This window comes from Paramacrobiotus metropolitanus, unplaced genomic scaffold (assembly GCF_019649055.1).
Source record: "Paramacrobiotus metropolitanus isolate TYO unplaced genomic scaffold, Prichtersi_v1.0 Parri_scaffold0000131, whole genome shotgun sequence".
Classification (NCBI taxonomy): domain Eukaryota; kingdom Metazoa; phylum Tardigrada; class Eutardigrada; order Parachela; family Macrobiotidae; genus Paramacrobiotus; species Paramacrobiotus metropolitanus.
In genome coordinates this window covers 14,218-75,165 of record NW_026570351.1, presented here as the reverse complement: position 1 = coordinate 75,165, position 60,948 = coordinate 14,218, and the positions used below count along the sequence as shown (strand labels likewise).

At 43.2% G+C, this 60,948-nt stretch overlaps 6 protein-coding genes and 1 long non-coding RNA gene across 9 annotated transcripts; 4 read left to right on the top strand and 3 right to left on the bottom strand.

The window, feature by feature from the left end:
• Positions 1-959: 959 nt before the first annotated feature.
• On the top strand, positions 960-2,621 carry LOC129598869 (uncharacterized). The gene is made up of 2 exons (XM_055496955.1): positions 960-1,182; positions 1,259-2,621. The coding sequence occupies exons 1-2, from the start codon at positions 1,128-1,130 to the stop codon at positions 2,245-2,247; spliced, it is 1,044 nt and encodes a 347-aa protein (XP_055352930.1). The 5' UTR covers positions 960-1,127; the 3' UTR covers positions 2,248-2,621.
• Positions 2,622-3,528: 907 nt separating this feature from the next.
• On the bottom strand, positions 3,529-22,214 carry LOC129598864 (uncharacterized). 3 transcript variants are annotated; one of them, XM_055496951.1, is made up of 10 exons: positions 22,127-22,214; positions 21,705-21,845; positions 21,429-21,569; positions 18,318-18,380; positions 18,029-18,156; positions 15,871-16,557; positions 7,407-9,048; positions 6,057-6,263; positions 5,061-5,184; positions 3,529-4,973 (listed from the first exon to the last, which is right to left on the bottom strand). In XM_055496951.1, exons 7-10 carry the CDS (start codon positions 7,765-7,767, stop codon positions 3,734-3,736), a joined length of 1,932 nt encoding a protein of 643 aa, XP_055352926.1. In that variant the 5' UTR covers positions 7,768-9,048; positions 15,871-16,557; positions 18,029-18,156; positions 18,318-18,380; positions 21,429-21,569; positions 21,705-21,845; positions 22,127-22,214; the 3' UTR covers positions 3,529-3,733. The 3 variants fall into 3 exon arrangements, with proteins under 3 accessions (XP_055352926.1, XP_055352925.1, XP_055352927.1); XM_055496950.1 differs by lacking the exon at positions 22,127-22,214 and having other exon boundaries at positions 21,705-21,939; XM_055496952.1 differs by lacking the exon at positions 22,127-22,214 and having other exon boundaries at positions 7,407-9,040; positions 21,705-21,939.
• Positions 15,843-16,517, bottom strand: LOC129598882 (astacin-like metalloendopeptidase). Its single transcript, XM_055496968.1, has one exon. It carries the CDS (start codon positions 16,515-16,517, stop codon positions 15,843-15,845), a length of 675 nt encoding a protein of 224 aa, XP_055352943.1.
• Positions 22,215-27,587: 5,373 nt separating the features above from the next.
• LOC129598865 (uncharacterized) lies at positions 27,588-29,047 on the top strand. Its single transcript, XM_055496953.1, has 2 exons — positions 27,588-27,728; positions 27,834-29,047. Exons 1-2 carry the CDS (start codon positions 27,665-27,667, stop codon positions 28,886-28,888), a joined length of 1,119 nt encoding a protein of 372 aa, XP_055352928.1. The 5' UTR covers positions 27,588-27,664; the 3' UTR covers positions 28,889-29,047.
• Positions 29,048-29,658, top strand: LOC129598867 (uncharacterized). Its single transcript, XR_008691823.1, has 3 exons — positions 29,048-29,198; positions 29,391-29,455; positions 29,519-29,658. It is a non-coding gene; the product is annotated as an uncharacterized LOC129598867 (long non-coding RNA).
• Positions 29,659-29,902: 244 nt separating this feature from the next.
• On the top strand, positions 29,903-31,323 carry LOC129598875 (uncharacterized). Its single transcript, XM_055496960.1, has 2 exons — positions 29,903-30,196; positions 30,261-31,323. The coding sequence occupies exons 1-2, from the start codon at positions 30,142-30,144 to the stop codon at positions 31,130-31,132; spliced, it is 927 nt and encodes a 308-aa protein (XP_055352935.1). The 5' UTR covers positions 29,903-30,141; the 3' UTR covers positions 31,133-31,323.
• Positions 31,324-33,157: 1,834 nt separating this feature from the next.
• LOC129598881 (uncharacterized) lies at positions 33,158-41,524 on the bottom strand. Its single transcript, XM_055496966.1, has 4 exons — positions 41,309-41,524; positions 33,914-34,420; positions 33,312-33,848; positions 33,158-33,213 (listed from the first exon to the last, which is right to left on the bottom strand). Exons 2-4 carry the CDS (start codon positions 34,392-34,394, stop codon positions 33,158-33,160), a joined length of 1,074 nt encoding a protein of 357 aa, XP_055352941.1. The 5' UTR covers positions 34,395-34,420; positions 41,309-41,524.
• Between the last annotated feature and the right edge of the window lie 19,424 nt (positions 41,525-60,948).

Here is a 60,948-nt window from a genome sequence, read left to right as displayed (position 1 = left end):
ACAACTTTCTGAAACGCAAACAATATCTGACGGCCAGAAAAAAAGGAGGCCAGTGTGGGGAGCTATCAAACGCCAGTTCTTAATACGATGGAATTGTTTCCATCTGTGCTGCATATGGACTGTGCCCGTAACTCAACGTACGAGAGTGCGCACGTGGGTCCCCTCTTTTCGCATAACACATTGTGCTGTGCACAAGGCTAGGGTAGTTCCGTGTTATGGCGTCAGTAGTTGTTCTCTGATTGAAGTTAAACGTTTGAATTTGAAAGCTATCGGAAGAGTTGTACTTTCGTTTCTGGAGTCTATTCGATCTGGAATGAGTTCTTTTGCTGCTGATAATAATTTACGCAGTTCCACGACAGTTTTTCGATTCATCAACGGGCCACAATTTAGTCTTTTGCAGAGATGCGAAACTGTGGGCAGAAGCTTAAAGTTTTTTTACAGTTCTGGTTTTTTATGTTTTTTTTAACAACTGTTTCGTTGTGATTAACCCAATAAAAACATGTTTTATTCACGCTGCCTTGTTTTGCTTAACATTTTCCATACAATTTTATTAGTATATTTCTAACGGAAACAGTTTATATCTAACAAGTTTTACAAATTGTCCTCCGTTGAGAGTAAAGTTTGAAGAAGAAATATTATTACCGTAGAACTATGGGGCAGCAAGAGGAAAACATTCGTGCGCATTAGTCTGTACGAAGTAGAAGTCCAAACCGACTTTATACCGTAGTATATGCATCTCCCAGGCGAGCAAAAATTGAGCGAGTCTGAGTACTGTGTTGTACGAAGCTGTAGACATTCTTGAACAGCACGAAAGCAGCTAGAAAAGAAACGTTAAGCTATGCGGTGCTACGAGTAATATTATAAGAACTGGTTGCATCGCCCACGGCACACATTAACCGTCAGTGTCCAAAGATCTGTAAACTGGAAATACTATCGCCAGTTCACACGCTAAAGAATAATTATGCTGCCTGTTTTAAGCGGACCTCTGATACATTACACTCGTACTGCAACTAAAGATTTTGCCGATAGCTCATCGAGGCTTGAATGCAAAAAGCACTTGAATGAAGGAGAGACCCGAAAGTAGTAAGCGGTGTTAAAGCAACCTCACCGGCAAATCATTTTCCAACATGAAGGCATTTCAGTTCTTTACGGTCATCGCTTCGCTAGCGGCTTCGTCGCCAGGTAAAGAAATCCGACAAGCAAATATAATGAATGATATATCTATAGCACAATGACAACATTTGTTTCTAAAAAATAGGTCAAGCTGAAGATTTGGAAGTAGACTGCCACCAGCAATCAAAACCCGATGACTCCTCCAACGCTTTAGCTCACCCGGTACAGTTCGCCTTCCGCACAGACAAACTGACCAAAACAGAATGCCTGACGTACGTCGCTTTACGCCGTAACGCGACTCTGTGCAGTCCAGTCCTACTGGCGAGGCAATGCAATGAGGAAGCGAAAGACGCCTTATTACTCCATTCAATGTCCAGAACCTATCTGGAAGGCGGTTGCTCCTGGGAGAATCGAGCATTCTTTACTCAATTGACCAAAAACATTAGCCTAATCAGTCCAAACCGCGCTGTGACGTTAGCACTTAAGGAAAGAGAAAATGCGGACGATCCTCTACATTACGATGTTTTTGACCCAGTGCGTCATCACCTAATTGAGTTGACGATACTGAAGTGCGTCACCCCGACCACCACCAACAAAATCTACGAGGCCGGGCTGTTGCCAAATGTGGTAACGTTGCGCTTGGATGAATGCTCCAATATGGTTATTAGGAAGCGCGATTTTTCGCTTGTTTCGCAAGTGCGGATGATCACTTTCCAGTTATGCACCATCGCAGCGATGGAACCGTACACTTTTAGCGATTTACTGCATTTGGCTAGTCTGGTGTTGGAGAGCGGAATTGGGTATGAACTCTACAAAATTCATGAAGATCCTGATGAAATTCGTCGTGAGCTGTTGGGTAAACTGACCGACGCGGACATTGCGAAAGTGCACCGTTTTCACTGTGACTGCTCCTTCTCCTGGTTCCGCAACTTCCTCAAACACAAACCGGATTTGACGGCCAGCAAGCGAAAAGGCGAGGTAGCCATTATTGGGAACTATATGACGGCATTTGTTAATACGGATCCCTTTTGGCCCGATGTTCTCAGTGTGGATTGTGCCCGGAATTTGTCGTACGAGAGCGCGCGTATGGGGAAACTGTTTTCCTACAACACATCGTGCAATACACCGTGTTAATTTTTATATCTGGAATTACATACGTTAAGCTGCATTCTGTGCAAGGGGTGGCATTTCAAAAGGTTTTAAAGGGGGGAATTTCGACCCTGTTGCTACAGTAGTTATCAAAACTCCTCGTCCGAAAACGAAGTTCAGTTTTCATGATAATATTATATGTGCTATGACAGTTTTCCAATTCACTGGCAGATCATTTACAACGAACGAATATCTAATTTTTCAGTTGCTTAAGGAATAGTCGTGTCAGTTAAACTTGGTCGACTTGACATTCTTTTCTCACTCTTTTGGACTCCATGTTAGTTAAATGAGGCGGAAGGTAATCACGTGTTTATTGGCGAATATACACATTACTAAATATTTACCTCGATAAATTACTAGTTACCGCTGTCGCCAAATGCCGTCCACGTCTTCAGTTTATCTTTGTAATATTTACGTCATTATTTTGATTTTTAAGCACAACATTTTGTTTTTCACAGTTACCGGTGTACCTGCATCATATTGTACGCCGACCTTTCTTACTCTTTCCAGTATTTTGTTCGACTTCGACTTTACCGTAATTTATCATCGTAAACATATTATAACAACTTTAACATAAACGACTGCAAGCCTGTTGAGGGATCCGGTCAACACTGTAAACAAGAGGTACAGTACATATTCTTTGTATAGTAACAAATTATGCCAGTCATAGTCTTATGTATAGCTGCACTGCCGTTCTGGAGTGGATTTCCGGAATAAAAATTTTAAATATCGGACAACAGTAACAAATTTTGTAATCACATTTTATGAAAAATCAGCAAATACGTTAAACCAAATAGAACGAAAGATGCATAAAACTGATAACAACACAATTAATTTGGCACATATTTCGTCACAAGTTTACAATGCCGTTTTGCAATTTCCCAGCGGCGGCAGTAGCAACTGCATTCGCCATCTCTTCTACTTCCAAGGTCACAGCGCGGCTAGGACTGACTATATAATTATACTGTGCCGTTCGATGTGGTTGCTAGGGCCTATCATATCGCTCGTCACTGTATATATTTAGGGGGGAGGGATAATTTATTTTGTTTTATTTATATACTAGGGGGGAACGTTCATTCGCTAGAATGACGCCTTTATCATCAAACATCACACGTATTAGATGTGTTATCGATTCAGTTGTTGAACTGGCATTCTGAGGTCCTCAGAATGCCAGTTCAACAGCTGGACTCGATGCAACACCGGCATCCCAATTTTTTAAAACCAGCATTTCAAAATCTATAGCTGTTGTTATTGAACAACCGGAACATCGAACTTGATATGCACGACAAAAAATAGGTAGATGATACTTGATACACGACCGCACACCGACCGGCCGATTTTAACTTATTTTTATCATCCACTGTACGGCTCACACAATCGTGGTGGACAGTAACACTCAGTCAGCCGTTCTCCTGGCGGAAATAAATTAGAACTGACGGGTGGCAAGCCATCTCCTTCCTTGCACGCTTTTTCATTCACCGAACACTGTTTGCGAGAAATTAACTCGATCCGGTATCTGGAGGAAGTGCAGCATGCTGCAGTTGACGGGGATATACATTTGGTACGTCTCCGGAGTAATATCCCGATTTACAATTATTCCCTGCACATGATAGATTTCTCCAGGGCGGCCTGTTGATTGCAGGTTCTTGTTGCTCTTCCTCCATGCTCGAAAATGGGCAAACTCGCAAGCGCAGTGTATTCTGTAGACAAACTCGCGGAAGTGTTGCCTGACGAGATACGGATATTGCTGACGTTGTAGCACCCCCAGGGGCTCCTTCTCTACATTAAGGATTTTCAAAGCAGGTAGGTTAGTAAAGGTCCCCGGCTCCATGGACCAAATGGTACCGCCGACAAACTCCACCATGACCAGCTTCTTCCATCCGGCGAAATCGCTACGCTGCAGCACAAGGCAGAAGCAGTGTTTTACGCCAAGGTGTAGCAGATTGGCGAAGCGCAGTGCAGGGAAGATTCTAGTCGCATTAGCATGCCAGGTACACTCTTCCATTACGAATTGTATAACTTGTTTGCTAACCGGCCAAAACAGGTAGGGCTTAGGATATACTAGATTGTAGCCCAGTGCCAAGGTCACCGCACGCAGGGGCTTTTCTGTTGTTAATGTCACTAGATCTTTTATTTGTCGTGTGGATGTGTTGTGTGAGCAGAGGACTGCAAAACGCCGATCGTTCATGCATGTTTCAGTGACAGGATTTTCTGAGCACCCCAACCTGCTTAATCTCGAGCATTGATCAGCCGTTTTGTTGGCCATCGTAAATTCCGGCATGATTCCCATAAATCTCTCTTTTTCGTCCACCGTACAATTATACGCTGTGTGCAGTTTTACGATGTCTTTGTCGCTGAGAAGTTGTCTTTGGCCCATTTTCACCTTTTTCCTTGTTTTTGGGACGAAAACAGGATAATCTGCGTCCGTTTGATTGGATAAATCGTACGCTCCGTAATGCAGAATGGAATCCAGATCGTATTCCGTTCCGTGCAGCGGCATTGCGCTCAGAACCCGAAACGTGTCCTCCGGAACATCCATCGCAGTGTGGTTTTTGTAGATGTTCAGAAATTGATCACGATCGGTTCTGTGATGTTCGTGAAAGAAGCCGAGTGAGTGCATAATTAAATGCATCAAGACGCCACGCACCATGCATGCTGGTGTGAGCGTAACCTTTTGTCGGCCGCCTTGTCTGCCAACATGCGATTCGCATCTAAACGGGGAAACAGCCTTAGTGAGCGGCCATTTGTAATGTAAAGTAAGTAGAACCGACTGTTTTCACAATGCAGGGCCGACGTACCTGCGTCCGAGTTCAAACGATATGAAATCATGTTCCAGTGTCCGTTGAGTAAAGGTAATGCAATGGAAAGTCTGGGTTTGGATAGCTTGCACAGCGTCGTGAATAATTTCCTTATCTGGCTGACCTAGGGAACAGTAATCATAAGAGAAAATACTAGCCCGTCCGGCAAAGGGGCCTAGACTCCAACTCTGACTCTGACTCTGATTCTGACTACTCAAACTCTGACTCTGACTACTCAAAGTCTGACTCTGACCGCTCAAAGTCTGACTCTGACTCTGAAGGTTTCTTAGGTTTCTTAATAGGTTTCTTAGGTTTCTAAGGTTTCTTAGGCTTCTTAGGTTTCTCTGGTTATTCTTAGGCTATTCTTAGGTTATTCTTAGGTTTCTTAGGTTTCTTAGGTTTCTTAGGTTTCTTAGGTTTCTTAGGTTTCTCAGGTTTCTTAGGTTTCTTAGGTTTCTTAGGTTTCTTAGGTATCTTAGGTTTCTTAGGTTTCTTAGGTTTCTTTGGTTTCTTAGTTTTCTTAGGTTTCTTAGGTTATTCTTAGGTTAGGTTATTCAGTCAGAGTCAGAGTCAGAGTTTGGACAGTCAGAGTCAGACTTTGAGTAGTCAGAGTCAGAGTTTGAGCGGTCAGAGTCTGAGTCAGAGTCAGAGCTTGAGCGCGGGCCCGGCAAAGGGCCACCTAACTCCTATAAGCGCGCAAAGTTTTTCGCGCAGGCTTTAGCTCCTTCGGTTGATGTGACATACCTAACGAACCAGTGCCTCTACTGGAAACTACCTACACGTTGCTGCGATACTCGCGTACCCTAACTTATACAGTGCTCACGAAGGAAGTGGTCTTTCGACAGAATCACGCCACCGGCTAGTCGTTAAGAGGCTGTTATCTGGCAACAAATTTTCTCTTAAAAAGATTTTGTTAGTTAATAATAATACAGTACTGGAACAGTTTCTGTCACCGTGGTGTTAAATTCAATCGCGGAGTACTTATTCAATACTTGCCGATTTCGTCGCTGACAGTCCACGGAATGCGTTTTCCGTTATTAGGCCAGTAATTCGATTCATCCAAATGCCCGGTAGTGGAATGGTTAAATTGAGAAACTTTCTGGTCATCGTAATGATACAGCATTCCGCTTCGATCCTGAGCCGACGCCGTGAACTCGGACTTTTTCTCTTTAATGATACGTTCATGGACACGGGAACTTAATTCTGCCAAGCGGAAGGAAATGAAATTATAAAAGAGCATTCACCTCTACCTATAGCTTTGGCTTTGAACAAAATTTAGTAAATGTGCCTGAATCATCTTTCACCGCGTACGCTTTAGTGAACGTGCCTACCGTACATTAGGCTGCAAAATTTGCATAGCCTTCTAACAGTCCACGTTACTGTGGCGTAGTGCGATGGCACTGATGTCACGAGAATGCATTGTCCTTTAGTGACCTTTGCAAGTCGTCTGTCTAGCATGGCAACTGCGACAGCAGTATGCCCTTCTTGTCCTGTTGACAACAATCGGGTGATCGTTTGCGCCCTCAGTGGCGGTTTATAATAAATGTATTATGCCGCCACCTTCAAGTCGTGAGAGTTACTGAATCCGACCTAATTTTCTGATGTTTCATCGTACGTTCAAAATTTCGAAGCTGCATTTTAAAAAAAACGGTGTTTGTGTACTGTACCCGCGCGAGTTTAAAAGACAGTAAATTCCCCTGGACCGCCCGCACTAGACGTCGGTTTCTTTGATGTCTAAGAAGCCGACGCCTAGTGCGGGCGGTCTGGGGCAACTTTCTGTCCCTTAAACAGTTAAACTCGCGCGGGTACAATACAAGACTGCAGTTCGATTCATATTTCATTGGATTATGTGATATGTGGAGTATTATACCAAACGGAATGGGCAAAACAGCTCAGTTCTACTGTATCTGTAGTTATCACCATAAAAACATTAACGGCCCATCTGCACTCATAAAAGTAAATACATGTACGGTAAGTTAGAACAAACGTTCAGGTTTGAGATGCACGTCTATCCCGTGTGATTCCGAGTACGAGTACCGATGCGATAAATGGAAATTATTCGTCTTTTTTCTGATAGATACTCAATCATTCGAATCAGTCTATTTTAGAGGACTGCTTAGATTTTTTAATATTCTGTCAAGCAGTTACTACTTTAGAGTATAAATACTGTGATGGATTATAAATCGGAAATTATGTGGTCGGCCTTATCGCCGCTTGCCAGGCTAGAGGACGAATACTGCGGCTAATCATCTTTTTCGCACTGTATGCAAGCCGCGGCCGATCCACAAGCACGCACTTCCACCTTGCCATACATGTACATGTACTCCCACATTTACCCACGCTTACCTTGTTTGTAAATGGTTGCCGAAGACAGACCATTCTTCTCTTCCTCTTCAGGCAGGAAAACGCTTGAACTGTTTGTATTATCCATGATACTGTCGCCTAGTGGGGTTGAACCTGCGGTTGCACTGCAGTTACCGGTTTCATTCAAAGAGAATTCCTTTTGATGGAAATTTATCTGCATTCCACTCTTGCGATTCGGCTCCACGCTGCAGTCAACTGACAGATAAAGCTGCTTCTTTTCATAACACATTGCACTGCTTTGATTGAACATATTGGTAATGGGAATGACCACGAAGCCGGAGTCTGGTACTCCGCGATGAGCACACGCTAGGTTAGGATAATAAATTATCGGGACCTGCCACATCAACTTGCGTTTTCCACCACGAGCGAAATTCAGAGAACTCGCATTCGCAGTGTAGGCGGTACAAGTACGACTGCATTCCGTCCGTCAATGAATGAATATCGCTGTGCATGTCGAATTCTAGCGATAAAACAGCCAAACTCGGGAGACTGCTGAATGTGAATTTGGTTAATTCGGAAATGGTAGAAAATCGAAACATGAGACGTTGAAGACCCGATACGGTGGCAAATCGTGCGGCCGCACCACGAGGTCCATACAGTGAAGTCTAATTCTACCATACAGTGAAGTCTAATTCTACCAGGTTGATAAAATCCAGGAAAACTAATTTACTTGTCGCGCGTGACGTAGTGCAGTTGCTGAGCTGAAAATGAATTACCTGATGCTGAATGGGAGAAAACGCTCGATAGACAATAGAACTTCCATCGTATAGTGTCACGCGGATAGCACGCACGCGCGGCCTCGATAACTGTGAAGATAGTTCTTGCAGCTCCCGCATGGTAATATTGCTAGTGCATGTCATAGAATAATACTGCCTGGCAAAAAGAGACCGGGCGCCGTATTTGAAACAGTCCAGTGGCGTTCTTAGACGAGGATGGGGCGAACACTTTTCCGTAATCTGTTGTGCACATTCTTGGGCTTTTAGAGGTGACGTGGCAGGCTGCAGAAAAATGAGCCCTTTCTTCGCGCTTTCCAGAGTAACTTTGCTTTTCTTTCCAGTACACTTCGGCTCATTCCGGGAAAATTCGGCTCATTCAGTCTGATTGAAGTCAATCATGTGCAATCCTTTCGGGAACGGCTTTGCAGCACAGTCAATGGGTATAAAAATATTTTTCTGCTTGAACTCCCAGTTTCCCCATGACATTGGAAGTTTGTACAACTGGTTTCTGCCTACATCGTTCTGTAGCAACTTCTTCGTTTTCCGCCATTGTCGAAGCCAGGCGTATTCAGATGAGCAGTGAATATCCTGTATGAGCTGATTCATGTCGGGAGAAAATAAGTCATCGGCCAGCGCAGTGTTTCCCTGTTCATACCAAGCGTGCCATGCTATGACCTTTAGATTCAGTAAGTTGCCGAAAGTGCCTTCTTCCAGATGCGAGAAAGTGCAGTCCAGAAAATTTATCGTCCGCAGTTTCTCGGAACTGTGAAAATCCGCTTTCCGGATCAACAGTTGCTTACATCCAGAAAAATCCAGTGACAAGAGATTAGTAAAACTCAGGCTGGGTAGTTTGCTAGCTACGCTTCGTGATTTACAGGATTTTATGGACAGATGCACGACCTGGTTAGCTATGAATTGAAGGTCATCGTATGTAGCCGGCAGAAAGGTTGACAGGCTCACGGCTCACGCATCAAACCTTTTGCCGGCAAAAAGGTTTGTTAACTTATTTGACGGGCGAAATGGCTCACAGTTGGTAAAACTGCTTGTTACGGTAGCTGGTACCTACTGCAAACTGCAAAGTGCATAGGTATTTTGCAAATGACCATTGATTACCATTAACCAATGCTTTCAACTGATCTTCAAAATATTGTGGGTATAAGATCTAAGACACGTTCCATTGTGCAGTACTGTAGCCGCTAGATGAAGTGAGACCACTGTTAGATCCGGGCGCTGCCTTCCACTCGTCAGGCATTGAGCACGAGCCTTCCTCCCACCGGGCGGCGCACACTTTGCATTGCATTTAGTATTGTGCTGCCCCTGCCAGGGGCACCCCAGAAACCACAACAAATCAGATTTACAAATAGAAAACTATCAGAGCTGTGTCATTGTGCTTTTAAAACAAATATCTTTCGTTGCAAAAAATTATAAAATAGCAAAGAACAGTAAAACCTTTCAAATGTTGGTAGCAGCAGAGGGAAATCAAAAACATTTTGGCATGGAGCAAAGTACATATATTGGGCTTGCATTTTTCCGTACACCAGACTCTGTGGTCTCACTTCATCTAGCGGGTACAGTACTTCTAGTGGTACGAACATAGCTTTCGTAAAAATTATTGTTAGCGCAGATTTTATGGAAGCGAACATTAGCAGTGAATTTAAAATCGGGTTAGAAGTCACATCAACGATACCGTTGAAGGGATGCTACACACCACAGTAAGTATCGAAAACAGTACTAAACTGTAATACAAAATGCCAGTTTATGGATCACTGCATAAAACAACAGTCACCCAGGTAAGACAATTCTAAGCACGATTACGCGATTAGCACAAAATCTTTATTTTATGATTTGTATGAGCGGGTGGTCAAGTGAGGTTTTATACTTTATTTAATTATATGCTGACACCGAAAATATTATTGGTCGAAATAATTGTACTTCTTTGAAATCCTAAATTAAAACCAAACGCCATCAAATACTGTAGATCTAAACCAGCATTAAGCAGGTATTGGATGGCTCACATTCCTGAGCCTGTGTGCCGGGCAGGATGACTCACGTTCCTGAGCCTGTGTGCCGGGCAGGATGGCTCACGTTCGTGAGCCTGTGTGCCGGGCAGGATGGCTCACGTTTGTGAGCCAACTTGGTCGGCAAAATGGCTCACGATCACATACGAGGTTTGTGTTATCTCTACGTAAACACTGAGCTGACAGCACAAAACTGGATTTCAAGATAATGGTTACTTATTATTTTTATCTCGCAGTTACCGTTAGTGCGAGATAAAAATTATTACTTTTAATTTGTATATGAAACAGAAGAAAAAAAAACGGTGCATTCAAGTGCCATTGGCTTCGATTATGAACTATGGCACGGTTACTACACGTTAATTTTTCCGGTCATGTGTTGCCTTGAATGTTTTGTCACTGCCATATCCCAACGTATCTCTGCAGTATCCTTTTATCTTCCCGAAAGTATTTCACTAGGAAACCAAAGGGATACTTGAAAGATACTCATCTCTTACAGTAAAGATACGCTAAGATACACCGGGATACCGCAAGTATTTACAAGCCTCAAAGCTGTATGCGGCAGGATACTGTGGGAGATACTGGGGATACAAGTAAAACAAAATGCTAGAAAATTAAAGTGTTAGTTAATTCATTAACTAGAGTTAAAATCCGGGTGACCTGTTTTTGCTCTCTGGCTGTCTTTGTGTTGCTGACCTATTATATTACTTTCCCGGATACGATGTTCTTATCATGCTAAGCTGACTGAATGCAGAACTCATTCTCGATTATTGCCACTAGCTAAACTTGAATATTTTGCTAAACTGACGACTGTTAACGTGTGCAGTTTTTCTGTTTACGTGCTTGAACAGCGGTGCGTGCGTGTGCTAAACTGACAACTGATACGAGTGACCTTTCCATAATCTCCTCTTCAAAAATTATCTCCCCGCATCCAACTACCCCACAATGCCACCGAAGAAGGATCCCAAGAACAATCCCGCACCACCAGCCAGCCGGCCACCGAGAAAACGCGGGAGGCCTGCGACACCACCGCCACCTGCCGTCAACTCAGTAGTTCACGTTGTGCAACCGGCATCTCAGCAGCCAGACTTGAGAATTCTGATTGAGCAGCAGGCCAAGCAGCAGCAACAATTGGACAGTATCTTGCACATCCTCAACCCAACCCCCGCCGCAGGCGCTGCCACGACAAAGCTTAATACCCGGAACACCGCCACCGCCTGCCGTCAACTCGGAGGTTCAGGTTGTACTGCCGGCATCACAGCAGTCAGACATCAGAACCCTGATTGAGCAGCAGGCAAAGCAGCAGCAGCAGATCGACAGCATATTGCAAATGCTGAATCCCCACCCGGACGCTCGTATGTCCCCGTCATCGGACACGGGTCCACATCTCCGGGTCCGCATCGGGGACAATGACCAGCGTCATATTACGAGCGAGAGCAACCCGCGACCACACCGGAAACGCTCCAGAAGCCATGGAAGACACCGCAACGATCGAGGTAAGAGCACTCGCAATCCAGCTCACGTTCCGAAGACTCTCCCCCTCGCCGCACTTTTAAAGACAGACTTGGCCGCCGTGACGTATTCAGCAGACTGGGTGACTTGGCAGATACCCACTATCGTCAATCACGCCATCTGCCGGCTGTACCCGAGAAAGTCCGCTCCAAACTGCTGGATCCGACCCGATATGTCGACTTTGACAGCCTCCTGCCAAAGAATCGGGTGGAGAAGCCTAGGGACGGAGCATCGAAAATGGTGATCAGCAAAGGTCATGTCATTTTGAAACCGCATGATGGACACGTCACAGTAGACTCATTTCCGGCATGGATCCGCGCTTTTACCGTATTCGCTGCATATCGGACGTCTGTCATTCCTGAACTGACCATTCCTCTTCTGAAGTATCAAGACTTGATGGCTGGATACGCCGACCGTGGTATCCCAGTAGATCAATGGCTTGATTACGACAAGCAGTTCCGAACGTACATGACGGCTCCCCCATACAACTTTGATCTATGGGGACACCAGCACGACGACACCTACGCCGACACCAGCCAAAACGGTCACCGGGAAGCGACGTCGGAACTCCACGTGCGCGACCGGAACCAGAGGGCCCCCAACGAGCGCGACACCTGCAGAAACTGCGGATCCAGTGGTCATTTCATCGCGCAGTGCCCGGTACCACGCAAAGGATTCCCGGGTCACCAACAGCAGCCCTTTCGGACAAGCACCGCCGCAGACGGCAACAATATCTGCAAGAACTACAACTTCACCAACTGCACCGAGCCATGTAAGCGGCAGTTCAAGCACGTCTGCCTCATCTGTGGAGGGGCCGGCCACAAGGCTCCGCAGTGTCGCAACGCCAACTGACATCGCCACAGTGCCAGCAAAGGTCACGACACCCCTGCGACCAGAGGCCTTTGCGAGACTGCTGGCTGACCATCCTAACCCACGTTTTGTTTCTTTTATTGTTTCTTCCTTAATAACCGACGTCGATCTTGGCTACCGCGGACCACAGTTTTCCCGCCACACTCCCAACTCACACACAGCCCGGAAACACCACCGCGCTCTGGGAACCAGCATCCAGAAAGAGGTCGCCCGGGGACACACTGCCGGCCCATTCACGCAACCGCCTCTGGAAAACTTTGTCGTAAACGCCTTGGGCGTCCGCGAAAAGAAAGACGGGGACATCCGAACCATCATGGATCTATCACAACCAGTGGGTCAAAGCGTCAATGATTCCATCTCAACGGACAACATGCCACTGCAGTACTGCTCCGTCGACGATGCCATTCGGATCATCCTTGACCTCGGACCGTCTACAGAAATGGCAAAGATGGACATCAAATCCGCCTTCCGCCTCATTCCCGTCCGCCGAGAAGATTGGAACCTCCTTGGATACTGCCATGACGGTAATTACTATTTCGACATAGTTTTGCCATTTGGGTGTCGCTCAGCTCCCTACCTTTTCGAACAGTTCGCGGAGGCCGTCTACTGGGCGGTCTCCAGAAGCTGCGGCTTGTCATCATTCTTGCATTACGTTGACGACTTCTTGTTCCTCGGCCGCCCGAGAACGGGACAGTGTGCAACGCTAATGCATTCAATGCGCGAGACGTGCAACGAGCTTGGGGTTCCTCTCGCCGAAGACAAAACCGAAGGACCCGCAACTCGGTTGACATTCCTCGGCATTGTCCTAGACACTGTTGCCCACACAGTAAGTTTACCTCCCGGTAAGCACCAAGAGATCCTAGACGCCCTTCAGTCTTGGTCAAACCGCACACAATGCAGTGCATCAGAGCACCAAAGCTTGATCGGCACACTGCAATTTGCATCAAAATGTGTCCCCACCAGCCGGCTTTTCACCCGCCGGCTCATCCGACTTTTGTCAGAACAACATGGCCAACGCACGATATACATCAATACGGACTTTCACCGCGACATTGACTGGTGGCGCACCTTCCTCCCGAAGTGGAACGGGACCGCCTCCTTCATAAAGCCATCGTGGAGCACCTCCGACATCTTCCACCTGTACACGGATGCTTCCGGCACAATCGGTCTGGGAGCGTACTTCAATGGTGAATGGTTCCATCAGCGTTGGCCGTCTTGGATTCACGAGCTATCGGTTCCCATTGAATACCTCGAAATGGTTCCGATTCTATTAGCAATGCTTGTTTGGGGGAAGCGGTTGTGGTGCTGGAAGATCATCTTCCACACCGACAACGAAGGCGCAACACGAGCGTGGGAGAGTCTTCGGTCAAAGAATCCAGGCGTGTTAGATCTCATGCGTCGCATGACGGCTGCAGCCGCGGATAACAACATGACCTTTACGCTCAAACATGTTAAAGGCGTGGACAACGGCATAGCTGATGCACTATCTCGTTTCCAGGTATTGCGTTTTCGACGTTTTGCACCGCTAGCGGATACACTTCCAACGCCGTGCCCGAATATCTTCAACGATCTCCGCCTAACCTACGAGCATCCCCATCGCTGAGCCGTCTCCTGGAAGCCCACATCGCAACATCCACACGGTCCACATACCGGGTAGGAGCAACGCGCTTCATCAACTTCTGCACTGCTCGCCGTCTTACACCACTGCCAGCGGAGCCAACTACCGTGGCCCGGTTTATCGCCAGCCTACACGATGGAGGCGCTAGCGTAAGCACCGCCAAAGTCTACGTGGCCGCCATCCACAACCTGCATCGCGAAGCCGATGCTGATAGCCCAGCCAACGCCGACATCGTCAAGCGCACGATCAGTGGCTTCGTCCGACTGTCAGCGTCCAAATCAGACAAACGACTTCCGATCACCATGCCACTGATGCGCAAACTGAAGGACCGCCTGCGTCTCAGTGCACTGGACGTCTCCAATATCAGTATGCTGTGGTGTGCCTTCACCATGGCATTCTTCGGTTTCATGCGCATAAGCGAGCTCGTCTCACCATCACCGACGTCTCATGACCGCCACCGCACTCTGCTGTCGCGCGACGTGGAGACGGAAGACGAGGCCATTACAGTGCACATCAAACGTTCAAAAACCGACCAACTTGGAAGTGGCGTTGTACTTCGCTTGACTGCAACTAACCGCTCGGTTTGTCCGGTGCGAGCATACGAACGCTACATCCATAGCCGCACCACCAAAGCCCGCGCGGACAGTCCATTCTTCTCCTTTCGCTCGGGTCAACACCTCACACGAGCATCCGTGCTGCACCACATCCGGAAGCTGCTCTGGGGCCACCCCGAACGCGACCGCCTAAACACGCACAGCTTTCGCATTGGAGCAGCCACTACCGCAGCCAAAGGAAACATTCCTGAGCCGGATATCATGCGAGCCGGACGGTGGAAGAGCACCTGTGTGCGTCGCTACATCCGAAAGACCAATCCCAGTCAAGTAAACCTGTACGGAACGTCTTGTTTGGGGGCAAGTGGCCAGAAGGAAGGCTAGGGGGAGCAATGGGCGCGCGTCTTCGACCTCCTAATCGAAACGGCGACATCTGTCCGCTCTGGCCTTCTTCTCGGTTTCCCATCCCATTACCGGCACTCGCTCACCACGGATTTTAACATGCAAGTAGTCATCCATATCTGTCAGTCATCACATTAATTAACGCAGTTGTTGACTAGTTTCTTTATTCGGTTTGGATAGTTAAATCCTAATTATACGTGAGCAATCCTGCCCGGCGTAATTGCTCACGAACGTGAGCCATCCTGCCTGGCACGCAGGCTTACATAGTTATTGTCAACCAACCTGCCTGACACCCTTGTGACCGTACTGGACTACGAAAACACGAACAAAAAGTAGCAGCATTTTTATCTATTTGATTTCTTAGATTTTCCTCACCGGGCGACTTTTCTACATTGCATTCAGCCATTGCTTTCACAACCAAACCGGTTTTGCGGCTCGTTTCCAACTAGAGATCGTTTCCAAAAACATTGCGTAATGAATAATGTTTGCGAAAACTGTTTTGCACTAGGAGTATTGGACAACGGACTGCACTTATATTCTGCAGACTACAGTATCTTGAAGATTAGTCGAAAACATCGTTTAATGGTTAACAATGGTTATTTACAATAGACCTAGGTACCGGCTCTCGTAACACGTATTTTTACGGTTTACCAACCGTGAGCCAATTCGCCCGTCAAAAAAGTTAACAAACTTTTTTGCCGGCAAAAGGGTTTGATGCGTGAGCCGTGAGCCTGTCAACCTTTCTGCCGGCTACAATCGTACTCTATCAATCTCTCCCGCAATAGCACCCAGATGGCGTACATTCCGTATTGTCCCATGGCTTGAGCCATGCTGCGCACGGGGGCGTAGTCTCCTTTACAGTTGATGACTAATCCGGCATGTGTTATATTTCTGCACTCTTCGGGTGAATCATCGAACCGGCTACACTGCTGATTAAACTGCAGCATGCACGCGTCGTATGGTAGTGGATCCGCGGAAAAATTCGGTAGATCAATCAAATTAGGATCGTATAGTCCGTCTCGCCGCGGCTGGCAGTTGTAGGCGTTCCGCAGCTTCGCGATATCGCGCACACTGAGTCCCTTCCGCTGCCCTAATCGGTGCCCGCTTCCATGCTTCGGTACGATAACGGCCAGGCGATCAGCTATGGATCGGGAAAAATCATACAATCCATAATGCATGAGTGAATCAAGATCGTATTCCGTTCCGAATGTTCGCATTTCGGGAATTACGCGAAAATTTGTTTTCCGGTTTTCTTGAATATTCTCCCACTGAACTGTTATACTGGCATTCCGATCCGGTCGACTGTGTTCGTGGTGAAGGCCGAGAGCATGAAGGATTTCGTGTTGTATGATTCCTGTCGTCATGCATTCTTCTGGATCCAAGTAAACTTGCTGCTCTCCGCCCCACATTCCCACATAGGACGAACAACCGCTAACGCCCAAATTTGTCCTGCAATTTTACATCCTTAACAATTTCAAACAATGGAGCCGTAAAACCGGTGCAGCAGCGCTTTACGTTAGAGACTAAAGGGTGCTCAGAGCGAGCAGTTTTCTTTCATTTTCAATACTTAAATAATGTCTCTTGAATCGTTTATTCTCTTTCACGCTATAATATTGGGCTGCACTATTGTCTTTAATGCTGTAGTATGAGCGGACTGAATTTTGAATTCAGGTTTTATAAATAAAAAACTTCGCTTTATTTCATACTCCGGTCACTTTGAGTGCCACACTTTTAATATGCATCACATACAAGTCTAACTACGGAAACAAAATTCATAACAAAAACACTTCTTCATTGCTATCCTGTTCGGGGATCGTCCCCATGACACATATCGCATTTCCCCGTTGCATTTGGATAGATAACCGCTGTCTAAAAAACTCCTTCGCCCGTTTCTGGCCTGTGGCGGAATCTATGCCGTTGCCAACCTTCTCCACGAGCTTTTCCGTTTCGCCTCTCCAGGGTCCGTAAATTTGCAACCTGAATAGCTGTTGATCGCACAGTTGCCTGTAGCCACCCGTCAGTATGCAGTTCGCTCAGCAAGTTCACCCAACCCTCACGTTTCGGGCCCAATAATTTCATTTGTTGAGATTTTATAGACGTGAAAGACCGGGTTATCGCGTTTCTCCCGGTTCAGAGTTTTTGTTATTTGTTAGGTTTTTCATAAAAAAATTATGTATTTTTACGTTCAAATTTAATGAGAGAAATCGTTTTTATGAAAACTATGTGTAATCATTTCTCTGAATTTCGTTTTGAAAGGAAATTTAACTACACGGTGACCGAAATACGAAACTGTATAAATAAAGTGACCGAGATATGAAATAAATCGAAGTACTCCCTTTGAAAATTTTCCCGTCAATTTTCCTCTTGCAGAGTATTTTCTGCTTTTAACAGGATCAAGGAATAGAATTCGGAAAGCTGGGTGCTCTGACTGGCACTGCTGTCGTGTGCGATGTTTGGTGTTCGTTAGATCAGAGTTGCAGTTATGGCCAGTAATTAAATTCACTTATGTATTCGCGTCAAAACTTCCGCACCGAAAATTTATCTTGCCTAATGCTTTCGATGAAACAATTACTCCAGAATACGACAATCTATTCCCTGTGCAAAAGCAGAGTACGCAAAGACCCAAAACAATGGCGCAATAACACCGTAGTGACCGTACACATCAAGCAGTATGCTGTACCTAGTGTACTGGCTGCAGCACTACTCAGGATTTTGTCATAATGTGACAAGTGGAAACACACTGTGCCCATTAAAATCGACTGCAATTTTTATTTATTCCCTCGGATCAGTTACCTCGTCACCACGCGCCGAAATGCTGTTAGCGGTTCATATTTGCTCACAGTACGAGAGCATACTACACGCTTTAGAGCTTACCATTAGAGTAGGTACTAGGTATCCATTAGGAATTTAGGGCACTTACTTTGGCGGAGGCTGGAAGTGTAGATAGTTAGCTTCGTTTGTTCGTTCCGTAAACGTAATGCAGTTAACGGGAACCTGGTGTTCAATTTCAATCCATGGCTTCTTTGATCATTAATTTGCTATTCACATCTGAAAAAGTACGTACTGATAAAAAGCGGCGTTGTTCCCAACTTGACAACAGAATATTTTTCCGTCGAAGATTGAGCCAGCACACGTATTCATGCTGTTTGTCGTTGCGGCGTATACTGTATTACCATTTGTTAACTTGAATCTTAATTTTGCGGTTTTACCATATTCGTCGCTTATTATATAAGGAAGTCGTCCGTATGGCCACAAAGTGTTCGATCCGTTCTCTATGATAAAGAGATTAAAAAAGTCAGTTTTTAAATCACACAGTCTTCAAATCTCCTTGACAGTTTACATTTCCAGTCAAACGATCCATCCCAAATGATGAACGAGAATTTTGAGTATTGAACATGAAGGAACATTTATTGGAGTGGCAGCCGGAAAATTCTTACTTGCAGTGATTGGAATAAATTAAAGAAGACTTACCCGGTCACATTGGCCGGTTCTAAATTTACAGTAGATAATTCTTAATTTTTTTGTTTAAACGTACATATAATACCACAGTATAGAGATGGGCATCGGGTTGGATTTCCGTTTCTTTGTCCTGATCTTACCCGACAGTTTTTGAGATTACCCTAATCCAAATCTTTATCCGAATTTGTTTATTTTCTCATGAATATCTTGTTTTTATCCGGCAATCGGATATCATAATCTACTCTATAATCGGATAAATGTCCCAAAAAACCGTTTCTATAACCGAAAAACCCTAACTCTACATTCAGTGCACCGTTTCCGAATAAAACACTAACAGCTTTTGATGGCAAAATTATTAGTATTAACAATAAAATTGCACTAATGTGCCGCAATTAACAATACCGCGTTAAGAAATGTTTTCCATGCTAAAAATAAGAAAGTTCGGGCTTGTTGAATAAACATCATAATTAACGTTTACCAGCACAACATAGCGGTTATTACAAACTTTTAAGAAAACGGGCAGGAAATCTGCAATGACGCCGCACAGGTGCGGCACTCCAGAGGAAATGTACTGTATATACTACTCGTATGGTCGTTTAAGTGAAACACTATGTTAAGTGAATGGGCGATGGTCGTTTAAGTGAAACACCCGAAATATTTCATTCCACAAACCGATTTCCTTCTGGTTTTCTTTTTTTACCCGATAGAGCTAGGTGTGCTCTTCACATAGTACTTGAAATTATTTAAAAAACTTGAATCGTTTTCTTGCAATTGCGTCGGTAAAAAAACAGTGACGACACGCTTAAGCCACGCCACCCGAGCCACTGCACTACACCATGATAATTACAGTCACTGCCTCACATGTGCGGCTGCGCCATCCCTTGTAGACGGCACATGTACACAATACTTAAATACGAAGACAGTGTTGCGCCAGAGCAGCTAATTCAATAAAATATTCATTGTACTTATAAAATCCTGAATCAACGGTAACAACAAAACTTTTGCGAGTAATCAAATCACCGGTTAGTGGAATCACAGATTAATATTAAAAATCATAGCATAAATCATAATATTAAAAATCACAGCGTGCACGCTAGCAGCTTCCCTCAGCGAAAGCCCTTTCTCTTTGACGTCAGTACAAGCTGATATTATACGTTTCTCCATATTACTGTTTATTCATTAAGTATCACACTCCAGAAAGCATAATTTTGAGAAACAAAGAAATAATTCACATTTAAAACAAACAAATCTGAACTGAATGGCGCAGCCGCATATGTGAGGTAGTGACTGTGATTATCATGGTGTAGTGCAGTGGCTCGGGTGGCGTGGCTTAAGCGTGTCGTCACTGTTTTTTTACCGACGCAATTGCAAGAAAACGATTCAAGTTTTTTAAATAATTTCAAGTACTATGTGAAGAGCACACCTAGCTCTATCGGTAAAAAAGAAAACCAGAAGGAAATCGGTTTGTGGAATGAAATATTTCGGGTGTTTCACTTAAACGACCATCGCCCATTCACTTAACATAGTGTTTCACTTAAACGACCATACGAGTATGACTTAAACCAGTGCCGCTCTACAGTAGTATAGTCTACTGGCGTAGCTATACAGGCCTGCTACTGATCGTAAACTTTCTGAGCTAATCCGGAGACGGAGAAAGGGAACAGAGAGAACGCCTATGTTAAGCTTCCGTAGGGAAATTTTCTCGCTCGCATAAACGCTCTTGGTTCTAAACTTTCCACACTTTTCAAACTTTAAACACCACCATCACCTGTAGAATTTCGTCTTCTTTCTAAATGCCAAACGCGGCCGAATTTGGTAATTAGAACGTTCACTGTTGTAGTTTAATTGGCATGCTATCGAAAGCCCATGGCATGTGCGCGCTTTCTCTCTTGCCCATACGACTGGCTTCATTGTGTGCGCTATCGTATTCTTGGCGCTAAAATGTCTGGTTGCCCACATCGAACACCCATTTCCGCTGGGCTTGTTTAATACCTGTTTTTTTTCCGCGACGAGTTAGATTTAACAAACCAAATCCATATGGTTCTGACCGCACAGACTTTCTCTATCTGTCAGAACCAACCAAATGTGCAAATGACCAAATTAAAGCCAAAAGGTTCGGCTTTAACTGAATTTTTCCGTAGACATCTATGCTATTTTCCGGAGCAGCTAGGCTCCGCCCATCAGGGTTTTATGATCAGTAGCAGGCCTGTATAGCTATACTAATGTAGAGCGGCACTGCTTAAACCTTCAAGAGAAGTTCTTTGTATAGGTACGTGGTAGCAAATAAATGCTCGTGCACTGGAACGTTCTTTTTGCGAACTCGCGAAAACCTTTTTGCATTTGGGCTGCGTATGAAACGATTTCCATACATTTGCCCAAAAACCGTCAAAATTTTGCAGATAATATTCATTTTGAAATTTCATAAAAAATATAAGTATTCATTTTCAAATTTTATAAATATACAAGAACTTCAATTAGGTGTACAGCGATTTTCATATCCACGTGTGTTTGCGTGCAAAATTTTAAGGAGATCGATCATCGATCCATAAAGTGATTTTAGGGACAACTGTGTGCGTTTAAACCGTTTGAACTTCGCACTTTGAACTCACATGTTCAAACCCCAAATCGGATGCTGCAGCGCACGAACGGTTTCTGGGACAATGTATTCGTTTAATTATGCGGATTAAAATTCATTAAGCGGTTGCCGAAAGCGGAAGCTACCAGGGATGTACGTACACAACTTTGGCATTTTATGGTGGGTCACATCCCCTAACGCACTGCCGATTAGTCATTACCTAAGCTTTTGTCGAAGAATAAATGAATACTAGCTAAGTGGACAGTTGTCTATCGTTTGAACATACTTCGGCTGGGATTTGCTGCTGCTGTTGACGAGATACTGCTGGCTCCATCTCCATATAGGATATCATCATTTATTGGCTTTCGCACATTGAGATGCAGCAAATGATCCCGTAGTGTCGCTTGATCCACCCGGCTTTCCCAGTCTGCAAAACGTCATAACTAAGGTCAACCAGGTAGTGTTCAACATAAAATATGTCTATAGTCACAATTTCCACTGTTTATTCTTTCTTTACAGGATTCGCCATATCCAGCACATTAACGATTAAAGACAGAAGTACCATCGTGGACATCGTCGTTTTCTGGGCCATCAAAGTAGTCGTCGGCAATAGCGTATGCAAGAACTTGCAGTAGAACAGCTGCATACAGGAATGAGTTTGCCGACATACTTGGAAAATCAAAAATGTCATCAACATCGACTGCTATAACAATGAATTTATTTCAGTACCATAAGCACAGCTGAACCTACATGAACGAACCCCTGCGTGTAAAAATTTAACAACAGTATATGTTGTACAAAAGGGTACGTACTACGCCTGCTAATGCGGATGCTTTCATAGTATGGCGCAGGCGCAGACGCGCAGTATACAGCAATGTAAGCATCTGTTTACAGGCTTGGTTTTATCAGTGATTTAATCATTTTTTGATGAAACTGTTTTGATTTTATCTACACAATTACGTCTCTACAAAGTGTTAACCGTACCGGAAATGACACACAAAGGCAACCGGTGGACGCGGCGATCTATCTGTCAAAGAAAAAGCACAGCCTTAGACATTCAAGCACATTTTTTTAATGAATTTTGGGCTCGCCCGGAATGCAGCAAGAGGATGGCTGCTATCCACCGCCCTACATTCCTCAAATTGTTCCAACGGGACCGGGACGCCTTAACCAAAACGAATGTCTGGCTAATACCGTACTCTAGAGGCTTTCACCGGGCAGGATGTTAAATATTTTATACCATGTTACATGGAGATGCCATTAGAAAGTATTCACAAATATTTCTGTTGATAATTACTATACGAAATAACTAACTTGCCCAAAAGAGAGGGGAGTGCAGACGATTTAAAAAAGAAGAATCACGTCGCCTCGAATAGAAGTAAGTATGTTTTCCTATCTGTTTTTGACTTTTATTGACAGTATCGCCATAACTGTTTCGCTGTTAATTCTGATTCCGTGATTACCTCGCTGAAGCGAGATCGGCACAGATTTGCAGACGACTTTATTAGCAAGTTCTAGCAAATGTTTTTGTTTCTATAACTATCTTGCACGGACTGATTAAATTGCCCAAAGGATTCCATGGACTAACGAATATCAGATGTAAAAGATCAGAAGGATAACAATTATTAACCGAAGCGTGGCGAAGGTCCTCTATGTTCAGCGCTAATGAAAAAAGTGATGTCTGTCCATCGGTCACCGCCACTAAATGCACAGGTGCACTAGGGCGTTTGGTATCAAATGCACACACGCGCGGTGGCGGTATATACTCAGACCACTTGTAACTCAAGATGCCTGTCCGTCGGTCACCGCCATATATCGCCACCAAATGCCATATATCGTATTTTTCGAATAGAAGCCTAAGAATTTTAAATTTTCAAAGGTGCCCGGGAGAGGCTTATACCGCAGAGAAGGCTTGTATGATGAAGGAGGCTTTTAAATTTTAGAAGCCTTTAAAGTGGCGTTATTGCTTTATTCCTTATATTGAGGGAGGCCTCTAATGCGGATGAGGCTACCAAATTTTCGAACTAAAGTGGGGGAGGCTTATACGATGGAGGATGTTTCGGTTTTAGAGGAGGCCTTAAATTCGAAAATACGATACACAGGGGTGTTTGATACTGAGTGCACACATTTTCGGTTGCCGTGTAACTCATAACACTATACCTCGTGATGTCTGTCCACGGGTCACTACTACCAAATGCATTTGTACACTGGTGTTTTGGTACCGAATGAAATACATCGACATGACTCCTTGCATGAGCGTAGTGACCAACGGCTCCAGTAAATCCTGAAGTGCCGCCCCTTATATGGCGTACCAAATACCTCACCCCCGTAAACCTTAAAACTTAAAACTCAGAACACTAACACGTAAAACACTAAAACGTAAAACGTATGTAAAACACTAAAACACTAAAACGTAAAACACTAAAACGTAAAACGTAAAACGTAAAACCGTAAAACGTAAAACACAATACCGTAAAACTCAGAATCGTAAACCTCAGAACTCAGAATGGTAGAACTTGAAACTGTAAACCATGTAACATGAAATCGTGGTTTTCGTGGACTTAAGACATTTTTTCACTTTTAAGAGTTCCAATTCCACAATGCCAATTCCAATAATATTAATGGAATTCTACTTAATTATTGGAGTTGGGCGGTGATTTTGGATTGGATTGGCGTTGGTGGAACTACCGTTTATTTTTGCTTTTCTTGTGGAATGGGAAATCTGAAAAGTGAAAAATTTTTCCAGTCCACGAAAACCACGATTTCATGTTTCATGGTTTACAGTTTCAAGTTCTATGATTCTGAGTTCTGAGGTTTACGATTCTGAGTTCTGAGTTTTACGGTATTGTGTTTTACGTTTTACGGTTTTACGTTTTAGTGTTTTACGTTTTACGTTATAGTGTTTTACGTTTTAGTATTAGTGTTTTACGTTTACGGGGGTGAGGTATTTGGTACGCCATACCCTTAAACCTTCTGCTTTACTGGCTATATATAAGTACGAGTAATGAAATTTCCCAGTACGTATTCGGAAGATGCGGTGTTTGTCAACGCTGGTCCATGTCGTATTGCAGACTCGAAGCGAATCGAAACCATTCATCGGGCGCATCACAAAACTTTCAGCGGGCTCCAATGCCCTCCACGAAAACACTGGAGGAGCTGCTTTTCGTTTAATGAATTTCCGCACGAAGAATAAACGAAAATTGCACATTTTAAATGTAGCGCGTCGCAACGTCGCCCGATAGAGCTGCACGTGTGTGTGCAGTGTACACTGTGTGTACACACTGAACTGACTGTGAGCTTGAATTTTCGAGCCAAGTGTGCATGTTTAATGCTGTGCTTGAGTTTTTCCGTACGCCACAATGTGGTGCAAGTCAATCGGGCGGATACAATAATTTGCTGCTAAATGACCCTGTTTAAACCGCCAAAACCGTTCGCCGGTCCAGGAAAACATTCCCCGAAACTTTTGCCGCCTACAATATTTTACATTATTTTGCACCAATAAAATTCCTAGCATAGCAATGTTACACAAAACGTTTGAGAGCGTGAACGGACAGTTTTCAAAATACACGGGTGTGTCTGAGAAAAATATGCATTGTCAACCCTGTCACTATTACGAAAACGGGAACTTTTTCGTCAGATGAAAGTATTCCCTGGGAATGTGGATTTTAGGCTGTTTCGTGACCGCACCGAGATGGCCACAAGGGCTACCATTCGGACATTACGATTAAAAATAAAAAAAAACACTCAACAATTCATAAAGGGATCATTGTTCGTGGGATCATAAGTTCCGTTTTAAAGGTTACGTAGAGATCGCTGCACTGCCGTACCAAGTTTCTGGTACAAAGGAACTTACGCTGCACCTCGACAAAACCGTACGCTAGCGAGTACATTAACAACAGTAAAAAATAGTCAGCCAAGATTTACGGAGGTGGTATTTTAATAGGTAACTATAGTTTCATCCATCTGTACAGTTCTGCCGGTCACATGCGTATACTCTACATCCATTTCATAATTTTTATGCTCCTTTACAGAAAGCAAACTACCATGCAACTGAAATTGCGCTTTCTATATTAGTACTACTTATATACGTCAATCGTATAATCCTGCCACGCTTCGGTCATGCAGTGCCCGCAAAAAGCGAGTGCACTTTCCTAGTTTACTTGTGTACTGTCGTCACTCGTCAGTACCGGTGCTGAATTTGACTAATCACTTACACTTATTCACTAAACACATTACAGAATTCATCTCGCGATCTGACGCCAAGACAGGCACGCGAGCGTGGGCAGGCGGGCCGCTGGCCGTATAGTACACCTATTGTGCATCTTGTTCGCAATTGACAACGCCGAATATACGTTCTGTAAATTATTACCTGAAAGCTGAAAATTAACTGAAAAAAATTAAGCTGAAAAAAAGCTGAAAATCAGAATATGGGATTATCATTCAAGAAAAAAATTTGCCCAGTTTAAAAAACAAAATCGTCTCTGCGTTCAGTCAAAGTGGTGAAAACATGTATCTGGCCATCGTTTTCAAACCATTCCCGTTTTCCCAAACCCGCTTTTTACTGCCTGGGATCCCCTTAAAATTATATAGGTACGGGGTACCTAAGAACATCCGGAGCTCCGCGACAATCCATTTTTATCTGAACTCGGAAAAGTGCAACTGTACTCTGAAGGCGTAGAGCAAATACACCGCATCCACTGTGATTGTACCTATGCCTGGCTCCGCAATTACTTCAAGCGCCATCGGGAGTTGACGGCTGAAAAACAGCCAGAAGAATTCGCTGTGATCGGGAGTTATGTCTCGTTGGGAGTTTTTGCCCTTCCCCTTCTATTTCTCAGCGTGGATTGCGCACATAATTTGACGTACAAGGCTGCGCATGAGGGTGAATTATTTTCTTTTAACATGTCCTGCTATGGACATTGCTAAGTACAAAGTTGTTTACTCGTACTAGCAACTGTATCAAGTACACTTTGGGAAATGCATGAGATGAACGTAGAATAATTCGTTTTTATTAATAAACAACATTGCCGGTGGAATTCAATTGACAAACTATACCAACAGGTTATCACAAGAAAAGCAAGTGGAACTAGAAACTGCAAACCAAACTGCAAACGCGTTGGCGATCGGCGGTTACTCAAGTAGCGCGTAGCATGGGAGGTGACCGATGACCATTTAAAGAAATGCGCCGGCATAGTGACAAAAAAATCTGCATGTAACCAGTAACCAAAAACGGAAGTTTTGAGTTGTGTTTTTCGTTTATTAATAAAACAGTTGTACGAGGGTCGTTCAATATGTATTTAGCACTGCCGCGCCTCTTCCACTGCATTATTTTTGTTTCTCTATTATCGTAAAATATATTTTTTCAGTCAGTACACTCTGCAGTTGTCTATACCCTGGCTCTTGAAACGAATCGACAAAAAAGTTGCACGTTAAAGAAAAGATAGCCTATGGCAACTTTCCTTCAGTTCTTTGTCTTTTTTTAACTTTTGCTACGCAGAACTTTCTTCAAAACTAAAAAATTTTTTGAGCTTAAAAAGATTAAGGTATGTCAGTAAATTGGATGTCTAAGGATGCGTTAGCTTGAGGCTGAGAAAAAAATCAGTTTAGTGGTGGAAGGCTAAATGTGCGCGTTAACACCATATGGAATAGTTATTTGTACCATCGTCAATTTTAAAATTTCTCAGCGAGGTGCTGCAGCCTACACTCAACACTGTTCTCATAAAATCTTCAGTTCACCTGCTGTTTTTTTCTTACTCATATGAGATTCTTCTGATCACGGATTTCATTTTCACGTTGTTTTTCAAAATGGAGAGAGCCGAAAGTGGTCCTTCAGATGAGAAAACGAAGTGCTCGGAGCAGAATCACAGGAACCCGTCCGCAATAGTGTTGCGCAATGGCACTAATCAGGGAAGAGGGCTAATAATTTAGCACAAAAAAAAACTTTCCCCACTTCTCTAGAAAGTTTTCAAAAATAATAGCTTGGCAGTCACACTTTCCAGAAAAAGACTTTTTAATCAGGCTAGCCGTGAACAAACGTATGCCAGTCGCCAACCGTTGGCGGTATCACCCCGGCCATTGCCCTATGATCCAGTTATGAATATTACAGTTTTCAAAAGGTTAGATCATAATTCTGTGAGTGCTTACTAAAACTTTTAACCAGAATGCTAAATACATATTGAACGACCCTCGTATAATCGCATTTAAAAGCTGATCAGCTGTTTCGGTTTGTTTCATTGCTGTGCTGATACACTGTCAACATAAAGCATCGCCGACTGCAGCAAGTTAGTATTCAGACGGCTGCAAAGAAAGTTGAAGAGATATACCGTAATGATTGCGTCGCTTAAAGGATAGATAAAGGCAGATTACAGTTAGAACCAGCAGATCAGCAGACAGATACCGTGTATATGTAGATCTTTGTGTTGCTGTAAGCTGTAATAAATTCACTTCCGTAGTTTGCAACCGCTAGAGTACTGCACAAAGCTTGGGCACGTTTTGATCTGCTGTTTAAAGCCAACCGACATCATGAGTTTAAAATTTTGTGTGCTAACATTTTTTCTTTTTACTCCATTGGTGGCAGTCATCGCTGGTAAGTAAAAGCCAACGAACACTTCCGGCAACACAAAACTCGAAAATCCGTGCGCTGTTACGGTGTTGGGTTTTTTGTTACAAAGACGTTCATCTGATTTTTCAGATGCAGGAAATGAATACGAATCAGAATGCAGCAAACCATCAACGACTACCATTTTCCCCGTGGTTCCAGTTGCACCGGTGAATTCTTCCTTTCGCACCGATAATCTGACCCGCGCCGAATGTCTGGATTACCTTGCTTTGTCCGACAACGGGGCTACGATTTGCAGGATTTTCGCCCTGCAAGAAGACTGCAACGATTATCCAGAAACAAGGATTCAGACAAGACAAGTCAGAAAAGGAAGTAAAGACAAATTCAGAAAAGACAAGGATTCAGTGCATCCGACATCCCGGACATACATCACAGCCAGCTGTCCGACAAGCGATCGTGCCGCTGTCAGCCAACTAACCACGAGTATCAGTGCTATTAGCCCGGAACGCGCTGTCATCCTTACGCTGCACGAACGAACGGACGCGCATGACCAGGTGCATTATGACGTCATCAACCCGGTGCGCTACCAGGTGATCGAGCTGGTGCACATAAACTGCGCCACGCCGACCATAACCTCAAAGCTTTACAATGTTGGTACCCTGCCCAGTCTGGTGACACTGAAATTTCAACTCTGCCGGAATTTGGTCATCCACAAAAGCGATTTCTCCCGGATGCAGCAGGTTCAATGGATCAGCTTTTTCTTGTCCACAATCGCGGCGTTGGAACCCTATACCTTCACCGATTTGCCGCTTCTGAAGACTTTGTTGCTGGAGAACGGACTCGGTGCGGAGCTGTATATGCTATCTGAGGAGGCGGATCCGCGCTGGCGTACCAACCCATCGCCGTTAAGCTATGCCGACTTTGATACCGTCCGACGACTGCACTGTGACTGCTCCTTTGTCTGGCTCCGTAACTTCCTCACGCGTCATCCGTTTCTAATGGCCGACAAACGGAGTGGCGAGTTCGCGATTATCGGAAACTACATGTCGCCATGGGTTAACACGGATGCCGTGTGGCCCGTTGGGCTTAGCGTGGATTGTGCCCGGAATCTAACGTACGCGAGCGCTCGTGTCGGTCCATTGTTTTCCTATAATACCTCGTGCTATACACCGTGCTATCATTCTTGAAAAGTTGCTGCAATATTTGTATGGCACCAAGTACTGGCAGTACAGACAGTATCTATACTGGAAGTACTGGCAGCTCTGAAACGGTGTATGGAATCATGAATTCTTTTTTAGTTTCAGTAAAACGTTATTATGGAATCAACTATGGATTAAAATTGGAAATTCACGCGGCATCGCAACAATATTCGAGCAAATTTATACTGAAAATGCGCAAGAAAACATGCAATGGAATAATTTAAAAACTGCGGATATCATGCGCAACACTAATCGGCAAAAAAACAGAATGCCGTGCCGCAAACTTGGCGTGACCACGGTATATATATATACTGGAACACAGGATCACGTGATCCCATTAATAGAAAACAATGTATAATCTTCTTACGTCGACAAGCTGTGGATGATGTACATTATTTTTGCGGGGTTTGATTTACAAATTATCGTGCAGTTGCTGCATTTTGCAAAAGCTACTATACAAACTAATCGTGCAAGCATACGTTTGTGGCAGGCAAAGCTGTCCCTCCTATCCCCCCGGAAATCTTTTCTAAACTGATTGGCGCTGTCAACGCTCTGGTAACGTTGGAGGCAGTTTTTAAAAGGTCGCCGATTGAACTTAAATTCAGCTTTCCTTAATAGGTCCTCCGTGTCACCATTCTGACAAAGGGTTACATTTATGGCGCTGGTGGTAAGGGGGCACGGCAAAAATGTCCAGGGCCGGACAGGATGAGAATTTTTGCCGGTCTCATATGTGCTCGTAAAATCTGTAGTCGTGTTCGGAGAATGGTTCTATTAGTTTGGATTTTTCTAAGGCAGGGAGCATATCAGCATCTTTATATCGTTGCTTTAGGAAGGGTAGTCGGCACTGATAAAATTAAAAACATGTGGTAATTGGATATTATTTGTCTGCTACTGTATTGATTGATTATATCGCCGAAAAGAGAGGCCTGGCTGCATGTTGCTGTGAGTGTGTGGCTGCCATTGTCTGCCAATACTAAACGATCAGGCAGATAGTGACTGTTATTTTGTGTGCAGATGCCAGTTCTCACGCTCAACTTGTGATTGTTAGACTTATCAGTAATAATCATTCCACGTAAAATCAACTTAGAAATGTGAGATGAAGGACTACCAGTTAATGGACAGCGCATCACAACTGGCAAACCTATTGTATAGCAAATACGGAGCGTATAAAGTGCATAGTAACTGCGAGTCAGACCCAGCGATACTGTTTAGGCTACGGTATAACATCCTCCTTTTTCATAATGAAATCGTTGTATTATTTTATCGCTCTAGCTTCACTCGGCAACACACTGTCATGTAAGTAAATTGGAGGCAAAAGCGTATGGCGTCCAGTAATTAAGCCCGTCTGTATTAAATTTAGGCTCGCCTGCGAAGCCGCCAGTGGACTGCAACCTGCCACCCATTCCTCAAGCAGCGTCACCAGTACAGCATCTCTTTCGGAACAAAAATCTAAATGAAACCGATCCAGGCAGTTATCTGGAAGTGCATTGTCAATCGGGACTCCGTACTACTGACATCGTCACGACCAATAACATCCGCGCCCGTAGTCCAAATCATGCTGTGGTTCTTTACTGTACTGAGCGAGCCGACGCTGAAGATCCTCTACATTACGATGTAATGGATCCGGTACGATATCAGCTAATTGAATTGACGTTGACAAAGTGTGCCACCCCGGTTACCACCGACAAAATCCACGCTACCGGATGGCTGCCGAACCTGGTCGTGTTACGCCTGCAGGACGGCAAGAATTTGGTGATCAAGAAGCGCGATTTTGCGCGGATGCGGAAAGTACGCATGTTATTCTTCTTCATGACAACCATCGACACAATAGAACCGTACACCTTCACCGACCTACCGCACCTGCGGAGTTTGATTTTGGAGGGAGGAATTGGTTATGAATTACTGTCATTTAATGACCGTAACGACCCAATTAATTCGTATCGTTGGTCAATGAGTATACTGAACCCGGGAGGCGTAGAGAAAGTGCGTCGTCTCCACTGTAACTGCTCTTATGCCTGGTTGCGCAACTTCCTCAAGCGGCAGCCACACTTGACGGTGCCAAAAAAGGAAGGGGAGATCGCAATTATCGGGAGGTACGTGACACCAGCGTTTGCCAGCTTCGTCGGGCACTCTCTCTTTCTAAGTGTGGATTGCGCCCGTAGTTTGTCGCACCAAAGTGCGTATGTGGGCACTCTGTTTTCATATAATACCTCGTGTTATGAAGAGTGTTAGCCAAGCTCTGCAAGATGTTAGGAATGACACAAGAATTACGAGTACACAATGGAAACGAAAAAGCAACAGATTGTTAAAGCGGCTGTTATAGCTTTATCTCTAAGCTAATTAATCAGTTAACTGGGCGCGCTTAATGGGCTTCCGTATTATCTTTCCGTTTCTATTCAAAATGCCGCCCAAATAAAGCGTGATTTTAAAAAAACGCATAAAAGCAAAGTACGAGTATGTTTAAACTAAACTCAAAACACAGCATCGAGAGAGACAGCATATCCCTCAGACATCGCTCGTTGTAAATCAGTTTCGGAATTAGCGCTTTCATTTGCTACAAATTCTTCAGTAAATCAAAATCTTTTTATGGTCGGAAAATGACAATCTGGCAGAAATGTTTCACATTAACACTGATATGGCTCTGGTGACGGCATAGCTTGGACATCCGTAACGGGCACAAGTGACGATTCTTCTTGCAGCAGACGCACGCAGAATACAGGCAATCTGCCGCAATACTTATCATTTTTATTAGTCAGCGACTAAATGACGTGAAAGCTAGTAGCATCCACAACAAAATTTTATAGTAAACAAAAAGTACGAATACAATGGATTGTTTAACTGCAAAGAAAAACCATATCGTGATTACATAACGTAGGGAAAAAACCAGGCATAAAAATGCTCTAATGCACAGCAGTGACAGCATACACCGTAGCTGTTGCCAGGCCAAAGTGTCAACTAAAATTTAAAAGAATCCTGGTGTCGAAGGATAAAGATAAGAATCAACATAAAAATTTATGATGTGCCCGAAACTATTATTCATAATGCGCATGCGCTTTTTACACCGGAAATCAAAGTTGACAGGGAAGGTTTATGCCTGTCCACAAGACTGATATTTGAAAGATTCTTCTTAACTTTCCCTTGACATCTCCGCAACTAAGATGATAGTTTTTTCCAACTATGCAGGCCACTTCAGTATCCTTCAGATCAAGCGCATTGTCACATTTAACATACTACATTTGTTAAACCGGGAACAAAATTGCAACCAGAATAAGTCAAAGGGAATAACGCCTGGCACATACCAACCCACAGTTGGCGTTCGGTGCGGCCAGACAGTAAAAGCAGGACAAAAACAATGCAATATTCGGACGCTGATCGTGCGCCTACACACACGGAACGCTTCTTAAACCAGAGTCGAACTAGCATACCGGTATCTGAAAGCTGACCTTTGCTACCTGTTCAGCTTTGGTATACCAGCCGTAAACAAGGGTTCCCGTGTCCATGGGAGTTTTTATCATGTTTTGATAATCCGGTGATTAAGTCGAATTGTATTTACGAGGACCGATGGGTAATGTGTCCATACCCTGTCCGAACAGGCTGCTATGACCCTGTGACCACTAGCGCTTTGTCCAACATAGTGTTACAGTTTATAGCTTTGCATTATTGTTTTATGCGTAGTATGGTTTTGCATGTGTGCCTTGATGCTAGCAGCATTGCGAGCTACGGTTAACCATCTTAGTCTAATCGCGCCGGCGTTTGAAGCGACCTAACTAACCCTGAAACAAGCTTCAGTGTAGACTTTGTAGTACATCTCCCAAAGCCTTGTAGTATACCGAGGAATATGCTTGCCTAGCGTATAATACCAAGTTATGGCTACTACGATGATTCAGAAGATGTCCGAGAAGCATGTTTGTATCATTCTGTGATGATGTGATCGGTTACAAAGCGGAAATGCCGTATCCAGTCAAAAGCAGCACGAAAGACTACACTTGTTACTGCAGGGTATGGTCAGAAAGACTGCGCTTTCGTGCGATTAGCAAAGAAATTTCATCGAATGTGACTAATGACTGTCTAAAAACTGGGAAGCCGTGTGGATCAGGTGACACTACGGGATCATCTGCTCAATGATTTACATCTCAAGGTGCGAAAGTCAAGGAATGTTATAAGTGATGAAGCCAGTAATCCTCGGCTGCAACAGCCGAAAGAAGCAAGTGTGCGAATTTCAGAGGTTAACTGAGGCGATATTTTATTTTTTTTGTCTTAGTATAAATAAAAGTCATGCACTGAGACGTTAAGAATGGAAAATTTACCGAAATCTACAAGTTAAACACAGAAATAGAAGGTTCTATCATTCACGGTGAGTATCAATGGGCAAGAGGAGCCCAGGCAGCGACCCAACGGCTACTGCGGCTACCGTTGGGAACATTTGTCGCCTCGGCGCACGATGGAGGCAGATCCGCTTCGTGTCGCAACACCACTGCCTTGCAAGCCGGCGGTTCATCGATTGCATTATGCGGTGGAAACAATGGGGAGAGGGGCGCGGCAGGACGTGGAAGACTGGTCCCCGCTGCTTGTCGTCTTTCGATCGCGGTCTGTGACCTTAATGCGCCGATGCATAGCGACAGCGCAGAAAAGGTCAGCTCAACGCCAAGGACGACAGATCCCATTATAACTTCACTATTCCCGGTTGATTTCACGGCCGTGCTTTCGGCTACTATAAGGCCGTTGATGACAGTACTAATCGCCAATAGTACACTGATACTCATCAGGCCCGTGTAGACACGATAGAACGTCCGTCCCCGTGAATTATCAAACTGGTGGGTGAGTGGTCCCGACGGCGATGCTAGCCTGGTACCTTTTATTAAGCCGAACAGTCCGATTACGTTGTAGAAAACTAGCCATGCCGAGGAAACCATCCCACAAAACACTGTTTGGCCGGTTTTCTCGGGCTCTAAAAAATCCGTTCGTAATTTTAATTCCGTTACGCTTTACTGACTTGCGCCAACTTGCTCTCACCATGTAGGTTACGCAGGACCATCAGCGGCCAAGCTATCAATCCTAACAACTGCTTGACGAAAGCTTGGAATACCGTCCAGTCATAATAGTCCTTAATAAACTCACCTCGCTCCCAATGGAGCCAGTGGAAGAAAGCAATGACGGCGGTCGGCAGCCAATCTTTCCTCAGCGCAATGCCAACGGTTACAATGCACGCTCCTTCCACAATGAGAAGTGCGTAGGCCGTGACCGATAACCATACCATGGCTTCCGGTCCTCCTTGCAGAACAGTCTGCAGAATGGTTCCCAGGGCAGTCAACACGCTGATGATCATGCCAACCAAGTAGGCTTTTGCGACCCTGAAGCCCGGTGCTCGGTGGTTGGGTATCTGTTGAGGGTCGCCAGTGTACAACCCTAGTTGCCAGTGTTCATAGCCCCAGCGACTGGCGATCACTCCAAGGATATTATAAAGCAGCGTCCATATGATGAATACGTATCCCATTGCTAGATCGTTGCGCACTGTGTTGCCTGCAAGATTAAAGCGCTCAGCTTCCCGTTGGAGTGACACTTACGACTTTCATAGCCGAAGAGAGATTTACATCGAAGACATTTATTGACTTTTGAATGCTGTACACTAGACCGGGCTGTTTTCCTCCAAAGTCACGTCTCAGCGGATTAAATTCATACATAGATAGATATTAACTTGAAAGGCCTTTTGCGCAAAATTAAGAGTTGCTGAAAAATTTCGATGCAAAATGCGCATATAAAGGGGTTTCGGATTACACGGAGGACAGTGCAGAAAATCCTGCCTAATGCTACATTTTCAGGTGATACAGTCTTGATCGTGTGCACTTCGAAATTTGTACAAGCATTTAACGGTTTGACCGAACAGAGTGCTTTCCAAACAGCACATTTATGAATTATTCTCCACATATGCGGAAAATAGGAAAATAAGTCGATGTAAATTGGTCTTTTAACATGACATGTGCCGTGTAGACATGTACCGTACAAAAGATTTCTTAGCGTGTTTACTATTGGCTAGAAATACTTGCCTGGTGGAAAACATACGACCACAACAGGCATTACCACAAGCATCATCAGTTGTAGGACGGAGAAGTTCCATACCAAACCATAATATGTCGATTTCCGTGGCAAGAAATTATCGCTGATTCGGCATAGTGTGGATCGCCGATTCGATACAGCCACCTGGAAGGTATGAAACCCAGCGGCGAACATTGTGCGAAAAAAACGGATGTTTTTGAACCACGCGTTACGGTTCAGTATAAGAACGGGGGAAACGCAACACAGGTATCGAGCTCATATACTGTATTCCACCAGTACAAGGCACCACCAAAATGAGCAGCTGCAATCCGTATTTCCGCTCCCGTTTGCTGAAACATCATGAGCCACACAGTGCCCAATTAGCGTACAGCAGATAGCTGGCCCATGAGATCTACCATAATATGGCAATAATCCATACCACCCTAGTATAATAATTATTGGCCTGGGATCGAGTATCGATTTTTTTATTTTTTTCAGTGTGGGTGCGCGATATACCGGTCATAGCAGCGCACATGAACAGCGTTTCCCGTGGCTCGATCGTATTATTTAATAATCATGATTAAGGTCCATGATGTAGAGATACGAGTATATCAATAGAACTGTCGTTTATGAAAAGGAAAAGAAAACCAAATGCCACCTGGCGTCGTTCTAACCGGATCTGCTCACTAGCAAGAGTACATAATTATTATTCAGTTAGGTTAATTATTGCCGGTTCAGCTTCCATTCTTCTGCAGAAGGTTCTTCCTTATATTCTGCTCGAGAAAAAACGTAACACACCACCTTAAGATAGAGTCACTGCTGTATTTCCTTAATTGCGCATGCTGATTGGGTGAGCTTTCCCACGAGGCTTTATCTGATCCTTCAAATGCGTAGAAAAAAAGGCGCATTTTGCTTCTCGCAGTATATGCCACGTAAATTATAAGTAAAATTAATATGTTTTAATTGGCATTCATGATCAGCTACTGTAAAAATACTAAGCTGATCGAATCGCCGAGAAGAGACTGCCAGCGTGCAGCAGAAAACGATCAAGCAGATAATAACGGTTGCTCTGGTATGTACTGATGCCAGTTCTCACGCTTAACTTGTGGCAGTTTATAGTTTTCAGTTATCTGTAATAATCATTCCAGGAAAAATTGACTTGTGTAGGTACGAGTACTAGGTAGTGACCGTAGTGTAAAATGGAGAACTACAGTCAGTCAATATGTCAGCGCATCAGTTAATCTACAGTGCCAGTACCATGTATGATCCACGAGTCACGGTACGGTTAGCACTACGGCGTGAAAGAACATACACTCATGTTGCAAATTGAAATTGTGTTATTTTGTTGTCCTTGTTGTTTCGCTCGGTACCGTACTGTCATGCAAGCAAATTATTTACAAAGAATTTATCATCCGATTTTAAGCAAATCTTTATGAAATTTTGGCCCTCCTGCAAAACCAGCAGAGGACTGCAACCCACTACACATTTCTCAAGATGCGTCACCGGAAGCATCAGTTTCGAACGGACAATGGCAATCTGCCCACTCTGCCCGCGCAATGCTCCCCGGAGTCCAGTGACCATCGTTCAAAGTGGTTCTGGTCCACCAGCTTTATCAAAGTTTACTGTCAAAGGGCAACCTTACAAAATATATGATCATGACCAGGAACATCCGCGCCATCAGTCCAAATCGTGCGGTGGTCCCGTACCTCAATGAACTGTACGATTCTCTGCACTACGGACGTAATATACCGGTACGCTATCAGCTAATCTCTTTTTATTTCACCTGTGGTACAACGTAATTTTATAATAATTGAAAACATCATTCTTTTTTACAACATCAAAATTTAATTAAAATTTTGTGCTCCCTCCATCGTTCCCATAACCGATGCCGCGTTGCCGCGCTGTATCTCCAGTGACAGTCTTTGGCGTAAAAACTCATGAAAACGGGCTTCGCCTGTGTGTTGCTCGAGTTTTTTCCCCAGTGCTTTAATAAAGGCGATAGCGGATGGTCCCCATGGGCCCATTGTTTCGAAAGCTATCGGGGCGAAGATGTATCTGCCGCTTAGGTACAACTAAAGCCGGGACTTCTTTTCTTCCGCTTCCACCGCTGCGGCACCTGCGGTGGCCGCCGTAGACTTGACGTGAGAAGGCGCAACCGTGTCCACACAAGTGACGTCCCATGCTAAGCACATCCCTCTCTGCCAGGCGAAGGTTGTGCAGCCATCAGGGCGTCGTTCGGACGTATGCGACGTGCCACGTGGCTCCAGTTTCGCCGGAATCCCAGCTGACACCAGAGATCGGCATACGATGCTGTTCAGTCCGCCGTGTCGTGGATGTCTACCGGCAGAGAATGCGCAAGATAGACCGTGGTGCCCGTATTTATCGACATGTTTTTGACACTTCATACAATCATGAGGCTCGCATATTGCAACACCCAATCTCAGGCCTACGGAAATTTTAAGAGTGTCATCGTCCAAAAGGTTGCCAATGTGAGCGGAGGGTAACGCATTTAACCAGATGCCGGCCGGCCTTGATTGTGCAAGAAGCCGGGCTTTGTTAACTTCGTCGTTCCGGTAAACTTCCAGCAGCGTAGACAGAGACACGTTGCATAGCGGTATATCCCAGGTTCTTTGCTGGCTGCGGAAATTCGGTTCCGGCAGTTCGGGTAGACGTGCGTTCTTTTTCCACAAATCGAGAGCGACAGAAAAATCAGCAACAGCATGACCAGGCAGTAGTGAGGACACCAAATCGGATATGGAGTGAATCGAAGCCAGAAAGGCTGGAAGTACATTGTACTAATTCCTCCGCCCGACGTATGCCGATACCGATGCAAAACAGTCCTCGGAAAACTTGGAACCACAAAATATCGTTAAAACGCCCATTTATAACACATCGTGCTATACGAAAACCCCGTTTCACATTATAATGTTTAAGTCAAAATTAATCCCCGCAACGCTTTTTGGAAACTGAGTATACTGTACCAGCGAGGCCTGGAGAATATGCGTCGGATCCACTGCGACTGCTCCTGTATGCCTAGTTGCGCAATTTTCTCAAGCAGCAACCACAGTTGACGGAGCCGAAAAAGGAAGGGGATACCGCCGTGATTGGGAATTATTTGTCGCCGCCAGCGATGAATGATATTTTTGGGTATTCTCTTTTTCACAGTGTGGAATGCGCCCGCAGTTTAACGTATCAGAGTGCGTATGTAGGTATTCTGTTTTAAAAAAAAGAGATGGTTGGCGTTAATGGAAAGTGGAAACTACCTATTAAACCACGCTCGTCGGCAGGTTTTTCATAATCTTCCCTGAGTGGATTTTGCGTGGACTAATTTTGACTTAACCATTATAATGTGAAACGGGGTTTTCGTATAGCACAATGTGTTATAAATGGGCGTTTTAACGATATTTTGTGGTTCCAAGTTTTCCGAGGACTGTTTTGCATCGCCGAACGATTATCTGATTCTTCCAGATTTTACAGGGTTCAGTTCGTGAATTTTAGATTCAGTTATTTTGGAGTTCACCTGGACTCTGACCTATTCAAAAGCTTAGCTCCCGAACGTACAGTAAGCATACACGTAAATTCACTGGATCGTGTTAGCGCTCAACAATTGGTTTAATTCGTATTTTAAGATAGTACGTAAGCACTACATAATACACAAGTTTCGGTTGACTGGATATGGACGTTCGACTGGTTTAAATTTGCGCTATGGAATATCGATTAACACTCGCACTCGTCTATGGTTTAATTACATGGAGTTTTCTAGTGTACCGCGCAGGCGCAGCCCATGTCGTCCCAGTCTGGTGTAGAACGGTCTGATATTGATGCACTAAGTTTTCTACACTTTGTTCTTCCTTTTTATTAGGCACACAAGTAGAAAGACTTGCTTTTGAATCGGTAAACTGAATTTGAAAGAAGTGATGATTTAGCATGAAAAATTCGCAGCAAAAAGCCAAACCACGCTGCCACACTGGGAGGCTGCCATTTGTTCACCAACCGGAAGCGGTTGGAATTCGTAGCTCTGAAGTTTCAGCTCATTTATTTTTACTAAATGCTGGAATAGGTGAAAATCAAACAAATTTTTTGAGGAATTCGGAATAGGTGGGAAGAAGTCAGCGGTTAGTCTAACGTTGCAAGAATTTCTGACTGATTAAATGTGCTCTCAGGCACATGGACGGGGGCGAGTCAGTTTAACTAGAAACAACCATGAAACTCAGTTTAACCTCAGGTTGTTCAGAAGGCGTGCTGAAATAAGACGATATGTACCTGCAAGGTATTGAAATCAGATGGATCGGAAACCAAACGACTTACACACCTTACCTGACTGATGCGTCTGGGTTGGCCCCGGTGTAGTGACACTGTTGTCGGGATAGTTATGGACTTATAGGTATAAGTATAACTGTAAATCCAGTTGCAGGCATAGTTGTGGGAGTAGTTGTAAATAGAGTGGTAAGAGTGGCACGAGCCGTTGTTGTACTAATTATGGCGGTGGTAGTTCTGTTCGTCAATGTCCCATCATCCGGCTGCAAAACGATGCCATACTTCTGACACAGATCGTCCACGCCCCGATTTTTCAAAGGATGGTGTTCCAACATGCAGTCCAGTTTGTCCGGCCATTCCCGTCGCGCATCACCTCCATTCGCGCATTGACAAACATGGCACTATTTGTAGTACGAACATGACAAATATGACACTATTTGTAGCCTTACCATACCAAAAGTATGATCGTGCAGAAGATAATACTACAATTTCGTAAAATAATTGACTGATTACCGTGACATACTACAATACAACAGGCAAGGGATGCCGGTAGCAATAATTACTATTATCTGCAGAATTACCTGGTAACTTCTCGATTTCTGATGTCAGTGTTACAGTAAAAGCTACAAAAACAAAGTAATCATGCCAACTAATACCTTACCTGAAAACTTTTGTGGTAGACTTTTGCTGACTCGGCGATATTCGCATCGGTAAATGCCCGCAAGTCACGCCGGCTTCCTACGGCTTTTGTCTCCGCTTTGTCACAGTTTCCACGACCATAGAAAGCCAGGAACAAACGGAGGTTATCGTTGTCGAAGGAGGGCGACGAAGTGCTTATCATGCACTAAAACGCCGAGCGCCAGTATGCCGTTAGCCAAAATGCTACACGTGGACGCAGCAGTGTAAAAAGGTATAAAGTTGATAACATTTCAAGTAAGTTTCCTTATGACACACCTTTGTGATGTTTGTGTCACCGCGAAACGATTTGCATATCCGATCGCATAATTTTTCTAAATTTAAACTGAATTTCGACCTCTCGTTCAGAAGTTTGAGAGAATGCCGCGAAATCCTTGTTACAGAGTTATTTGTGGTTATAGTTCCAGAATTACGCTTTAGAGTTAATGTGCCATTAATCGTCAATGGCATAAACTATATATATATATATATATATATATATATATATATATCCTAAGTCTATATATATATATAAGTCTATATACATATCCATCCTAAGTCGATCGGTGATGCTGATGGCAGCTTGGCTTTTCACTAACTTATGTTGATCTGTGCCATCATTCAGATACATTTAAATACTCGTAATTAAATCCCCAGATACCTAAACAAAATTATTTTTATTAAGCTGGCCGAGCTTGTAAGTGTATATTTTTGCTTTTAAACTTTTTTTAATGAATTAAAAAAAGGTTCTGGTTCTTCCATAACTGGTTCTGCTGTTTATTAAAGCATTCTACATTTAAATTATATATTTAACATGTGTTTTGTTACTGTAATTACTACGACTTCGCTCGTAGATTAATCACACTTACTGTACGGGTCTGTATTTTGATCACCCACGTATTATGATTTTCCAGTAGCGCTGAGATTTCGAAAAGTTAGTTTTCAACCCTTTTATGTATTATCCCTTTTTTTAAACTTTTTTTCTCTTTTTCTAAAACACAGTATGTGCTTTGACAATCACCATTCCAATCACCATTATTTGTATAACAAGTGATAACCATTATGATCACCTATCGAATAAATTTCACAGAAACGTCGATCGGAATATCACTTATTTTTATATTATGTCGGACTTTCAGTTTATTTTTTTATCACTTAAAAAGCCACATAAAACTTATAAGTGCAAGTTGGAAACATGTAATCGAAAGACACGATATCGGAAAACAGGGCATGTAACACGCAGCATAGTGATCAATGTACTGAACCGTACAGTAAATCTACGAGTGAAGTCGAAGTATTTATAATTATTATACTTTTGCAATTTTTTTCGTTATTCTATAGCTCAAATACAACTGGACGCGCGCTAGCGCGACCGATACTTGTATATATACGAGGTATAATGCTATCTCTTAAAAATTAATGCTAAGATGATTTCTGACATACCTCATAACTGTAAACAGTGGACTGCCGACACTCTTCTGCAGAAACTAACGAGAACAGCAATAAAAGCCACATACATGCCATTCGTTTTGCTACAGATGTTTACTTTGAGAGAAAAAACTCAGACGCTAAGGCTATCTGCCTGCAAAAGTTTTCAGTTACATACATTAGCCTCGTAAGTGTCTGAGCTCCCCAAGTGTTACTCGACGTCGTGGAAGAATGGCAATATTTCTCAGCTTTGTATTTGAGAGCTTCCTTATGTGTCAATTGGTGCGACAGTTTTCTGTCGCCTCAAGAGAAAAATTTTGCGTGTGCAGTATAAACAAGTTACCGGTTTCCAGTAAATTACCACAGTTATTTCACGAAAGCCTTACATGATTTTCATTATTTGGCAAAACAGTCCACGTTGATTTCGCTGTGTATTTTAATCCTATAGATTCTGCAGATAAAATTCTAAATGTTGCAAGCGAGTATACGAGCATACCGGGTGGCTGAACAAAATGGCCGTCTTCGTTTTCGGCTTATTTCTCGCGAACCGTTAACCACATCGCTAACAGTTTAAGCTCGTTCGATAGAGAATTTTATTGACTATTGAAAACACTAAAAGTTGTTTTGAAAAATTGAGACACGGTCGTTGACAAGGGGGCCAACCAAAATCGTGTAAAAATTTATCGTGTCCCAGCTCGCAGAATTCAGAATCTTGCAACATTTCCTTCTCGTGAAAGCTTTTTACATTTTTCCAACTGTTTTATCTAGAGAATGGCATCGTTTTTCATTCAAAAAAAAATTGTAGACATAGTCCTTGCGCCAAATGAGCTATTCGGTTAGAACGTTTCGGTACTTTTCGAAAAATTTGCAAGTTTGTTGCCTGACTTTTTTATATATTTTCGCTATAATTTTTTGTTGCGCGACCTGGCGCATCCAAAAACGTCGGTTTAGTTGATAAAGGTAGCCAAGACATTGGTCTTGCAAAAACGGGTTTAATCTAGAAAATTACTCCACGTGTTCACAAGGAATTTGTTTTCAAAACCGCTACATGCCCAATTCACGAGAATTTCTTGTGCGTGGCCTGAGCTCTCTCGTTTCCTGGCCGAACACGGTCACAAGAATGTCATAGCTCTTAGCAGTAAAAAACCAAGGAACAACCTGTCTTCAAAAACTTCTAATCTGACACACAGTAATGTACTTCTATACATAACAGGAATTTTTGTTCTTAAATAGGGAAACTCGAATTTTCGTTTCCGGGACATCCTCAAACTCCACCTAGTTTTCCAAAACAATTTACTATAAAATCAGACCTTGACGTAAGGTTGATTTATCATAAATTTTGTACGTCCTAAAGATTGCTCTTTCGAATAAAATTAACACACTGGCAATCAGACAATAGACTGAGCCGGGGCACCTTGGTAAATTAGACGGCCATTTTGTTCGGCCACCCGGTAGATACAACACAGTAATAATAACTCCGTTATTAATGAAAATTTTATAATAATTTTCATCTCCGTTAGTTTTGTTATTGCCCAAATAAAGTATTGGAATTTTGGAACTTCGCCTTGTTGCTATTCCTGGGGAAAGCAAACAACATACTCGGCGGGAGAGTTCGTCTGGGTGAATGCGGGAGAGTTCGTCTTGGTGAAGGGAGCAGCGGTATTTAATCGGAGTGCGGCGCCGGCAGGAAATGTGCACATCCAACAATCACTAGCCCGATCAAAAGAAATCCCAAGATACAGGAGCAACGTGTTGTGTAAGCGACTGCGAATTACATCCGATGGTACGTTGCCATAAGTACACTATGCCAGTGATTTAATACTAGTAACAAACCATCAAAGCAGCAATTCCATTGTTTCATGCACTATTTGCCCTGTGGCTGTGCATTGCCGAAACGTTTCAAACAACTCGTCTTTGAGCAGCTCGTCCAAGGCGCATATAAAAAACAATGGTTGTGAAGAAATAACTTTCTTAGTTGTTTGTAGTACACCTGGGAAGTCTGTGTCTAGGTACTACGCGTCCAAAAACGGAAATAAAACATAGACCCTATTTGTATTTGTTGACAACTACTGTATTTATCTTCTGGGTTCTGAATATCGCAGATGGTAGACAACAACAAGCAATAAATCGCACAAAACATCGTGGTACAAAGTTAAAAAATATGGAATTGTAGGTACGCTTGGTGATTTAGAACCTGAATGCCCAGAATCCCAATTAATCAAAATCGATTACTATTGAAGAGCTTCCGGCACTCTCGCCAAACTACTCCTTCCTTACCGATACACTGGCAATAGCAGAATGTCTCGCGTACTTTGCTTTATCGAACAACGGGACGGTCTGCAGTCCTATTCGATACCGTGAAGATTATGACGACCAAGAATTACGGAGCCCTATCACGCGAACCTATGTATAAGCCGGGTTTGCGTCGGAAAGTCGTATGTTTTTAGCACAACTAACGCAAAATATCAACCGCATCAGTACGCAGCGCGCTGTGGTCTTACAGTTTGAAGAAAAACCGCTTGCCAAAGATTCGCTGCATTCGAGTGTCACAGATCCGGTGCGCCATCAGTTGCTTGACTTGTCCGTAGTGAAATGTGCCGCCAACGTCTACAATCTACAATATCTACGATATCTGGACGTTGCCGAATGTGCTAGTGCTAACTTTCAGTTTCTGCTTCGGTATGGTAATCCAAAAGAAGGATTTCACCGGATTGCGTCAAGGGCGAGTGATCATCTTCAATTCTTCAGTGTGTCTACCATCGCCTAGCTTGAACGTTTCACATTTACCGATCTACGCATGTGGATAATCTAATGTTGGAAGATGGAATTGCCTGGAGCTTGTGGAAAATCGACTCCTTAGTAAAGCGCGATCCACGCGTGGACAATGCTGAATCAACGCTTAGTGACCAGGATATTGCCCTAGTACGCCGACTGCACTGTGATTGCGCGCTGGCATGGCTGCGCAACTTCCTCAAACGCCAGCCACGCCTGACCGCCAAAGCAGACGGTGTACTGGTAACCGTGGGGAACTACATGAATTCCTATGTCACATATTCTGATCCGGCCATCATGTCGAGCGTCCTCAGTGTGAATTGTTCGCGGAAGCTGTGGTACGACAACACACGTGAAGGAACCCAGTTTTCCTGCGATGTACCTTGCCACGCTGTAGCTCAATGCTAGATCTCTTCGCGCATATTAAAGGAGTGTAATGTTGTTAACTGACAAGTGGTTTTTTGTGTGACAGTTCTGATTAAGTCGTTGTGAGCGTAACATGATTGCAGTGTCCGGTGTCGTGAGCATAACATGATTGCAGAAAGCTGGACAGCTGGTGTTGCTGACCATGAGGTGAACACGTATACTACCGGAAGGCTCCTCTGCCATTAGGGAAATCCCGAGGTTCTGCCGGCGGCTGTTGCTATTGTGAAGGAATTGGGCAAAAGACGGCAGCAGCAAACAGAAGAGCGCCGATCGCATGGATTTCTGCGTCTATCGCCGGAGATTCAGCGCGGAAATGCAGCATGTATCCTTGGCGCGATGGATGGAGTGGATAGTTAAATGAAGTTTTGCTGTTGTGAATAAATTTTCGAGTTTCTTTTATTACCAATCACCAGAACTATACGTTGATTATTAATAAATGAAGTACCCTTTGCGTAACTGTTCTTGTGTGCGACGGTGTGCGGCCAGTATCGAATGGTCCATCAAATGACCAAAACATGGTATCACGATATTATTGGCAAGAACACCAGCATGGTCTAGTAACTACCGAGACACGCTAAACCTAAATTTATTAAACAACTTCGCAATCTTCAAACGAGCCATCTAGGTTTTTGCAATAAAATTCGTATTTTGCAATTTGTGCGATCCAAATCTTCCTGACAGCGTTGCAATTGTGTACAGATATATAGCAAAGGTAGGCGCAAAGGGAAGTACTTGCTTGCGGTCAAATTCTTGACGGATGTGGCCGATAATACCGAAGCGTGGCCGGCTTTGTTGGGCACGCCGAGCGTAATTTGCGTTCACCGTATGTGTACAACTTTACGCTGAAGACAAAAAGCGTCACGTGGGGACACCCCGGTTTCTACGAGTGCAGTTTCCCCATTCCGCATTTTGAGTATGATAGATTTCCGGCGCAGAACAATACATTTACAGCACGTTGAATGTTGCAGTACTTGCACTATTTTCATGTACTGCATGTACCATGTACCGGCTAATAACGATGGCTTACATCTTTTGAGTTTCAAATTCACGTAGGCAAACGCAGCCAGCAGCACTTTATTAACAGAAGTAGAGAAGTTATTGTACGTTACGAACATCAGACCGCTAGCTGATAAAATACAGTCATTATTTTCCCACATTTATTACTTGTTAATTAGATTTCGAAAAATAAACTGGCAAATAATTTTGCCTGATCTTTTTGTTGTTACTGGTTTACTGATTTCCAGTCGGAAATACCACAAGTCCGCAAGCACTTATGCACCCGGCACTACACCACAATCCGCCATAGTATAGCAAGATGTATTATATGAAAACTGTGTACCAGCCCGAATGTTATCAAATTTCAGGTCACGGGAGCAGTCCACACTAAAGACGTTCGGCACCTCGCCACTGTTGAGAACTGTCGGCGTCTTGTAGGTCCCAATCGTCGCTACAGCGCCTTCTTTTTTTGCAGCCGTCAAATGGGGCTTCCGTTTGAGAAAATTGCGGAACCAGCCCCACCAGCAATCGCAGTGCAGTGCGCGGACGATGATAAAGTCATTCTTGTTGAGAAATCCCGGGAGCATCTCCTCGCTGGAATCAGCATCGTCCCGTAAGTCTTTCAGCTGCGACGTCAATTCATACTCCAGCATCAGACTGTCCAGGCGCGGCAGATCCGTGAAAGTGTACGATTCCAGGCGGACGATGGTAGATGCGAAGAATCGGATCATCCTGACATTGCCCAATCCGGCAAAATGTTCCTTCTCGATCATCAGATTCCGGCAGCCTTCCAGTTGCAGCGTTATTAAACTCTCCAGGATCCCGACGGAGCCGATCTTGGCCGTGATGTCTGATGTGACGCAGCGGGTTACCGTGAACTCGACGAGTTGATGACGTACCGGACCTATGACGTCGACATGTATGGGGTCTTCCGCATCGGCCCGTTCGTTCACATGGAGATCGACCGCGCGGTGCGCACTGATCCGCTGGATGTCGCGGGTCACGCGGGCGACGACGGTGCGCTTTCCATCCCCATTACAGTGCACCTCGAGATGGCTGAGGGAAATCGCGAACCTTCCACTAGGGTCGCTGTCGCAACGGGAATCCGGTTTGACGGGGCTGCAGGCTGCCGTAGTGTTGTCCCGCGCAGCGACGTAGGCTTGACATTCCGCTTCTGTCAGATTGTCTTTACGGAAGGGAAACTCCAGTACAAACGGCGGCAGTAGCAGTATCGGCGGCGTGGGAGATTCGGTGGTTGCGGCCGGCGGCTTGCATTCGACTTCGAATTCACTGGACGGATCTACGAAAACGTCAATCAGTTTAGAAAGCGAGCGTCTTAACGCAGTTGACCCGGTATGCAGCACATGACCTTATCGTCTCGTGAACTGTTCTGTCTGTTCGGCGCAAAGTTTACAACGGGATTTGGCAAAAAATATGGGGTGGCAGTATTTAATTGCATGCTACTACAGAACCGTTCACTTTATGCCAAGCTAGTTTTCTGTCTTCTTACAGTGTTGGGAGCGAATTTATTACTACTGAAAATATTATAGGCGCCGGAATAACAAAAACGCTGTAATACTGTTTTTTGCATTAACGAATAACCGCTTAGCATTTTAATAAAATTTTATAAACACAAATCCATTTATTAACCACATTTCAAAAAGACTTTCTTAATTCGTTTGGACCAGTTGATTTATTTATTCAGAACAGGAAAAACTGAAAAAAAAAATTGATATTCAGTCAATTAAATTAATTTTAATGTTTTGCTGAAATTAAAAAGAAGACTATCATTATTTTTATATTTTTGCAAATAAAAAATTGCTTAAACTGTTATTGTGCACCTACCAGCAAACGCTGTACCGAACAGTATAGCGATAGGAAAAAGGCAGGATCGGAAAAGCATAATGTTTAGTGGTTGGCTATGAGCTAGACTGTAAGGAAAAGCAGCTACAACAGCTACATACCAGACTAGATACTAGACACCGTCTCGACACCAGAAATAGCGTTTCCTAGTTGAATTCAGCAGTAATGCGCTGCCATATAAATCCTACTATATCTCGAATGACCGCCGTAATCTTGAGTGTTCTTCGTTTAATCTTGGCAAAGAAAATTTAAAAATAAAATACTGAAATACAAAAGGTGAGCCACCCATGTTGTTACAGTTTCAGTCAAAAATTTATTCTCGATTTATGGTTGAACTAATCACAAATCTTCTGATGCAATTTCGTTACATATTGTTTCTAGAATGTAGAACATTTATTTGTTGTTGATTGTCAGTTGTCTGCAAAGTGCAAGCCCCGAGGTTCCCGATTCTGAAGATGACCTGAGGAAAAAGTCCCGATTTCTCGATTGCGATCACGACTTTTCACTTCCTTGTTGTGTTTTAGAGCGATTGTAAATTCAGGGAATGAATGTTTTTTGCCCAATTGTTGCTGTAATTATAGAAGCGGTTGGGAAAAAAACGTTGAGCAGCAGATGTCGTTGGGCAGTCAAAATCTGGTTTCAAGATGAAAAAAACATATATTTTTCGTACTTCCGGGTATTGAGTTTTTGAAAAATGGCTGATGTAAGCCGTTAAAAACTCGTGTGAGGATATCAGGTTAATTGTCCCGACGAAAACAAAATCGATCTAAGGAATGTATCTGAAAGATATTCTAAAGCTTTGAATAGAAATGAACGTTTGGTATCTAAATGGCAGGGTTTTAAGGACTTCCGGTCTGATTTGGGATTCGACGTTTGTGATTCGGGATTCAAAACCCAGCCAATGATCCGAATCAAGACTAAACAAATTTTATATGGAGCAGACATAAACGGGCAACATTTTCTGTAATTATGTCATTTTATTGCATGGTGCACAGAATTTTTGCGTAAGTCATACTACTTTGTATAAAATAGTTTTTTGAAAACGGGCATATTTATTGAAATAGTTTTAGGGCCCGTTCACGCGTACACCTATCTACCTTAATTGCTTAGTGGGATGTGAGTTCAACCGGGGACAACCACCTAATTGCATTAGGTCCCAAAATTGCGTTCACGCAGCACACCTATGCTAACGTTAATTACCTAGCTCTTGATTGATAGATAGCAATGCGCGGCCTAAACAGTGCTTTCCTATCGAAAGGTACCTTTTCGTTTGCTCCGTAGACACAATGGTTAAGACATATAGGAACCACTTGAGGTTCCTATTTGTATGGACATACACGCTTTTCTGGTTAAAATGCTTTTAGAATGATTATGTAATGACCTAAAAAAATGTTTTGATTCAGCATATGATAACTTGCGTCGTTAATTACCTATGCAGAGTATTGGCGTACATTATCATGTAAAGCACATACAACCTGTTTGCCGTAAAGATCACATTTTAAACGAAAGCATGCGCTTGCTTTAAACTTGTAAGGGCAAAACTGCAACAAGCGCACCGACACAGTTTGAATGCGCGCGGTCTATGTTATAATTATTTTCTAAAAACGAATTCTTTTAGCACGGATTCATCTAATTAATCATCAGTTCGAGCGAGTCTGTGTGTTGCTGGCAGACACAATGTGTAAGCTGTAAACATTTAACTGGGAAAGAGTTTTAATGAGGGAAATATCTCTGGGTGTCGTACTTATACTAGTAAGTATTATGTGGTTGCACTTTGCAAGTAGTAAATTTATGCTTATGACAAACCGCTGTTGGTGATGACAGTTGAAAATAAAATAAAAGTTTTGTGGTGTAATATCAGTTTATTTATTGAAGCATTGCCCATTGTACACTGCTTTGTAAATTTATTGTGGTGTGCAGTTCATATTCTTCTGCCAGTGTTACACTGTTACTGCAAATTTACTGTAATGTAGTTCAATCACGAAAATAATAATTATTACAGTACTATGAAGCGCTTAATACCTCTACACGGCACGTAGGCACCCGCCCGCTGTAACGGTCGCAAATAGCCTCCCTGGCGGCTGAGCGCTGCATAATGGCAAGCCGATATTAGGCGCATGGCAAGCCGAGATATTCAGCACTAAGCCCAACTGGATAAACTCGTGTAAGTTATCAATAGATTCATAAATTCCTACGCCCTTATTTTTTTAAAAAGTATCTCCTAGTTCGAGATTCAGTTTTCTTCTTTTCGATACTGTATGTCTAAATATTTAAAAGCCGTATTCCGTATTATTTAAATGACATTTAAAAGCCGTGTACCGTATTCCGTAATATTATTTAAAAGCCGTGTACCGTATTCACTCACGTAGCGGCTCTGTGATACTGGTAGTAGTTTGGAAACTCACTAAGCTATGTTAATCTGTGCCAGATTTAAATACATTTAAATAGTTGGGTACCCAGATAGCTAAAGGTCACAAAGACAGATTAAAAAGACAGAAAATTCTGAAGAAATAACAATATTATTATAAACATTTTTATCATGCTTTCTGACTTCTGAGCCTTAAGCTGCATTTTTAATCAATTTACACTTGAATTATATTTTTAAAATCTATTTTGTTACAGTTACTGTAACTGCAGACTGAATTTTTTGTAACTTCTTTCATGTTATTCCTTACCTCAAACACAAGTGGTCGCGCGCTAGCGCGACCGATATGTACTTGTGTACCTACTACAATGCTGTAATAACTATGATTAAATTTTATGAGTAATAGTGGTGGCAAAAATATAACTGAAATACTGAGCTACTATAAGCGAGATGTATTTGATCTTCGTAAACATTAAAAGTATAAAATAATTACCGTTCTGCGATTTTGCTGTTTTAATTTTGCGTTTCGTTTAGGTACGTAGATAGGCGGCTTGTGTTCACGCAGACCCAGCTGACTATCGGAAGCGCCTAAACAATAACTTTTATTGCACCTATTCAAAGGTGACTGTGTGAACGCAATTCTGCTCCCTATTTAGGTATCTACGTAGAAGAGCGTGCCGCGTTCACGCATACTGCTAAGAAACCGGCCGTTTTGGGCGGCGTCTTAATAGAAAAACTGATAGATAGAAGTCAGCGTGAATCCGGCCTTATATTAATTAATTTGTGGAAGGTCAAGGATTATGAATTTTCATCTGTTGTACACCAAGAAATTACTGGAAATACTCTGGCAAAATGTGAGTGCCACGGGTCACCGATGGTAGAAGATGATAGGAAACGGCTCCATTTGCAACTCAAATTCAGACACGCAGCCTTCATATTAGCCACGTTTCTTTTTGCTTGTCTGACTTTGGACGTGTGAAAGCACTATACAGTGGACTTCAATTGAGAGTTAACACCCACAGCCACTAACTCTGTGCATAGCTGCATACGAGTGGGCATTTGTTAACACCTTTTACAGTCCTCTACGTCTGTAATCTGCTCAAACAATAAATTAAATAGAAGTATCTAACAAAACGATCAAAACGACTACACCGGCACCAGGATCGACCAAGTCGTCGCATGAAATCTCGTCGCCGGACACTTGATCGGCCATTTTTTTGTCGCGGGACATTTCGCCTAGAGAAAAGTGGTAATCAGACATTTGGCAGCACGGACACTGATCCCTGACTAGTTTTCCCAGCAAATTCGAAAATGCCGGTGACCAGTGGCCAAGTACCCGACCGTAGCCGTTGTGTGGCTGGGTCATCATGGTAAAGACTTCCACAGAGTACGCTTTAGCATGTCCAGGCCGTCTATCGCTGCACTGGTCATAGCGATGCCGTAATTCACTTTCCGTAACACATGGTCGTACTGCTCGTCCAGTCTCAAGTTACGGTCGATATGATGCCGAGAGACCACATGTTCATTTCCGCTTCCGGCTCCCATTCAGCTTCATTCAGCTGTATCTGAGCCGCCGGCGTTGTTACACCGCATAACATCGCATTCAAATGCCTGTCAACATCGACGTTTTGCACCTTAAAATTGGGTATTTTGAGGATGGAAATTTATTCGGTCTGAGTCAAGGTTTTTGTATTCCAGAAAGAAAATACTGTACTAGAATGTTGTAAACAGTCTGTTTTGTTGCAAACAATCCGTTTCAAAACGAAAACGCTTTTCATAAAGAAATTTAAAAAATTTCCGTTTGCCACTCAGTACCATTAAAATGCATGAAAAGAGTAAAACGGTCTTGATCGTAACAATGGGGAGTTTTTCTGGATCACGGCTCAAAAAAGTGACCAGAAGTCCACAATATATTTGCCATTCAATAACCAACTGTCCGTTCTTTACTGAAATTCATAATCTATCTTTTGCGGAACTTTTTGAATCATTGTTTGTTTTCACTGAAGCGAAATCGGTTTGGCAGACATGAGTCAAGAAACAAAAGAATTCCTACCAAAAGTATCAGCATCCGCAGTGCTTGATCCACGGCATCGCGCTCACGAAGCCAATCTTTCTTGAAGCGATATTTCATTAGTAGCGTGCCGGACGACATTCAGCCGGCCCACGAGCACGACATGGTCCTGGCGGTCGTTTCCCTGCACCAGAATCTGTACCATGGCTTTCAGGGATTTCTGCAATAACGGCACCACGTCTTTCACGGATTCATCCAGGATACTGATCAGTGGCAAGAGCAGCACCAGATCCTTGCGGTTGACTCGACGGTGACCGCGTCTTTGACAGCACGGTGAATGTCCTGGATCATCTCCGGCAATACTGACCAAAATTTGCGGTCTTTGTGGGTGTCGTTTTTATGCTCGCCATTCGTAGTGTTCTGATAGGTAATGGTCCTAATGGCCAGATCCAGAATGTACCGCAGCACCCACAATGTCTTGTCGGACTTGTTGACCGGTTCTAGCTTGTTCAGTTGAGATAAGTTGCGAAGGGAGTCGTGATAATTATCCAGCTGGAAAGTAGCCCTAACATCTAAAACACAATGATACTACTGTTAATCATAAAACTAAAAGCCCGCCTTCACTGAGGCTAGAAAGGTAACTTTCTACAAAAATGGTCTTTTTTTATAGAAACATTATTATAATTATCACTGTTAAATCGTTTTATCATGAAAACGTGTTTTATAAAATATATATCAAGATATCATCTTATTTTTCGCTTTTTACATTTAGCTTTATGTTAATGAAAAGGGCCCGGTACACGGTGTTAGAAATGGGATACATGCACTAAAGCTTTCGCTTTCGCGCATTTAGAATTACTTTTCTGTAACACGTAACACGTTTCTTTTCTGGTCTAAATTCCCATGCTCTGTATGCAAGACATAGCAGGTTTATGGGTTACCTACTACCGAGATGAAACTATAAACTTTATGTCATTCTAAAGCTAAATGATTTGTTCACATTGTTCTGAAAACCGTTGCGCGCGCAACATCAAGTTGCCGAGATATGGCGTACTAAAATGGGTGGAAAGTTTAAATGCATTGGTGTGTACCAAAAGTCTGGTTACTACCTGATATTCTTGAAACTTCGCTGTAAAAGACACATGGCCATAAAGGCGAAAGTGAACCAGTACAAGATCCATAGCATTTTTTTCCGATTTTTAAACTGAATTTCAAAATTTTGAGACTCGTTTTAAAATTACGGGAAAGTGCTATGATCCTGAAATTGGTTCACTTTGGACTTTATGGTTATGTGTCTTTTACAGCAAAGTTTCAAGAAGATCGGGTAATAACCAAATTTTTTTTGCACAACAATGCATTTACATTTTTAGCCCATTTTAATTCGCCATATCTCGACAACCGGATGTCTAATGCGCAACGGTTTTCAGAGGTACACAAATCATTTAGCTTTAAAATGGCATAAACTATTACAAAAAAGTGATTCGAAGTGCGCGAAAGCGAAAGTTTTAGTGTATGTATGAATAATGTATCCCATTATTGGCACCATGTACCGGGCCATTTTCCTTAACGCAGCAGTAAGTACGATTTACCAAACTGAGTGAAAGTGGCGCTTTCACATTGTCCGATTCCATTTTGAGTACCTGTTCGGCCGACTGTTTGGAATCCTCCGCGTTGTCCAGCTGACGATCAAGAACGGATAATTATTCTACAAGAAAGTCAACATTTTGTGTCGCTTCCTGAACTCCTTAGCCTCCAATCCGGTTTGCAGTAGATTTTTGGCTGCTCTGAGCTCTTCTTCGGCCGAATTCCTAAATCCATTCTACAAACAATGATGTTTCGTGGTTGCAATCTTACTGTATAGTCTTTATTATTAAGTTAGTACTAATTGAGTTGGTAGCTTTTACGCCGTCACATTAACGGCAGTTATAAATTATTTTAATGTTTAATTTACGGCGGTGATAAATTATTTATCTCTCTAGGGATTCCGAAAATTCAACAAAACTTAGAACTGTAGCAGCAACTAGACACATGCCGGGTCATCTCTATGTATTAATAGCGTAAGCCTTAGCAAAATTCCATTCGTATCTCCCTTTTGCTAACGATACACTGAACCAAACTTTGGTGTCTATAGATCATTCGATAGCGCTACGATCACCGATTTGTAGAAACGGGTTAGTTCTTCTAAACTATTTGAGATTCGAAAGAAAATTTTAAAAAAAGCTTAACATACGAAGTCTACGGGGAAAGTCAAGAACCCACCACTGTAAACCCAACCACACCACCACTGTCTGCAACAGAGTGAAAGGCTCTCAGACAGCCAGAAACGCAATTCTGACAATTCCGCTATACACTACACGGAATTAAATTCAAACCATAGCGTATATCATTCGGGAGCCTTTGAGCTTATTAATTTTTCATCGAAAGTCAGTATCGAGGAAGAAAATGAAAGGGTTGAACCGTTGAAAGAAGATTTTCAAAGGTTCACGTTCACATTTCACATTGGGGAAGCGGGGACTGAAAGATCTGCATATGAAGTAGCTGCCTGCCAAAGCGGTTTGATCGGTTTTAAATTTAGTGCTCCGACGGGCGAGTGTGATCGTCTTTGTTGCCGAATCTCATCTGACCCTTTCTGGGAGCAAATTTTTCGAAATCTTTGGTATAGAACATTTTTCAGAAAAGCATTCCACGTGACGTGACGCTTGATTATAAAATGATTATCTCTATATAATAATCGCGTAAGCCTTAATCTTTTTTGGATCCGTCCGCTCGACGCACTGATCCAAACTGCCGTAATTATGACATTGTGTCATTAGATAGACCTTAAAGTGTAGATTAGCCATCACAAATCAGTTTCTGAATAAAAAGATAAGTTTGAAAGAAAACTTTCAAAAACTTTGACAGGCAACGTATATGGGAAAAACTAAGAACCCACCACTGCTAAACCGACCAACCCATCACTGTCTCAACAGCCAACACCAACACGCTTTTTTGACAGTTTCGCTGCAGTTGGATGGAACTTCACGTTCCATAACAGAAAATGCTCCATCGTCCTAAGTTTGTTTATTTCTCATCAAAATTCGGTATTGAGAAAGAAATAAAACGAAGGAAAGAAGACAAAAATGGCCGAGAAGATTCTGCGACTGTTATAAACAGAATCTAAAGCGTGTTTTCAAGGTACCTGACCCCCGCAGTGGTTTATTTAGATTTCACCTAACTATACTGTAAAGTGCCTTCCCGGGCGGGCGAGGTTGCCTTCCTTTCTGAACTGTCTGCGATCACCAGCACAGTATGCAATTGTGAAGTCCTTTTCGAGATGGAGTGGATTTCGAGGGACAAGGAATCCGAGTATTGCGACACACGAAACGCCCCCATTTTAGCAGTCTCTCTGTTGTAGTTATCAGTGCGTGTGAAATGGTATAAATTGTGAAGATGTTCAACGCTAACTTGTGTCACCTGCTGAGTAAAACTTTTTCTGTTTTGTTCCTCTTTGTGATGACTTGGGGCCGTTTCCGGCCATGTTCGGCATATCTGCCCAAAGGAAGTAAATTCCGAGCCCACTTTTCTCGCGTGACGTGTAGGAGTAATGTGCTACTTTCTGTTAAAAACGACGTTTGCAATAGAGAAGTCAGGGTGGTGTTCGAGAAATGCAAGTGCGGCAACTTGGAATCTTTAAGATTTGCTCTGAAAAACAGCAAGCTGCTTGCTCCACATGGTACGTGGTGTTTGCCTTTCGATTAAAAACGTTTGATACGTACTGTAACGTACATATTCATGTAAATCCACCACAGTGCAGCTATCTGTACGAGGTAATTTATGTTCGGTTTAAAAACGGGTGGGTGGAGTTGGTTGAAGCACGAATTGCATGGTATAGGTTGGAATGCTTCTTTATTAAGTAACAAGGGACAAATAATTTTTTTCTGCTCGGCGCTGTACAGCGTATTGGAAGGCGGAGCCGCAAGCTTACTGCTGCGCGAGCGGAGCTCGCGTAGCAGCAAGCTTGCATGAAATGCCGTGTAACAGTTCCAGATTTTGAAAAAGCAGGAAAAAAGCAGTGGAGCAAAAAACACAACGAAATGCTCTGTCCTGATTTATTGAAAAGTATTCGGCTCTTGGTCAAGCAACAGAAACAAGGAATAGCAGTAGCAAGTGAAGTATTAATTACTCTGTTTGTATGTATACCGATTGTTAATCTGGGATATGAAGCGCACCGGTGGTTTAGTGGTCAAAGTGGGATTTAAAGTACAGCAAATACGCTGTTATCGCATAGCTTACAACTTGAAAAGCGCAGAATGTAAAACAACAGGAAGGGAGAACAAATTTCTGATAAATTTCAAAGTCCCTAATCCTATGCGGTGGCTGCCGGAAATTTAGGTAAATGATTGGTTACTGATCCGGAAATTAAGAAACGTGATTTGGATTTGGAAAAATAAGCACTATTAGATCGTAGACTAACGAGAAATTTATCGGCTTTTGGGAGAAAATCTTCCCATTTCAAGTTTAAGGTCATCTCTGCAGCCGGTTAAAGAAACAGGCAAGCTTTCCAGTAGAAATTATCCTCAACTGTGGGCTTCGGTGTATTATGAAATTTTACGCTTTGCTTCGTCCATAAAACATACTACCTGCAGTTATAAGTTTTAGTTTTTGCAATGGGTTAGGATTCGTCCATCGCATTAATTATTCCGCGCAATTTGCGCGGGGTCTGCTAGTACATTATATTTACGCAGTCTAAAAGACAATGAGATTTCCTTGACGATTTAATTTGGGGCCTATGGATTAACTATCTTATATTAAGGAGAGTCAGCAGTCTGTTTTTACTATTTAATCATTTTAATTAGTTTCTACCAGCACAAGCTTATTGTTATGTGAACTGGCCATTGCCGAATTAAAAGTATACTATTTTATGTCACAACAATTGCAATAAAATTTTAAATAATTTTAATGTTGCGTATGAACTATCAAAGCAACAGCAACTACGCATTGAAAATTACTATGATCGAAGACATTGTGATTATTAACTGGGAAGTACTGTAACCAGAAAGTGGAATCAAGGACTATAACGGTTGCGAATCAGTTGACTGCTATTAGTGGGCGGAATGAAATTTAAAATGCGCAGAATGGCGCAAATAAGTTTTGGGGATATATGTGAGCGAAGTTCGATTGGTGGCTGTTCAGGTAAAAACTAAAAGAATTTCTCAGAAGACTGCTCAAAAAACAAAACTTTTTCGGAGTAAAAATTTCACATTTTTGATGTCCAAGGTTCTTTTCAGTCTACGCATCGGAAATACTTAAATGTACACATAAAAATTGTGAAATCATGAATAGCTGGGAGCCTGAGAGTAGTTATTTGTCAGTGAGGTATAAACGAAGCCTGAATTAATTGTCCTGAATTTGTCATTACAGTACTGTATTTGCCGGTGAAATTCGATTATTTTACGCTTCATTTTTTGCAACAATATTAGTTCTGCAGTTTTGCAGCAATGAAAATGATTTCACAGTTTTGTAGTAAGCATTCCAACGTTGATTTAATCCGCGCAGTTTGCGCGGGGTCTACTAGTCTGTTTTTTATTCTGCTTCTACCCGACTTAATAGTTTACTAACTTCGAACCCCAGTTTGACCACCAGCACCACTGCCGGCCTTTTTATCCCAATTTAATCAGTACACTGATAGAGTGTTAGTCACCCCTTTTGCTACTGCTTTGACCACAGAGCACAGTCAAACCACTTTTATTATATAAAGACATAAGCATTTCGTTGTGTTTCTTTCTGTGTTACGAAAAAGACTCATGTCTCTGGAAGAATTTAAAGCAGTTCAATGGTTTTTAATATTTGTAGATGAAACCACCGTATGTACTGCAAATCATTTTTAGCGCTTTGGTTACCCTGTACTATAACATCCAGAGGCAACCGGCCATCTGGGTACCTATGACTGATATGAGCCCTTACTGCAGTTTCATCGTAATGTAGATCGATTAAAAAAGATTAAATTTGCCTAAGTATCGCACAACAAAATTCCATGTAAAATGGCATGTTTTGGTACCATGTAAGTATCATAAGTATCATGGGTCACCGATGGCCCCAGTTGATGCGGAAGCGCACACATCTCAAACTTAAACCCCAGACGGCAGAAAATCTGCCATGTTAGCCACAAAATTTCTTTTTTTTGTTTGACTTTGAACGTCTGCGGTTGCGGGCTCACAGGAGAAGTTTCTGTATCTACAAAATAAATTATCTTGCTGTCTGTGGCAGCCAAACTTAGCGCATTCTTAACTTTCCTCTTCAAGCTGGACCCTGGCGCTTCTGGCATTGCCAACTGTCGCCGCTTCTAAATTTTTTTCCGGTTCAGCATAATTGCAGATGGCTATCGAGTGATTTTCTAATGATCAAACTGACACGACCAGACGCTTTGAAAGCTGGAGCAAAACCTCTTCGCCACTTTATAAGCGTAGATTTTCAGCGCAAACAGCTTTTTCTTACGATTTTGTTCATCAAAGAGCCAAAGTCATAGAAAAATATTAAAGTCGGCGTTATGCATTTCCGGTACTATCTGCTTACCATTGCTATACTGTTCGGTGTAGCGGTTGCTGGTATGTAGGCACTATTATTTTTAGAAATTTTTAGAATTGTATGAATATAAAATTGCTTTCAAATTTTGGTTATAGATTTAATCGCTTTAGCGGTTTTTTCAAAACTATCTATAAAGCTAATTTCATGTTGTGGTTATAAATGTAAGCAGAATGTTGTGGTCATGGAATTCATTCGCGAATCGCGGTAAAATATTATAATCAGTAGAGCGAGGAAACCAGAAATCGGTAAGTCGGTCCGCGGTTCCGAAATTTACATTAAACAGTGTGCAAGACAAAAATTCAATCGGTGCAAGATACGCTAATTGCTGTACAACTAGTATTAGCGGCGGTCATGTTATCTTTAAGACTTGGCCAGTACCCTAGGGAAGCAGAAAACCAGCTGAACATCAACTGCAGCAACAATTAAAACATGACGAGTTATTTCAGCAAGATGTTTGCTTTATACCGGTTGGCGGTTTTGCAGATCCGTCCAGCGCATTTGAGGCCGAATGCAGCCCACCATCGGCATCCATCGCGTCATCCGAGCCGTTTTTGTCACCGGGAAATTTTTCATTCCGCACGGATAACCTGACGAAAACAGAATGCCTGTCTTACGTTGCTACGCAGGACAACACCACGGTCTGCAGTCCAGTCTTATCACGAGCCCGTTGCGACAAGGACCCCCGCGGAATGTTCGCGATTTCCTTGACCTATGTCAAGGTGCAGTGCTATCGTGATGGGACGCGCACCGCCCTCGCCCGCGTGACCCACAACATCCACCATATCAGTCCCGACCGTGCGGTAGTCCTCAACCTGAACGAACGTGCCGATGCAGAAGATCCGATTCATTCTGACGTCATGGAACCGGTGCGACAACAGATAGTGGAGGTAGGGGTGATGCGCTGCGTCACGCCGGATATTACGGCTAAGTTCCATGCTGCCGGGACCTTGGATAATTTAATCGCGCTGCAGCTGGAGCGTTGCCGGAATCTGGTAATTGAAAAGCAACATTTTGCCGGGATGCGGAACATCCGGATGATCCGTTTCTCCTCCTCCACGATCGCCAAGATGGAAGCCTACACCTTCACGGATCTGTTGCGGCTGGATAGTCTGATGGTGGAGGATGGGCTGGGTCACGAAATGAGGAAACTACAGCCGGATGCAGATTCCAGCGAGGAAATCCGCCCGGCATTCTTAACCTTGGCAGACTTTGTTGCCGTGCGCCGTCTGCACTGTGACTGCTCGTTCGCCTGGTTCCGCAACTTTCTCAGGCGCAAGCCGCATTTGACCGCTGTAAAAGGAAAAGGCGCAGTGGCGGCAATCGGGAGCTATATGACATCGTTGGTCGTCAGTGAGCCTGAGTGGCCGAATGTCCTCAGTGTGGATTGCTCCCGTGACCTGACCTTCGACAACATTCGGGCTGGTATGCAGTTTTCCTACAATACGTCGTGCTATACGTCAGCGCATTGTTAAGTGCCTAAGGCCCTGTGGGAGCAAGGCCGTTTCTCCACAGGGATCTGAACGCACATCAACTACACTAAATATTAAATAAAAATTATTTGTCCATTCAATATTGAGTTTGAATTAACCAACAAAATCAGCATAACAATATTGCTTGTATTTTATGCGCGAATGGTCTGATTTCCATGACATCGGTGATATATTTCTCTACAATCAATAAAATGGGGTTAAAACATTGTGAGAGCCGGTACACACATTTATCAAAATGAAAACGAATGTCGTTTTAATATTTTGGATAACATGGATAATGAATGTCAATCATGGTTATTTCATATTTGCGAAAAAAAGTAGAATTCTCGGTCAAGAAAGTCATTACTGCCCGAAATACGCGAGAATTAACATGCACGCATTTAATCAGGTTATCTTTGCATCCACGGCAAGTTTGGAGCAAAAATAAGTTAATATGATGGGCGTGGAGATGCACAAAATAATACCGATGCACTAGCAGCCAGCACAACAGTTTGATAAGAACTACATACGTAATACGTATACTCGCGTACGAACAAAACACATCACAGAACAACAATAATAATTATTTATAGACTATAGTTATGTCGATACATAGGCATCACAACAATGTGGTGCAGTGTCTGCTGGTACATAGTGATCCCTAATTTGTGAAGGCTTTGGAAGTCCGCGAAAGCAAGTTCCGTAAATATCGAGTTATTAATTACTGAAATATTTTGTAGCGATACAGATTGTGCCGATAGCAGTAGAATAAATTGCATTCTTTACCGGTTGACTATTGGGTTCGTGGAAACTAATGTCCCGATTTTCCTATATTTTACCGAACAAATCTTCAGTTATCTTGAAACCTTGGATTATCTTGGGTAACCATTATCTTGCAGTTATTATCTTTATTAACAATTATTTTGCTTCCCCGACATCTTGCTAATTAGTTCTGGCTCCGCGCCTTCCGCACTATCTGTACTTGTTTCGTGGTTATGCACTTCTTGCTCGTCAGCTCGCCGAATTTTGCTTCGTGTGTTTGCTAATAAACTGTTGGGATGACATTAACCGCCATTCGATGTTCGTGCATCGAATGGCGGTTAATATCTGTGTGCGTTCATTTCGTGCGCTATTGTTTATCCTACATTTCTTGGCAGTCAAAGCTGTTTCCCAATTTTGTGGTGCCATT

Bases quoted from the DNA above. Each gene is read 5' to 3' on its own strand.
- LOC129598869 (XM_055496955.1), top strand. From the start codon at position 1,128: ATGAAGGCATTTCAGTTCTTTACGGTCATCGCTTCGCTAGCGGCTTCG. The intron at 1,183-1,258 runs GTAAAGAAATCC...TCTAAAAAATAG, and splicing joins GCTAGCGGCTTCGTCGCCAG to GTCAAGCTGAAGATTTGGAA.
- LOC129598864 (XM_055496951.1), bottom strand. From the start codon at position 7,767: ATGTGGCAGGTCCCGATAATTTATTATCCTAACCTAGCGTGTGCTCAT. The intron at 6,264-7,406 runs GTAAGCGTGGGT...TCCGCTTGGCAG, and splicing joins GGCAACCATTTACAAACAAG to AATTAAGTTCCCGTGTCCAT. The intron at 5,185-6,056 runs GCAAGTATTGAA...ACTGTTCCCTAG, and splicing joins GACTGTCAGCGACGAAATCG to GTCAGCCAGATAAGGAAATT.
- LOC129598882 (XM_055496968.1), bottom strand. From the start codon at position 16,517: ATGTGGGGCGGAGAGCAGCAAGTTTACTTGGATCCAGAAGAATGCATG.
- LOC129598865 (XM_055496953.1), top strand. From the start codon at position 27,665: ATGAGTTTAAAATTTTGTGTGCTAACATTTTTTCTTTTTACTCCATTG. The intron at 27,729-27,833 runs GTAAGTAAAAGC...CTGATTTTTCAG, and splicing joins ATTGGTGGCAGTCATCGCTG to ATGCAGGAAATGAATACGAA.
- LOC129598875 (XM_055496960.1), top strand. From the start codon at position 30,142: ATGAAATCGTTGTATTATTTTATCGCTCTAGCTTCACTCGGCAACACA. The intron at 30,197-30,260 runs GTAAGTAAATTG...TATTAAATTTAG, and splicing joins ACTCGGCAACACACTGTCAT to GCTCGCCTGCGAAGCCGCCA.
- LOC129598881 (XM_055496966.1), bottom strand. From the start codon at position 34,394: ATGGGATACGTATTCATCATATGGACGCTGCTTTATAATATCCTTGGA. The intron at 33,849-33,913 runs GTGAGAGCAAGT...CGGATTTTTTAG, and splicing joins GGTCCTGCGTAACCTACATG to AGCCCGAGAAAACCGGCCAA. The intron at 33,214-33,311 runs GTAGCCGCAGTA...TTTAACTTGTAG, and splicing joins GGCGACAAATGTTCCCAACG to ATTTCGGTAAATTTTCCATT.